The following is a 60,170-nucleotide window of genomic DNA, read 5'->3' on the forward strand; positions in this document are numbered from 1 at the left end:
TCAGCGTTCAATTGTCCTTTGGATGAATTTGTAGGAGAGAAAGTGGTCTCCCCGTCCTATTCCTCCGCCATCTTGGCTCCTCCCCCCTATAAATTATTAAGATCACTAATTTGGCAAAGTTAGAAAAGGTACATTATTATGCATTAGTATAAAACTTCTATTGAGTTTAAAATCCATTCATTAAATAATTATCCCCAATACTTGATCATCTCTTGAGATAGAAGCAATCATCAGAGAGTACTAAATACCTAACTGAGTAGGTAATTTGTGGAGCTGTGCTTGCAATGAACAGAAGAATTTAAATAAGTTGGACTATATTCTAACTGTTGAATACTCCAAATTCGTTGAATGGCAATAATTGCTAATCCACCTCAAAATTGTAGGTGAAAATACTCCTGTATTGGTTTAAATGTTAGCTCAATAATATTAACAGTACAGTACAGTTGACCCACGAACAGCAATGGGTTTCAACTGCGTGGGTCCACTTATCTGTGGATTTTTTTCAATAGTGTTAATAATACAATATTACATGACCGAAGATTAGTTGATGCCAGGGTTGCTGGACCGTGGATACAGAGGAACACAGAATAGTGAGGGCTTATGTTATAATTTATATGTGGCTTTTCTACTGCTCGGAGTGTACAATGTTGAAGCGTCTACACATATTAATGCATACACAGTCTCTTGAGAATTTCATTAGTTCTCATTCTGAGTGGTCAGTGATACCTGTAATGGATTTCAAAATGGTTAAGTATTCTAATGCATCCTTGTGAGTTTCAGAGTAGCCAATCTAGTTGTTATGGTTGATATTTTATTTTCTATGAAAATCTCACAGGTGCACAAGGATATATATATTCTCCCCCAGAACATTTTTTAAAATTTAATTTTTATTTTATATTAGAGTGTAGTTGATTTACAATGTTGTGTTAGTTTCAGGTGTGCAATGAAGTGATTCAGTTATACATAAATTTACTCTTTTTCAGATTCTTTTCCCCTTTAGCTTATTGCAGAATATTGAGTAGAGTTCCCTGTGCTATACAGTAAGTCCTTATTGGTTATTTTGTACGTAGCAGTGTATATCTGTTAATCCCAAGCTCCTAATTTATCCCTCCCCCACCCTTTCCCCTTTGGTAACCACAAGTTTGTTTTCTATGTCCTTGAATCTCTTTCTGTTTTGTAAATAAGTTCATTTGTATCATTTTTTTTTTTAGATTCCACATATAAGTGATATCATATAGTATTTGCATGTCTTTACACTAACAATGAAAGATCAGAAAGAAATTCCATTTACCATTGCATAAAAAAGAGTAAAATACCTGACTTCCTTGGTAGTCCTGTGGTTAAGAATCCACCTGCCACTGCAGGGGCATGGGTTTGATCCCTGGTCTGGAAAGATTCTACATACCAAGTGTCAACGAACCCCATGTGCTACAACTACTGAAGCTCACACACTCTAAAGCCCATGCACTGCAACGGAAGAAGCCACTGCAATGAGAAACCTGTGCACCATAGCTGGCGAGCAGCCCCTGCTCAACGAAAGTAGAGAAAGCCTGCACACAGCAATAAAGACCTAGCGCAGCCAAAAAAAAGAAAAAAAAATAGAATACCTAGGAATAAACCTACCTAAGGAGGCCAAAAACCTGTACTTTGAAAACTATAAGATGCTGATAAAAGAAATTGAAGATGACACAAACAGATGGAAAGACATACCATGTTCTTGGATTGAAAGAATCAATATTGTAAAAATGACTGTACTACTTAAGGCAATCTATAGATTCAATGCAGTTCCTATTAAATTCCCTGGAAAGCTTTAAAGGGAAAAAAATTGAAGACAAGCTAGAAGCTCATTATAGTGGGATGGCTGTATTATGGTACAGTGATAAAATGGAATACAATGATAAAATGAAAGACCTAGATTTATAGGATAAATGTAAAAGGATTTCTGCTCCTGCGACATTACCTTCTTCCAGCTTGTGTCTATGGCCTCATCAGGAGTTGCCTACAATCATTTGAAGGGGAAGAGAAATCTTAGGCCTGTGCAACATGCAGGCACTGCTTGAAAATGGACAGCTATAGTACTACAACCCCTTTCTGGGACATCCCTGAAGGATGGTGGTAAAAGGAAATCCTCCCAGTGGGCAGAATGTCAAGCAGCATACCTGCTTGCTCATTTTTTTTTTAATTGAAGGATAATTGCTTTACAGAATTTTGTTGTTTTCTGTCAAACCTCAGCATGAATCAGCCATAGGTTTACATATATCCTCTCTCTTTTGAACTTCCCTCCCATCTGCCTCCCCATCCCACCCCTCTAGGTTGATACGAGCCCATTTGAGTTTCCTGAGTCATACAGAAAATTTCCATTGGCTATTTTACATGTGGTAATGTAAGTTTCCATGTTACTCTTTCCATACATCTCACCCTCTTCTCCCCTATCCCCATGTCCATATGTCTATTCTTGATGTCTGTTTCTCCACTGTTGTCCTGTAAATAAATTCTTCAGTACCATTTTTCTGGATTCCATATATATACATTAGAATATGGTATTTATCTTTCTCTTTCTGACTCAACTTCACTCTGTATAATAGATTCTAGGTTCATCCACCTCATTAGAACTGACTCAAATGCATTCCTTTTTATGGCTGAGTAATATTCCATTGTGTATATGTACCACAAGTTCTTTATCCATTCATCTGTCAATGGACATCTAGGTTGCTTTCATGTTCTAGCTATTGTATATAGTGTTGCAATGAGCAATGATCCCATTGTTCATGGGATCAAAGAGATCACATTGTTCAAAGAGACATGTGTCTCTTTCAATTTTGGTTTCCTCAGGGTATATGCCTAGGAGTGGGATTGCTGGGTCATATGGTGGTTTTATTCCTAGTTTTTTAAGGAATCTCCATACTGTCTTCCATACTGGCTGTATCAATTTACATTCCCACCAACAGTGCGAGAGCATTTGCTCATTTTTCTTGGAAGGAAAAATGACCAGATGTGTGATTATAAACTGATTCATGTTCTGTGGCCAGTGGTTTGGCTGGATGGTCAGTGGTTTGGAAGGAGTATGACTGGAAAACTGGTAACAAAGAAATTTGGGGAAGAAATATATGGATAGATCTCTCTGAATGAGTGAAAAATGTGAACTTATTTGTATCTTAGTTTTAAATGGAAGAATGCTTTTACCAGGAGACACAAAATGGACTGTAAGTTAAGACTGTTACCTGGACAAAGAAGAGAGTTTCTATGTTGACTGGGGTGATTGATCTTAATAACCAAGGAGAAATTGGTTTACTGCTTCACAGTGCATTAAGGAAAGGTATGTCTGGAATGCAGGAGATCTCTTAAGCTGTCTCTTATTGTTACCACATCCTGTGTTAAAGTCAATGGGAAGTTACAACAACCCAATTCAGACAGGACTAGTAATGACCCAGACCTTTTATGAAAGAGTTTGAGTTATCTACATGGTAAAGAACCACAACCAGTTGAGGTGCTTACAGAGGAAAAGGGGAAATACAGAATAGGGAGTGGAAGAATGTATTCTAAATACCAGCTGTGACTACATGACCAGTAGTAATATCAACTGTAATTGTCATGTGTATTTCTTCCATATTTTGTTATGAATACCTCTTTGTGTGTATTCTTAGCAAGTATCTTTGTTTTCTTCTCTCTTTTATCCTCTTATATAACATAAGATGTATTGTTTTTTACATTATAATATTTAAGTTGCATGATATCAAGAAAAGTGAACACCACCCAAGAACTTTGCATCTTCTTTTGGAGAAAGGTTAAGTACTTTTTCAGTTGAACAAAGGATACTTGTACCATATTGTGTGAAAGTATAACCTTACTGTTATGGACAGAATGTTTGTGTCCCTCCAAAATTAATAAATTGAAACCTCACCCATCAGTGTGATGATATTAAGAGGTAGGATTCTTGGGATTAGGATTAGATGGTGTCGGGAAGATAAAGTTCTCAGCAATGGGATTACTGTCCTTATAAGATTTGCAAGAGCACTGTTTATAATAGCCAGGACATGGAAGCAACCTAGATACCCATCAGCAGATGAATGGATAAGGAAGCTATGGTACATATACACAATGAAATATTACTCAGCCATTAAAAAGAATTCATTTGAATCAGTTCTAATGAGATGGATGAAACTGGAGCCCATTATACAGAGCGAAGTAAGCCAGAAAGATAAAGACCATTACAGTATACTAACACATATATATGGAATTTAGGAAGATGGTAATGATAACCCTATATGCAAAACAGAAAAAGAGACACAGATGTACAGAACAGACTTTGGGACTCTGTGGGAGAAGGCAAGGGTGGGATGTTCTGAGAGAGTAGCACTGAAACAAGTATACTGTCAAGAATGAAACAGATCACCAGCCCAGGCTGGATGCATGAGACAAGTGCTCAGGGCTGGTGCACTGGGAAGACCCAGAGGGATGGGATGGGTAGGGAGATGGGAGGGGGGATCGGGATGGAGAACACATGTAAATCCATGGCTGCTTCATGTCAATGTATGGCAAAAACCACTACAATACTGTAAAGTAATTAGCCTCCAACTAATAAAAATAAATGGCGGGGGGGAGACAAAAGAAAAAAAAAAGATTTGCAAGAGAACTTCTATCCCTTCCTGCTTTCTGTCATGTGAGGATGCAAGGAATCAGTGGTCAGTAACTAGAAGAGTAGCTAAAAGAGCAGTTTCACCAGAACTTGACCATGCTGACACCCTGACCTCAGACTTCCAAACTTTAGAACTCTGGGAAATACATTTCTGTTGTCTATGAGCCACCCAGTCTATGGTACTTTGCTATAACAGCCTGAACTAAGACACTTGTTATTATCTTTATTTAGGTATTAATTATGGCTTAAAGAGTGCCAAATTGGCAAGGGGTATACTTGTGATGATAAATTTTATGTATCAACTTAGCTAGTCTGTGGTGCCCAGATGTTTGGTTTAAATGTCAGTTTAGATGTTGTTGTGAAGGTATTTTTTAGATATGATTAGCATTTAAATCAGTATTTTGAATAGAGCAGATTATCTTCTATACTGTTGCTGAGCAGCATGTAAATTCCATTTTTATAAAAAATTCATATTCAAACATTTATAAATTAGTAGTCATGGAAAAAAGTTCTGGAAATAACGCACATCAAACCAACAGCAGTTACCTCTGGGGAATGGGACAGGCGTTGAGGTGAGGAAAGAGGTGGGTCATTCCTCTTCAATCTTATAAAATTTCTGTAATTAAAATTTACCCAATTGGAATATATTTCTTACATTTTTATTTTATTCCAGAAGAAGATTATATTTTTCTTTATTTAGAGTTTATTTTGGTTAAGAGGATCAGTGATCAGACCAACAGATTTTGTTCCCCAACGTTCACCTTCAACTGTATGCTAGGACTAGTGCTAAGTGTGTCAAACACAGCTACACCGTGACCATCCTCCCTCCAACCTGCTGGCTGTACAAATGTGTGGAATAAGACTAAGAATAATGTAACTTGTTTGAGATTACTTTCTGTAACTTGTTTGAGATTACTTTCCCCCCCAATAACTACATGTAGTAAGATAGATTGTTAAAGATGTGAGATACTTTGTGTGAGTAAAAATGGTATTTTTTGGTAGTGTACTTGCAGTGTTGCAAGTTGCCCAGGCAGCAGACTCTGAGACACAGCTTAGCATGCAGGATGTTTATTAAGCAGTGCCCTTGGGATTAAAACTTGTCAAAACATGGGGAAGGAAGCAGAGAGATAAATCCAGCTGTGTACACCAACCACAGTCTCAGCTGACCTCACAAAGAGCTCAGAAGCTAGTAATGGCCATTCGGGGTTGTCCTAAGTTGGCCCTTGATGGCTAAATCTTTATACTCCTATATCAGCCAGCCATTGTATAGGGGCCACGCTGGAAGGGGCATGGTTTTAGGCAAAGCTCTTTGCTTCTGAGGCAATCCTGGAATGGGTTGGCTGACAGCAGAAGCTTGATTGAGGTAATTCCTGAAAGGTGTTAACATAGGGCAAGACTGTCTGCCAACAGTACTCCTAGCCGAGGCAAGTTCATCAAGAAGAAGAATCTGGGTGGCACAGCACAATGTCTATCTCATGCCCTCTTCTTATTCTTGGGATCAACTTCTCAAAACCGTTTATGTGTCTTTTTTGTATGTAATTGTATTACATAATCATATCAGTATGATAATTCAATGAGATAAGTCATGTGAAATACTTATGATGCTTCTTAACTGCTTCCATTATTATAATTATTAATACCATTGTTATTCTCATCTAGGTGGCAGACATCTTGGGAAAAAAGTGTAATTTCCCAGGCTGTGTTTTTTTTAAGCATGGAGAGGAGCTGGTACAAATGGAAAGGAAAATTATAATGTTTCTGTTGAGCATACCTTATATTAAGTTTATCCTGAAAAAGTTTCAAATTTTGTCTTCCTGTGGTACGAATGCTAATCCCTTTCACATGACAAAGGAAATGCTATTCTTCCCTTTTGATTTTATAAGATATAATTCAGTGTCATGTGATGATTCCTAATAAATTTTCTTTCCTGGTTTATTAAGAAGGAAGTTAGGCCCAGATTGTAAAGTCATTTCAAATGTAATCCCATCATAAACCACAGCAATAAATGAAAAGTTGGCTTCTGCTCTAGGAAAAAATAGTCATGCGAGACTATTGTGTTAATGCCATTGACATTTGGTTTTGTACATTTGACTGCTATGCTGATGAAAAGTATCTGTTAATCAGGGGGGAAAAAGAAGCTAACACTTACTGAGTGTACTTCTAGATATTTTACCTGTATTATTTCATATATCAGTCTTCTGTGGTAGACACTGTTATTATCTCTTTTACAGATGATGAAACTGAGGTTTGATTAAGGTCAAACATCTAGTCAGGGGGCAGCAAAGGAATTAGGACCCAGGATATTTGGACATCTTTTTTTGGTGTTAGTTCTAGAAGGTTTTGTAGGTCTTTGGAGAACCGCTCAATTTTAGCTTCTTTGGCATTAGTGGTTGGGACATAGACTTGGATTACTGTGATATTGAATGGTTTGCCTTGGAAACAAACTGAGATCATTCTGTCAGTTTTGAGATTGCACCCAAGTACTGTATTTTGGACTCTTTTGTTGACTATGATGGCTACTCCATTTCTTCTAAGGGATTCTTGCCCACAGTAGTAACTATAATGGTTATCTGAATTAAATTAATCCATTCCCCTCCATTTCAGTTCAGTGATTCCTAAAATGTCAATGTTTACTCTTGCCATATCCTGTTTGACCACTTCCAATTTACCTTGATTCATCGGCCTGACATTCCAGGTTCTTATGTAATACTGTTTTTACAGTGTCAGACTACTTTCACCACCAGACACATCCACAACTGGGTGTTGTTTCTGCTTTGGCTCAGTCTTTTCATTCCTTCTGGGGCTATTTCTCTGCTCTTCTTCAGTAGCATATTGGGGACCTACTGACTTGGGGAGTTCATCTTTCAGTGTCCTATCTTTTTGCCTTTTCATACTGTTCATGGTATTCTCAAGGCAAGTTTGCTAAAGGGGTTTGCTATTCCCTTCTCCAGTGGACCACATTTTGTCAGAACTCTCCACCATGGCCTGTCTGTCTTTGGTGGCCCTGCACAGCATAGCTCATGCTTTCATTGAGTTAGACAAGGCTGTGATCCATATGATCAGTTTGGAGAAACTCTGTCAGCAAAAACCAGACCGGGAACTGACTGTGGCTCAGATCATGAACTCCTTATTGCCAAATTCAGACTTAAATTGAAAAAAGTGGGGAAAACCACAAGACCGTTCAGGTATGACCTAAATCAAATCCCCTATGATTACACAGTGGAAATGAGAAATAGATTCAAGGGATTAGATCTGGTAGAGTGCCTGGACAACTATGGATGGAGGTTTGTAATATTGAACAAGAGGCAGTGATCAAAACCATCCCCAAGAAATGCAAAAAGTCAGAATGGTTGTCTAAGGAGACCTTACAAGTAGCTGAGAAAAGAAGAGAAGTGAAAGGAAAAGGAGAAAAAGATATACCCATCAGAATGCAGAGTTCCAAAGAATTGCAAGGATAGATAAGAAAGCATTCCTAAGTGGAAAAATGCAAAGAAATAGAGGAAAATAGTAGAATGAAAAAGATTAGAGATCTATTCAAGAAAATTAGAGATACCAAGGGAACATATCATGCAAAGATGAGCATGATAGAGAACAGAAATTGTATGGACCTAACAGAAGCAGAAGATATTAAGAAGAGGTGGCAAGAATACATAGAAGAACTATACAAAAAAGAGCTTATTGACCCAGATACCCACGATGATGTGATTACTCACCTAGAGTCAGACATCCTGGAGTGGGAAGTCAAGTGGACCTTAGGAAGCATCACTATGAACAAAGCTAGTGGAAGTGATGGAATTCCACCTGAGCTACTTCAAATCCTAAAATATGATGCTGTTAAAGTGTTGTACTCAATATGCCAACAAATTTGGAACACTCAACAGTGGGCACGGGACTGGAAAAAGTCAGTTTTCATTCCAATTGCAAAGAAGGGCAATGCCAAAGAAATACTCAAACTACAGCACAACTGCACCTGTTTTATATACTGGCAAGGTCATGCTCAAAATTCTCCAAGCTAGGCTTCAACAATATGTGAACTGAGAACTTCCAGATGTTCAAGCTTGAATTAGAAAAGGCAGAGGAACCAGAGATCAAATTGCCAACATCCATTAGATCATAGGAAAAGCAAGAGAATTGAAAACATCTACTTCTGTTTCATTGACTACGCTAAAGCCTTTGACTGAGTGGATCACAAAAAATTGTGAAAAATTCTTAAAAAGATGGGAATACCAGACCACCTTACATGCCTTCTGAGAAACCTGTATGCAGATCAAGAAACAACAGTTGGAACTGGACATGGAACAGTGGACTGGTTCAAAATTGGGAAAGAAGTGTGACAAGGCTGTATAGAAGCAGCACTCTTGCAACCCTTCTTGGGAATCTGAGGTAATGAGTCTAGACTCCTTCTATCTTCATAATGAGTGTCTTCTAAATGGTCTCCTTGCCCTTTCCTGTAATCTGATCTCAATCAGGTTTTGGGTCATCACAAATAACCTTGTAGTTGTGTAGCATACAATTCCAGGCTTATCACTCAGAAAACTATTAAATGTTTGCAAGAAACCATAAACCTATGCTTTTTCATTCCCCAGTATAACCCTGGAGCCCACACCAGCAAGAAACAGGCTGAGAAAATTTCAAATCTCCAAGAAGGACATAGTTTTTAATACCAACTTCAGATGTGGCCACAGAGGATATTGATGAAGGAACCCCCATATTGCAGAGTCAGGGTGTTCAGAAGGGCCAACCAATCAGATTCTCTCCTTGTTGGGGCAGAGAATCTTTGTGGTCCTTGCTCATTAGGAATTTGACAGTTGTTGTGGACCAGTGACTACTATGAATTTCCCATTTTCCACTTTTCTGATTTGGAGTTTTTATTGTGGTTATCTTGTCTTTGTCATACCATTACATAGTGACTACCTTATGAAAAGGAACCACATCCAGATATGATGGAAAAGTTGCTTAGCACTCACAAATCTTGGGCTCCAGTATGGAGGTGGTAACTGGGTGGGACGTTTGACTGGTTCCCATGGGAAGAAGGTGAATGTGCTCTTGTGTATCAGAAGCTCAGTTCTGTTCAGTTCAGTCACTCAGTAGTGTTTGACTCTTTGTGACCCCATAAACCACAGCACGCCAGGCCTCCCTGTCCATCACCAACTGCCGGAGTTTACCCAAACCCATGTCCTTTGAGTCAGTAATGCCATCCAACCATCTCATCCTCTGTCATTCCCTTCTCCTGCCCTCAATCTTTCCCAGCATCAGGGTCTTTTCAAATCAGTCAGCTCTTCACATCAGGTGGTCAACGTGTTGGAGTTTCAGCTTTAACATCAGTCTTTTAGGGTGGATCTCCTTAAGAATGGACTGGTTGGATCTCCTTGCAGTCCAAGGGACTCTCAAGAGTCTTCTCCAACACCACAGTTCAAATGCATCAATTCTTTGGTGCTCAGCTTTCTTTATAGTCCAGCTCTCACATCCATACATGACTACTGGAAAAACCATAGCCTTGACTTAGACGAACCTTTGTTGGCAAAGTAATGTCTCTGCTTTTTAATATGCTGTCTAGGTTGGTCATAACTTTCCTTCCAAGGAGTAAGCATCTTTGAGTTTCATGGCTTCAATCACCATCTGCAGTGATTTTGGAGCCTAAAAAAAATAAAATCAGCCACTGTTTCCATTGTTTCCCCATCTATTTGCCATGAAGTGGTGGAACTGGATGCCATGATCTTAGTTTTCTGAATGCTAAGCTTTAAGCCAACTTTTTCACTCTCGTCTTTCACTTTCATCAAGAGGCTCTTTAGTGTATCAGAAGGGTATGTATCAATACTTGGGTGACAAGAGAAGTGGTCTATAGAAAAGCCTCTGACATTTATTCTGTTGGTCTTTCTTTTATTAATAGAAACTCCAGTTTTTAGTTGGGAAAATGACTCAAGCTAGAAACAGCATTTTCCAGCTTCCTCTGAATGTAGGTCAAATAACTAAGTTCTGGCCAATGGGATATGAAAGGGGATGATTGTCACCCTTAAGGAAATATCTTTACTTTTTATCCTTTCACACAAGCTGCAATTTGATGGTGAACCAGCTTTGACTTTGCAATAGAGAACTTCCTTTAGTTTATTTTTTTGCAAAGGTTGGCAAATATTCTTCAAGGGCCTGATAGGAAATATTTTGACTTAATAGGCCATAGAGTCTCTGTCACAACTCATTTCTGCTGTCATAGCTCAAAATCAGCCATAGACAGTACTTACACACTTGGGCATAGCTGTGTTCTAATAAGTTTTTTTTTTGTTTGTTTGTTTGTTTTTTAATGAAAACAAGCCATCACCCTACTGACTATAGTTTCTCTACCCCTTGCTCTAGTGGAAAAATAACATAGGTGAAATCTGGGTCTTTGGGTGACCTCATGGAACAAAGCCACCCTACTCTGCACATCATCCACCCGCTCAGACTTTTATGTGAAGGAGAAACAACTCTTTATTTTTATGTAAGTCATTGTTATGTTGGATTCTGTTAAGGCATTCAAACCAATGTCTTAATGCAGCCATATCTTATTGTGAGAAATCCCTAAATATATGTAATCATGATCCACTTTCTGATTTAGTCACATCTGCAGGGCTCCTTTCAGAGACTTTGGAAGCTTACTCAGGCCTGTGTCTCATCAAAGGGGATTAATCAAAGAAGAGCAGCCTGATGGAAGAACTGTCCCGTGTGAATCAGGCTGTGCATTCTTCTAGCTATGGCCTCGCTCCTGCACATGTGAAAAAGGAGAAAGACAACAGAAAATGAAAGCGATGTTTGTAAATTAATGCATCCCTTGAATCCATATGTTCATTCTACAAGTATTAATTGAGCGCTAGATATTAGGGAAGCAGTAATGAACAAAGCACACAGAAATCCCATGCCACACATCCTGTTGTTGAAATTTATAGGTTAATAAATAAATTGGAAGAAAGAAAGGAAGGGAGGGAGGGAGGGAGGGAGGGAGGAAGGAGAGAAAAATGGAAAAGAATACTTTGTGTGTAAGATGATAAAGCCTAATAAATAATAACACAGGTAGGAATGAAAGAAAGAATTATAGGAGATGGAAAGTAACATTATGTTTACGGTAAGTAACCCAAAAATGGGCTTCCCTGGTGGCTCAGACAATAAAGAATCTGCCTGCAATGCAGGAGACCCAGGTTTGATCCCCGAGTCAGGAAGATCCCCTGGATAAGGAAATGGCAACCCATTCCAGTATTCTTACCTGGAGAATCCCATGGACCTGAAGGGCTGCAGTCCACGGGGTCACAAAGACTCAGCCATGACTTAGTGACTGTTCAACCACAACAAAAGCCCAAAAATGCTAATTAAATTCATATTTTCAAGTTAAATCCAATGATGTTTAGAATGAAAAGATTCATTATTGTCTCAAATCTCCATAGTCACAGAAATCTGGATATATAGGGCTACAAAAATAGAATACACTTATAAGTGAAGATAGATGTTCCATACTCCAGTAAACCATAGTCCTCCCTCAGCTGTACTTGAAAAACCTTATAATAATTCCTATACTGAAAATTCATGAAAGTTCTTTTCAGATCTTCCATGTGTCCTCATTCATTATGTTACTGTCAAGAAAGATGTCTCCTGAGTACAAATTCCTTCCACCATTGGCTTTTTCTAATTAAGAAAAAGAACTTCTAATCCTTTCTCTAACTCTCATCCTTTCCCCAATCCAGGCTGATCCCACTCACTGCTTTATATCAATTCCCTATAAGTGCCACTCTTGTTTCCATGAATTTTGAATGACTGCTCCACACTGGAAAACCCATAACAAACCACAAAATATTCTTCAGTGAAGCTGAACAGTCAGAGGAGTGTTTTTCCAAGTGTTATCACTTCACTTTTTTCTCTCTCTCTCTCTGGGAATACGCCACTGTTTTTACTTCCTTTTTATTTTTGCATTCTTTGTCTTTTTTGGAGTACCCTTTTCTAAATCTCTTCCTATTTCTTTCTGTAAGTCTCTCTGTCTCTCTGGATGTTTACTTTGCACACTGTCAAATATTTATTTAAAAACCTGATCAAGGAACAGAGACACAGATTTAGAGAATGGACTTGAGGACACAGTGGGAGAGGGAGAGGGTGGGATGAAGGGAGAAAGTAGCATCAACATATGTACACTATCGGGTGTAAGATGGACAGCTGGTGGGAAGTTGCTGTGTAGCACAGGGAGCCCAGTCTGGTGCTCTGTGATGACCTAGACAGATGGGATAGAGCGAGAGAAGGGAGGCTGGGGAGGAGGGGATGTATGTATGTTGTTCAGTCGCTCAGTCGTATCGACTCCTTGCGACCCCATGGATTGCAGCACACCAGGCTTCCCTGTCCTTCACTATCTCCCAGAGTTTGCTCAAACTCATGTCCATTGAGTCAGTGATGCCATTCAACCATCTCATCCTCTGTCACCTTCCTCTCATCCTGCCCTCAATCTTCCCTAGCGTCAGGATCTTTTCCAGTGAGTTGGCTCTTTGCATCAGGTGAGCAAATTATTGGAGCTTTGGCTTCAGCATCAGACCTTCCAGTTAATATTCAGGATTTATTTCCTATTGGATTTACTGATTTGATCACCTTGCAGTCCACGGGACTCTCAAGAGTCTTCTCCAGCACCACAGTTCGAAAGCATCAATTCTCTGGTGCTCAGCCTTCTTTATGGTCCAACTCTCACATCCACACATAACTACTGGAAAAACCATAGATTTGCCTATATGGACCTTTTTTTTCAGAGTGATATCTCTGCTTTTTAATATGCTGTCTAGGTTTGTCATAGCTTTTCTTCCAAGGAGCAAGCATTTTTAATTATGTGACTGATTTGTGGTGGTGTATAGTGATAACCAGCACAACATTGTAAAAATTTTTAAATAAAAAAAATAGAAAAATCCTGATCAAGCTACTTTGACATTCTGGTGATTCTTATCTGGAACTACTGTTGAATTTAGCACTGCCATCAAAAGAGAGGGGTTGGTTATAGAAAGTGATAAGAGAAATGGATTCTGGGCTGAGAGTAATTCATAATGAAATTTCAAGGGCACTTTTTTCTGTTTAAAATTGTTTTTTGAGGAATACTTGATTTACAATATTACATTACTTTCAGATATACAACATAGAGATACAAAATTTTATAAATTAAACTCCAGTTACAGTTATAAAATATTGGCTATATTCCCCATGTGGTACAATATACCCTTGTAGCTTATTGGTTTTATACTGTGTAGTGTTTACCACTTAATCCCCTAATCCCAAATTGTTACTACCTTCCTTCCATCACCTAACTGGTAGCCAATAGTTTGTTCTTTATATCCATGAATCTATTTTTTTTTTAATGTAATCACTACTTATTTTACTTTATTAAATTCCACATACAAGTAATAACATACACTATTTGTCTTTGTCTGACTTATTTCATTAAACATAATGCCTTCCAGAACCATCCATGTTGCTGTAAATAGCAAAATTTCATTCTTTTATATGTCTGAGTCACGTTCCATTGTATATATAGACCACATCCTCTTTATACATCATTTCTTGATGCATACTTATGTTCCTTCTGTATCTTAGCTTTTCTAAATAATGCTTCTGTGAACTTTGGGGTGCTTGTATCTGTTTAAATTAGTATTTTTGTATTCTTTGGATATATGCCCAGGAGTAAAATTGCTGGATCATTGGGTATTTCAATTTTTTGAGGAAACCCCATAATGTTTTCCATATTGGCTGCACCAGTATACAGTTCCACCAACAGTGCAGGGTTTCTACTTCTTCATATCTTAGTCAACATTCATTATTTACTGTCATTTGACAATTGCCAGTTTTACAGAATTGAGATGATATCTCATTGTGTTTTTGATTTGTGTTTTTCTGATTATTGAGGATCTGATTATTTTCTGATTATTGAGAACTGAGGATCTTTGCATGTGCCTGTTGGCCATCTGTGTGTCTTCACTGGAAAAATGTTTTTTTTTATTTAAATGTCCATTTTTAATGGAGTTATTTGTTTGATATTGATTTGTATGAGCTCTTTATGTGCTTTGGAAATTACACCTTATCAGTCATTTCATTTATAAATATTTTTTTCTCATTCATTAAGTTGTCTTTTCGACCTGTCAGTGATTTAAATTTGCTGTGTATAAGTTTTAAGTCCAATTTTTAATTTTGTTTTTGTTTCCTTTGCTTTAAAAGACAGATTCAAAGAAGTGTTATAATTTGACATTTTAGCAATATTAATTCTTCCAATCCATGAACATAGTGTATCTGTCAATCTGTTTTTGTTGTCTTCAGTTTGCTTTTCAGTGTCTTACAGTTTACAAGTTAAGGTCATTTACCTCCTTAGGTAGGTTTATTCCTAGGTATGTTTTTCTTTTTGATGTGATATAAATGGGATTGTTTCCTTAACTTCTCTTTATCATAGTACATGGTTAGTATATAGAAAAATGACAGATTTCTGTTATTAATTTATATCCTGCAACTTTATAGAATTCATTGAAGAGCTCTAGTAATTTTTTTCTGGCATTTTTAGGATTTCTTGTGTATAATACCATGTCATCTGCAAATAGTGATAATTTTACTTCTTCTTTTCCAGTTTGGATTTCATTTCTTTTTCTTGTCTGATTTGTGTGGTCAAGACTTACAGTACTATACTGAATAACAGTTTTGAGCGTGGGCATCCTTGTCCTGCTTCTTTTTTAGAGGAAATGTTGTCAGCTTTCCCCCTTTGAGTATGATGTTAGATGTAGGATTATCATATATGGCCCTTATTATTTTGAGATATGGTCTCTCTGTACCCACTTTCTGGAGAGTTTTTATCATAAATGTATATTAAATCTTGTGCAGAGTTTTTTCCTGCCTGTAGTGACATGATCATTTGCTTTTTATTCTTCAGTTTGGTAATATGTCACATTAATTGATTTATGAATATTGAACTATCCTTACACCCCTGGGATAAATCCCACTTGATCATGGTATATGATCCTTTTAATGTATTGTTGTGTTCAGTTTGTTAGTATTTAGCTGAGAATTTTTTTCATCTATGTTCATCAGTGATATTGCCCTGTAATTTTCTTTCCTTGTAGTGTCTTTGTCTGGTTTGGGTATCAGGGTGATGCTAGCCTCGTAGAATGGGTTAACAAGCATTCCTTCCCCTGCAATGTTTTTTAGTAGTTTGAGAAGGCTAGGTATTAACTCTTCTCTCCATGTTTGGTAGAATTTACCTGTGAAGCCATCTGGCCCTGGATTTTATTTATTAGGAATTTATTACTCATTGATTTCACTCCAGGTAATTGGTCTGTTCATATGTTCTATTTCTTCTTGTTTCAGCCTTGGGAGATTGTACATTTCTAGGATTTGATCCATTTTTTCTAGGTTGTCCAATTTATTGGTGTATAATTGTTCATAGTAGTCTTCTAAGATCTTCTATATTTCTGTGGTGTTGAAGCTAACTTCTTTTTTACTTCTACTTTTATTGATTAGGTCCGTTTGTTTTCTTAATGTGTCTGGCCAAAGGCTTGTTAAACTTTTTCAACTTTTTAAAGGATGAACTTTCCATTTCGTTGATCTTTTCTGTTCTGTTAGCCTCAATTTCATTTATATCTGCTCTAATTTTTATGATTTCTTTCCTTCTACTAAATTTTGGTTTTGTTTGTTCTTCTTTCTCTAGTTCCTTTGGTGTAAGATTAGGTTAGTTATTAGAGATTTTTCTCATTTTCTGAGGTAAGCTTGTATCACTATAAACTTCTCTCTTAGAACTGCTTTTGATGTGTCTCATAGATTTTGGATTGTTTTGTTTTCATTTTCATCTGTATGCATGTATTTATTACAGTTTCTTCTTTGGTTTCTTTAGTGGCTCTTTGGTTGCTCGTGGAATATTGCTTGCACTCTTAAGTGTTCGTGTTTTCAGTTGTTTTTTTTTCTCTTGTATTTGATTTCCAGTCTCACAGCATGGGGTGGGAAAAGATGCTTGGTATGATTTCAGTTTTCTAAAACTTACTGAGGCATTTTGTGATCTTGCATATGATCTCTCTTGGAGACTATTCCATTTGCACTTGATAAGAATGTGTATTCTGCTGCATTTTGATGGCATGTTCACATTTAACTATTATCTCCAACTTATAAACTGTGTCATTTTGTGTTTCCTTATTGATTTTCTGTCTGGATGATCTGTCCATTGATGTGAGTAGAATGTGAAGCTCCTCTATTATTGTGTTACTATCAGTTTCTCCCTTTATCTGTTAATATTTACTTTATCTGTTAAATGGCCTTATTTTGCTTGCATATATATATATATTTTCACAATTTTTGATTTGATCTCTTGGTCATTATGTAATGTCCTCTTTGTCTCTTATAACATTATTTGTTTTACCTTCTCTTTGTGTGATGAAAGTATTGCCATTCCAGCTTTAATTTCCATTTGTGTGGAATACCTTGACTCAGTGGAAAAGAATCCACCTGCCAATGCTGGAGTCACAGAAGCTGCAGCTTTGATCCCTGAGTCAGGAAGATCCCCTGGAGGAGGAAATGGCAACCCACTTCAGTATTCTTGCCAAGATAATTTCATGGACAGAGGACCCTGGCAGGCTACAGTCTGTAGGGTTGCAAAGAGTCAGATACAACTGAGCACACACTACTTACAACCTTTTCCCACATGCTTTCAATTTGTATATGCCTTTAGACCTGAAGTGAGTCTCTCCTAGGCAGTATACATGTATATATATATATATGTATGGGTCTTGCATTTATATCAATTCAGTCATGCTATGTTTTTTAATAGGAGCATTTAGTCTATTTACATTTAAAGTCATAATTTACATCTGTACTTACTGCCATTTTGTTCATTGTTTGGGAACTATTTTGTAGTTATTTTTCCTTCTTTTTTTTTCTCTTTTGTGATTTAATGACAGTGTTATGTCTTTAGTGTTATGTTTGGATTTGTTTCTCTTTTCTGTATATGTATCTCATAGATTTTTGATTTGTGATTACCATGAGTTTGATACACAGTAGACTATATGTGTGTAATTAATTTATGTTGCTGATCTCCTGATTTCAAATGCATCTTAACAATCCTGCATTTTTATGGTCTCCCCATAGTAATTATAGTTTTTGACATCCTATTTTACATCTATTAGTTTTATGTATGCCATATCTGCTTCTTATGGATGTGGATTATTTTACTTTTTTGTCTTTTAACCTGTGCTAGCTCTATATGTGGTTGATTTACTACCTGTATGATTTATTTACCTGATGGCTCAGATGGTAAAGAATCTGCCTGAAATACAGGAAACCTGGGTTCGATCCCTGAGTCAGGAAGATCCTCTGGAGAAGGGAATGACAACCCACTCCAGTATTCTTGCTTGGTGAATTCCATGGACAGAGTAGCCTGATGCGGTTGCATCAGTAGTCCATGGGGTTGCAAAGACTAGGACATGATTGAGTGACTAATACTTTTTCCTTTTGCGATGTTCATGTTTCTAGTTTTAACGTTTTAATTTTGCTTAAAGAAGTCCCTTTAATACTTTTTAAACAGATTGCTTGGGCTTATGAAATCTTTTAATTTTTTGCTTATCTGTAAACTTTTGATCTCTCCATCACATGTGAATGAGAGCCTTGCTGGGTAGAGTATTCTTGGTTGTAGTTTTTACTTTTTCATCATTTTAAACTAGGGTTAAATTAAGATTTCTTCATTATGACAAAAAGTATCTACAAAACAATCATATAAATCTATATAGTGGAGAACTGAAATCTTTCTGCTAAAACCAGAAATTAATATTTATTAAGTATTTCTGTTCTTATCACTTCTATTTAATATCTTTATGGAGGTCCTAAGCATTTCTATATGCAGGGAAAAAGGAAATATAACAAGCTCAGATATAATGAGGGAAACTAACTTTACATGAAGATGACAAGGTTGTGCACATGTATAACTATACATACACATTTGTTAGAAACAATAAGTAAATTAAAGTCATAGTATAGACAGCCAGTATATTAAATTCAAATATATTTCCACATATTACCAGTGATCAGTTGAATTTTTAAAATTCCAAAAACATTATTTAAAAAGCATAAAAATATATATTTATTGATGGATTGATTGATCACAAAGTGAGACTTCTATAGTGAATCTTAAAAATCTTCAATGATAGAAATCAAATAAGCCTAAATAAATATAGATATATTCTTTTTATGTCATTGAATAAATAATGTTAAGTATCCATTTGTCTGTATCTTCAATTCGATCCAAGTCAATATGTCAGAAGACTTGCTGTTAAAATTGACCGTTAGATTCCAAAATATATATGACAAATTAAAAAGTGCCAGTGAACAAAAATAATCTTGAAAAAAAAAGTTGTAGGAATCACATGCCTGATATACAAGCTTATACATCTACATTAATAAAGTCATTGAGATACTGACATAGATAGAAAAATAAGTCAGAAGGGTAGAAAAAGAAGTATAAAATAGTTCCATACATTTATGGTTAATTGGTTTTTGACGACTCTAAGAATACTTAATAGAAAAAGGGAAAGTCTTTCAACAAACTATGCTGAAAAAACACAGAACTACCTATATGATAACAAAAACATGATTCATACCTCATGTGATACACAAAACTCAGACTTAATCATGAACACTACAATTATGAAACATCTAGAATTAAACCAAAAAGTGCACAAAAAGTGCGCTTAGGGAGCTAACATTTCTTAGACAAAGAAAAAGGTAAAAAACTGAATTTTGATAAAAATAAATCATGTTTCCCTAATCACTTCTGTATATTAATTAGTAGTTTGTAGTAATAGTACAGTTCATAACTTGAGAGGAAATGGACCAAGCGAATGGTGAATTGATTGTTCCACACTTTAATTGTAACTCTAAGGTTACACCTTTACAGGATAAGCAAATCTTGGTGGAGTCTGAGTGCCCAGTACATAACACAGTACATAACCCAGTACATAAACACACTTACAGAACCGTGGGGCTAACAATAGCTGTCCAATGTGATCCACTTGTCAGTGTCAGATCATTTCACTTACAGTCATTATCGATCCAATATTTTCCTGTTAATAGTGGATGCATTTTCTTCATTGCATCATTTCTTTTTATTGTATGTCATATTTAAATGCCTCGCAGAGGCCAGAAACCTAAAACTTTGTCCATTCCTATCTACAGAACTTAGAGCAATACACAATGAAAAGATTTATTCTTGCTTTCTTTCATCAGTGTTTGGTATCTGCAGAGCCTCTTGAGACTTCCAAGCAGCAACACTATCCTTAGCTCAAGAACTTCCACTGGTAATCCAGTCATTTTATGTGCCATACCACTTGGAGTGATGTCAGGAAAGTTCTTTGAGAGCCTCATTTTCCGCCCAACAAGTAGCAATAGAACATGTTTCTGCATGTGTGGGTCACTCCCTGAAATTTCATTCTTAGAAAACCCTTACAAATAAACTTCCACACTAAGAGGGAACATTTCTTAGTGGCCCTCATGTATTTGACTGTTTGTCTCTCTAATCATCCAGGGCATGACCGGAATCCATAGATATTTAATGACCTCAGAATACTCTTGATGCTTTTCAATAGTGAGGCTACATATATCAAATACCATTGAAAAGATAGCATCTATTTTTCAAATGGTCTAAAAGAATAATCTGCATCAGGTAGTTTTCAAATCCAAAACCCAAGAGAATTTTGCAAAGAAATCCTATTTGATTTTTGCCAAAGGGTTAGCCCACACATATATTACAGAAATGTCTACTATTGATATATGAACAGTCAGATCTTGTAGGCTAATAGAGAAGTCCTGGGGCTGATTCTCAGTAAATTTATTAAGGATTTCTGCTTAGGGTCCTACTAAAATTCCAGTTTCTACCTGGTGACTTTGTGACAAGAGGCAGGTTCCTAGGTTTAGGAGCATGCTTTTGGCAAAACCAGAAAAGTCCTATGGTCTCTGTCTTCTTGCTTATTAGCATGATCTGAAAAACATGACAGCATGTTACGTATTTCAGGCAGTGTCTCTGGTTGCTCCAACACATAATTCCTAGATTTTCCACAGATGGAACTAGGCCTTGAATATTACTTGAAAACCACTACCCTTTAGTTATCATATGAATATTAGAAGTCTTAATTCTTTTGAGTTTATTCCTCTAAGGAAGCAATTAACATGATAACTACTAATTTGCCCTTAATGGTTATTAATTCCAAATCTTGTCTGAGTTAGATTATGGCAATAAGCTAAAAGACTCAAATATCCCTGGGGCAATATAGTGAATGTATACAAACTCCAATCTGTGAAAACTCACATTGTGTCTGTGTGGACTGAGGGACTATTATGAAAGTTGTTACAAAAGTGGATAAGCGTTCACCAGTCCCACTTGGCCTGTTGCTCTTCCTAAATTGTCTTTATAATATTGTTGCCAGCACAGGCCCTTGGATCTTTAATCAACGGAAATACATAAGTGGCCAGAACAGAGTTCCATGCTGCACTTTATTGGGTCTCATTCTGTAGCACAAGGGAGCAAAAGCAAGTAACAGATACCCTTGCCCACTCCTCCAGAGGAACGGCTTGGGTCACTAAAGGAGTAATGAAAAAAAAAAAAAAAAAGATTAATGAGGCAGGTCCACGTGTTGGTCAGGAGACAGAGTTGAGATGGTCTCGCCACCCCTTGGTGGTGCTGTGTACAGGGATCATGCACAGTACCCTGCTTTTGCTCCAGGTACCTCAGAAGTGGTGTTTGGTTTGTGGTTGCATTATAGTTATTGTTCAGAATTTCCCCAACTACACGTGTATCCCTTATAGTTTCTTTGGATCCTATTGACCCAGGAGACATTTGTCCAGGTGCAAGTACTCCAGCAAGAGTCCCAGGTCCCAGCCTATTTCAATGTCAGGTAGCTGAAATAATCAGCAGACTCACCTTGTCTGACATTTAATAATCTCCACTACCTGTTATTATAGGGCTTCCCAGGTGACTCAGATGGTGAAGAATCTGCCTGCAATGCAGGAGACCCTGTTCAATCCCTGAGCTGGGAGGATTCCCTGGAGAAGGAAATGACAACCCACTCTGGTATTCTTGCCTGAAGAATTCCATGGACCAGAGGAGCCTGGTGAGCTACAGTCTATGGATCGCAAAGAGTCGGACATGAGTCAGTGTCTGACACTTTCATTTTCATCTGTTATTAAGTGGAATCAGATAATTATTTTTTAGAAAATTTAGTCAGCATCGAATTTCATCCTCAGTCATTTCCTTAATGAGACCATTAATGTTGTTCTCCTTGAATTTGCATTGCTTAGTTTACTGATGGCGATGGTTCAGGCAGTTGTAAAGGCTCCAATTAACCAAACCTCCCAGAATTGGGCAAATTTTAACCCAGCAAATATCCAAAGGGAGAAAGACAAAGATACCACGTCTTGTTCTCATACCACGTCCATCCCAATTATACATTCAGGTATCAAAGTCTTTCAGCCCCAAACTACCAGGAATACAGCTATAGTTAAATTGGGTTGGGTTTAGTACTCATAGCAGTGAGGAGAACATAAACCATGGGGAATTACAGACAGGTGCCTTAATCCAAGGATGTAAGAAAGGACTTGTTACAGGATTTGAGTATATGTGAGGTGACTTGGGGGAGGGTTTAAGGAAGCAGGCTCTGCTCTGATTAGTGACTCTAAGGGAGGACAAATAATGCTATTACTGAGTGTCTTAACAAACCTTATAGAGAGGAGAAGAGACTAGAGTGGGGCTAAAGTTGTAATGTGTAATGAACTCATTACCTGGGAGAGGGTGATATTTACTGATAGTATTTTATGGTTTGTACACTGATCTTGTTTTTGTTTGTACTGAAACAAAATTATGAGTTGGTCAAAATTATGGAAGTCACTGTGTGCCTTTCTCTGATGTTGGTGTTTTGTGATAATGTTTGTGTGCAATAAGAAAGCACCATTTCTAAGCTCTGAGATCAGGTCAGACCCTAACAATTCCAAAGCGCAAGTGTGTCAGGCTAGTTCCCAGACCTTAGGAGTGCTTCCCTCTTTCTCACCTGCTAAGCCACTGAGGATATGAGAATAATTAGGGGTCAGTTAATAGAGTTTGAAGGAATCAGAGTGAACATTTGTACCCAGGAAATGTTGATTAGTGTACTCACATACAGAAAACTCTAGTCTTTAATGATATACCAAAGGATCGTGTCCTGTTTTTTAAAAATTGGATAAACATGTAGAAAGTCTATTTATTAACATTAATCCAAGAAAGCACTAGGTAGGATTCAAACTCTGTCACTTGGATAGACTAAACTTTTGGACAATCACCACACCAGGACCTACAGAAAATCCTTTTTTTCATGTTGCTCATTATTTCTTTATTTTAAAGAAGATACACTGATTAGAGATAGGATAGATAGAGTAGGGATGGAATCGTTGCATTAAAAGAAATCAAGGGCTATATTGGCCCAGCCTAGCAGGATCAAATGCAGAAGGCCGAGGCTAATTCCATCTCACTGATAACTCAGCAAAATATGTTAATCCGTGGAAATAAACCTGAAACAGAAAAAAGATAAGAGGTTTTCAAAAAAGGTTGAAAATGTGGCTTTATACCTTGGAATCTGCAAGAAGACTAACAAATGTCAATTGGCACTGAATTCATGGTCAAAGACAGATTTACATTCCTGGAAGATAAACACCTAATGCCTGTCCAGAGGCAATTGGACGTGGAGCCTGGGATGGAAGCCTAGATCAGTGGGAAGTTTAGAAAAAAACAGAGAGATGACCAGTATGAATTAGTTTTCTATGTGCTACAGCACACAGCAGTCCAGGCTTCTCTTGTTAAAAGACAAATATTCATTTTCTCACCCATTGACTACCCAGTACAGAACTTTGAGCCAGGAGCCATGCACTGAAAGAGTATAAATATTTCTAAGATTCCTCAGGACGTTCATTGTTTATGTACCAATCCGTCTCATCTCTTACTGCACAATATTCAGGGGGAAGTTTCTGTTGCAAATTTTTATTTCTTCATCTTTAAAATATTTATTTCATAGAGTTACTATGAGATTTAAACTATTTGGTTGACCATATCTTATGGAAAAACCTGAACGAACTTTTAGGCCAACCCTACGTAATATATGTGAATTTGATACCACGTTGCCTGTCATATATTCAGAATCAATCATAGTAGTCACTGATTTTACCAGACTGTTAAGATCAGGGAGAAATGAACCAGGAGCAAGAGGACTGTACCATGAACCACAGTGGAATTCCAAATTCCCAGAAATACCCAGAATAACACTTAAAACATTCTGCCTCAAGGAAGCATCTTTGTAAAGATATTTTCTATTTTTAGAAATATCTTTAAAGGAAATAAGAATTTTCTAGCAAAACAAAACAGACTTAGCCAGGTACTTGGCCACATGGAGGGACATACTTTGGTCTCTCCATTGTCAATTTTACTAATGATGAATTTTACCTATTAAATTCCAGAATTTCAAGAGCCATGCAGATATAATTGGTAAATGAGAGACTCAAAATTTTTGATTTTTCTGATGTTGTCTCTTGGCTTGATTTGTAAAACCACAAGGATTTAGAAAATATGGAAAAGAGAACAGGACTTTTCTCATGACTTTTTCTGCCCCCCAGATATAGTCTATGCTGAGAATAGTGGACACAGGGAATCCAGGAGATCCATGAAGAAAGTATTTATGGGGTGACCTTACACAATCGATGGGTGGTGTGTCTAGTCCTAGCTGTGGTGGTGGCCTTTGTGGTAGATGAAGCACCAGTTGAGCTGGCAGCAGTGGAAGTGGGATCAGCAGAGGTTGTGGCGGGGGCATCTGTACTTTCGCTGGGAGCATCTGTGCTTTCGCTGGGAGCATCTGTGCTTTCGCTGGGGGCATCCGTGCTTTCGCTGGGGGCATCCGTGCTTTCGCTGGGGGCATCCGTGCTTTCGCTGGGGGCATCTGTGCTTTCGCTGGGGGCATCCGTACTTTCGCTGGGGGCATCCGTGCTTTCGCTGGGGGCATCTGTGCTTTCGCTGGGGGCATCTGTGCTTTCGCTGGGGGCATCTGTGCTTTCGCTGGGAGCATCTGTACTTTCGCCAGGGTCAGAGTTCGTGGCTGTAGCTTCAGAAGCTGAAATTAAGAGGAAAAATTCAAATCAAGACATGTGACTCTTCAGGCAACATGCTTGAATGTGCATTTCTCATTCTGAATTTATCTCAGCAAATGTCATCAATTCTGTCATACCTTTACCCTAGCTACCAACTCTCCTCTTACTCATTCTTCCTAGCTAGAGAAAGAATTTAGCATTTCCTTGCTAGGGCAGTGAGGCTGAGGGAAGACACAGGCAAATACTTTCTGCTTGCGTGAACACGAAAGACCAAATCCACATATGTGCTTATTCACAGGAACCACTGCTGAGAGACAGAAAGGAACTTCCTGTGGACTGACATTCTGGGGACTTCCCACAGAATGACTTGGAACTGAGTAGGTCCTAAGTATGAGGAGCATTGCAGTATGAGGAGAAGAGAAGAATCAGTTGACGTAGCTCAGATTAGGGGGAGTGTCTCCTTTCTTTTAATGCAGCAAAATCTCTTTTTGCAGGTTCTGGCCTAAGGAGAGAGATATTTGTCATGCCTTTTGTGGGAACTTGTACTACAGCAATAATTATGAGAGTCCCTTCTACATAATGGGAAATATTGGTACTATTCTGGAAATAATAAGAATAAGCAAATGCTTTTTCACCCACCCCATGTTCAAAAGAACCTTGCCAAGATTTATGAGATTTATCTCTCCCCACAGAGAGATAAATAGCAAGAGTCAGACCCCCAAACTGTGAGCGAAAACCATCTCATCACCATCTCCATACCTGTACTCTAGCTGTGCTGACTCAGGCCTCATGCTGGAAAGAGAATATTTTTTAACTGGACTCCACATGGCACATGTGGCACGGTATGCGAGGTCAGACTAGAGTCAGTGCCCTATGATCAGAGAACCCAAGTCCACAAGCTGTTGAGGCTGAAAAGAGGAATCTTCAGAATGCCTGTATGAGCACGACACACACAGCATAGAATGGGCAGGGTGCTATGGGGACAGTCCAAGAATGACCAGGAGCTTTGGTCCACAACCTTGGGATTTAGGTTAAAGAATGAAAACAAACCTCAGCCTGGGAATCAGGCATTGATGCCATTACAAAGAGCAGAGCTTAGAGCCCTACTTGCATTTGACCCCTACATTCTACATCCTGTTATCCCACTCTCCCATGTGGTCCTTATGCCCTCATTTCTGCATTAGTCTCAGGAGCTACATTCTCCTTATTATGGTGAAACCACATTCCTCAATGGGACTTGAACCCAGCTGCACTTCAGACTGGGACTGGAGGCCACAAGTCCTGATTTAAGAGGTGACATTAACTCACAAGCTTTTAACTCAAATTGCACACTTGGTGCCTGGTGTGTAGGTTCTTTTGTCTTGGTGCAAAACAATTCAGGCACAGAAAGAATTCAACCAGAGGCAAGGCCACAGGCAAAGAGAGAATTAATTAGAGTAGGATACTTGTGAGAGATACAGGCAGGCAAGGGACTGCAGCCCTGAGAACAAAGAGAGCTGCCTACTTTTTTTTCTGGCCGTATCCCGAAGCTTGTAGGAGTTTAGCTCCTGGACCAGGGCTCGAAAATGGGCCCAAACAGTGAATGCGTCACATCCTAACCCATGGACCACCAGGGAATTCCTAAAGGCTGCATTTTTATAATCTAAGAAAAAATGGGAAAGGTAGAAGATCACAGGTTTTCTCTTTTGGGGTCAGACATCAAGGCTTACATCATTAGTTCCTCCTTAATATTATATGGTCTAACCAGAACTGTCATGGTGCGATAATCATATGTATATTAACAAAGAAGTGGTGACATATCCTAAAATACTGTAATTCATCTCAGGTTGTGGTATAATGTCCTTTTTCACCTAGTTTCTTTTCTCTTCCACCTATACTCCTACCTTGGCTATGTGTAGGAATGCAGTTTTTCAGAATCTGTTATTATAAGCCTCCCAAGGCCAAATTCAGGCCTCATCCCATTTTTCGGTGGCAGTGGCCACTGAGTAAACAGTAAGTCTGTTTACTTTCAAAATGTTCTGATTGTTGCTTAGTTGCCATATGTTCTGATCATCATCTGGTTGGTGTCTAGTTCATGGTGATCTTCTGAAGTCCCTCTCTGTCTTCCCCAAGTGAGATTTCCAGGTGTAGAACTATCTTATTCTATCCCTATCACTGGGACTAAATGGCCTCTCACTTACACACTGGCCATATATTCAGCCCTTTGGTTTAGGGTAATCAGAAAGACTTTACATGCACCTCCCCCAAATTCTCAGGTCACAACATCAGACCACGGCCTCCTCTCTGCTGAAGAAAATTCAATGATTGACCCACAATTTATATAAATCCATGCCAGAGTGTTCATGTTCTCTAATAATGTGTAAGAAATAAGCAGACTTTCTATGTTCACCATAAACATTTGAATCAAACAGAAGGCTTTGCCAGGCTTGGACTTGAAAGAAAGGTGAAAGTGAAGTCGCTCAGTAGTATCCGACTCTTTGTGACCCCATGGACTGTAGCCTACCAGGCTCCTCAGTCCATGGAATTTTCCAGACAAGAGTACTGGAGTGGGTTGCCATTTCCTCTCCAGGGGATCTTCCCAACCCAGGGATTGAACCTGGGTCTCCCACACTACAAGCAGATGCTTTACCATCTGAGCCACCAGGGAAGCCCAAGGCTTGGGCTTGAAGTGAAGTGAAGTGAAGTGAAGTCTCTCAGTCGTGTCCGACTCTTTGCAACCCCGTGGATTGTAGCCTACCAGGCTCCTCCATCCATGGGATTCTCCAGGCAAGAATACTTAGGAATCCTTATATCCTATCTCCTGTGGAAACTTTGACATGAGGCTGGGATGGAAAATGGTCATTGCTGGAAGGAGATGAGGTGCAAGGGCAAACTCACCTGGTGTGTCCTGTGAAGCAGTTGCTTCATCCTCTGAAACAGAAAAATAAAAACAGGACATGAGTTGAACACCAGATTTGGGTGTGGAGAGAAGAATATGGACAGTGTGCAGGCTTTCAGAGTCAAATAACTTAAGTCTTTGGTGCACACGTTGAGGGGTAAGAGATATACACAGATAATATAAAATGCGACAATATGTGGTCACTTTTGATTTCCTGAAATTAACCTCTGATTTGTATTCTTAAACAGATTTTACTGACTCTGACCATGAAACTGGGTTCCAGGGTCAGAAATGAGCTATGATCTGATTGATTTAGGAAGAGCCTAAGGGTAGAGTCACATCTATCGTGAATGGTCAGTGAAAATGGTGATGAAACAGGGGACTGGAGTAGAGGACAGGAGAGGCCAGCATTCTAGGCTCCCCCAAACCCACATCCACACAGAGTTCTTATCCTCCAAACTATTCCTCCAAACCTTATTTTCAGGTAAGAATCTTTACTTACGGCTAGAAACCAGGATGGTGGAAACTGCCACCAGTGTCAGGAAGGCCAAGAGCTTCATGATGGTCAGTTGCAAAGCAGGGATCACAGGAAATTTTCGGAGCCTGGAGGAATCTTGACTCCAGGATTCCACATCAACATTATATAGGAAGAAAGAGAACACCAATCAGAAGATGCCAGACCAGAATCCGGGTTAGTTAATGCCAGGAGTGTTCGTTCTCAGAGAAACCACCGAAGAAAAAACAGCACAGCCTGAGGCGCTTGGAAAGATCATAATATCAATCATTTCATTCTGACACATTCATACCTTGTAGATAGAGTGGTATCATGATTATAGTCTTTTCTGACAAGGTGAAAAAACCCCGCATCCAGTCCTCCTGATTTAGTCATATCTGCAGTGCTCCCTTCAGAGACTTGGGAAACTTACTCAGCCTTGTCTCTCATCAAAGGAGATTAATTAGGGTAGAGCAGCCTGATGGAAGAACCACCCTCTGAGAGTCAGGCTGTACATTCTTCCAGTTATGGCCTCTCTCCTGCACATGTGAATAAAAAGAAAAACAATAGAAAATGAAACTGATGTCTGTTAATTAATGCATGCCTTGACTCCACACATTTCATTCAATAGTCATTAAGCGCTAGACATTACTGTTCACGCAGTAGTGAACAAAGCACACAAAAATTATACACCATCCACCCTGTTGTTGAAACCCATATGTTAATAAGTGAATAGGAAGGAAGGGAGGGAGGGAGGGAGGCAGGGAAGAAGGAGAGAAAAATGGAAAATAATATTTTGTATATATAGGGTGTAAATAATAACACAGGTAAGAAGGAAGGAAAGAATTATAGGAGATGGAAAGTGAGGTTATGTTTACAATGTGTAGCACAAAAATGGGCTTCCCCGTGGCTCAGATGGTAAAGAATCTGCCTGAAATACAGGAGACCCAGGTTCAATCCCTGAGTCAGGAAGATCTGGAGAAGGAAATGGCAACTCCAGTATTTTGACCTGGAGAATCCCATGGACAGAGGAGCCTGGCAGCGGGCTACAATCCGTAGGGTCACAAAGAGTCACATACAGCTTAGAGACTAAACAACAACAAAAGCCCCAAAATGCTAAATTCATATTCTCAAATTAAAATTAAATCCAATTAACAACTGAAATTAAATCCAGAATGTTCTCTAAAATGTTTTACTACTATGCTTTCCTATCACTTAGTTTTTTTATAATTATCATTATGAAAGTTAAAATAGAAGTATATATAAGAAAGTAAAATTTACCAGACCATCTAACACAATGAGAAACTGTAATTATTACTTTGTTAATATACATTTCCTAAACACTTTTATGCACATACGGATACATGCTCCTCCATTCTTAGCATTCCAAACTATTGTTTACCACTACCAAAAACCTGGAGAAGGAAATGGCAACCCAGTCCAGTATTCTTGCCTGGAGAATCCCATAGACAGAGGAGCCTAGCAGACTACAGTCCATGGGATCACGAGAGTCGGATACAACTTAGCAACTAAACCAAACCACCACCAAAAACAAATTTAAATGAATTTTAAATGAAATTTAAATTAATTCAAATTAAATGAAATTTAAATTAATTCCTAGTTAATATATATATTAATTATATAATTAATATATATTTTATATTTAATATCATAATTTTGTATATAATATAATCAATATATTTTATATATTTATATAAATAATTGATATATTTATATATATATAATTCATTTAAATTAATTAAATGAAAATTTAGTTTAAAACAAATTTAAATGAAATTTAAGTGAATTTCTCCATGTTCCTCTTATCATATATAAATCTGTACATATACAAATCTATATATATGTTGATATATTTCTTACAATATGGTATACAAAACAGCATTATATTCTGGATCATTCTTTCTTCTGTGTGCACTCAACATGACGTCTAACAAATGTAGGTCAGCCATTATAGATCTATATCATTCCTTTAAATGGTTTTGTTATATCATAATTGACTCTAACCTTCCATGTTGATAGAAATTGAGGTCACTGCTAGTTTTTTGCTGCTACCAATCATAAAGCCATTGATATGCCTTTTTAATGTACTCTTACCAAATATTTCATGTCAATGCTCTAGATTGCCAGACTTATTAATAAACTCATTAATATTTTTAATAGATAGTATCAAATTACTTTCCCCAAGAACTCAAAAAATTATTATTAAAAGAAAGAAAATATGAGAGTGCTTCTTTCCAACCATCTTGCCAGAACATCTCAATATTATTTTGCTAACCTGATTGGTCAAAGCAGTATTTGTTATGCTCATTTGCATTTCCTGGATTATAGTAAATTTGAGCATACTGCATGCATTTATTGATGCATGATGCATGCATTCATGATTTTCTATTCAAATAATTTATTCTGTCTTCTGATCTTACCATTTTAAAGACTTTGCATATAAAAGAGATTTTAATATTTTTAAACTGTTACAAAAATCACAAGGCTTTACAGTCTAACAATTTTAATTTTATTCACAGTACATTTTTAAAGTTTCAAATTAAGTAACCTATCATTTTTATTATGCTTCTTATATTAAACAGTTTGCAAAACACATAACATGACATCTTAAATTTGTGACACTTCAGTATTCCTCCATACAAACTTCACATCTCTTTCTACCCTCTGAACTTACCCAGTGATCACAAACCTGGCCCCACCAGCAGTGCACACTCTCATTTGAATCATTTAGTAAAGGACCTAGGCCCTGAAAGGAAACCAAAAATAAGCCTCAGCCTGAAGGGAGGTCTTGAGAGGAACATAAAAGACTTGGACCAAAATCAGGCCCCTTGCCCCTTGTCAAATACCTCACAAAATTTGGAAGATTCTGCAGTAGTCCTGGACTGGGATGGGCAAGGATACATGAACGAGTTTCATAAAGATAAGAATTAACTAGACACAGATAAACAAGAGGATATGGTACTAAGTTTATATATAAGAGAGAAAAGATGTAATTAGAAGTCTCAGGGTGATGTGAGGCCCTGGAAGATTTGGTGTTGAGATCAAAGATCAGCTCTCATCCTGTTCTTCCATCAGAGGAGCTGAGAAACAAACAGGGCTACACAATGACTGTTCAGCAATATAAATCTGACTGTGTGCACAAACACAGTGTGCAGACCTAGCATGTTTCTTCTAGTTATCAATAGCTTCCATTATCGCTGTTCAGTCTCAAATAGCACCTCTTCATGGAAATCAAGTTAGATTCTATTTTCACATAAGGCTTATCACTCCCTGATATTTTCTTGTCTCACTGTTTCTTTGTCCTTGGCTTCTCTAGTGTTGTCTTCCTTCAAATAAATGAGCTCTAAGAAAACAAACTTAAGTTGTTCATCTCTGTTTCACAAGACCTAGAAGAATACCAAGCACTGAGTAGGCTCTTGAGAAATGAGCCTAACTAAATGAATGAATGAAGGAATATAATACAAATTCAAATAGTAAGCGAAAGACAAAGGAGAAGGACTTTGAGGATCAGGGAGGGAGTGTACTGTGAAAGGTCAGGATTAACCAGGACATGGATGAGGTCTTGTAAGGTTGAACCTCAGCCTATGACTATGAGTTATGATATAAAATAGGTACAGAAGGGCTAGGAAGGGAGGAATCTCATGAACAGAATTAACTATGGAAGAATGCCAGTGGTGTTTAGAGACAAAGATTCTTTATTCTCTCAAATCTCCTAGTCACAGAAATCTGGATCTAAAGGATCACACACACACACAAAAAGAAAAACAGCATACACTTACACATGAAGATAGGAACTCCCTGCACCAGTGAACCAGGGCTTCCCAGGTGGCCCAGTCGTAAAGTATCTGCCTGCCAATGCAGGAGACACAAGTGATGTGGGTTTGATCCCTGGGTGAGGGAAGGTCCCTTGGAGTAGGAAATGGCAACCCACCCCAATATTCTTTCCTGGAGAATCCCATGGACAGATGAGCCTGGTGGGCTACAGTCCCTGGAGTCACAAAGACTTGGACAGGACACAGTGACTGAGCATGGGCACACACCAGTGAACCACAGTAAAGATTCAACTGTACCTGATAAGCCTCACAATACTTCCTTTTTTAAAAAATATAAATTTATTTATTTTAATTGGAGGCTAATTACTTTACACTATTGTATTGGTTTTGCCATACATTGACATGAATCTGCCACGGGTGTACATGTGTTCCCCATCCAATTCAGGGAAGTTTTCCTAAAACTTGCCTGTGTCCTGGTTCATTATTTTACTATCAGAAAATAACTCTCCTAAGTACAAATTTCTTCCACCATTGGCTTTTCCTAGTTAAGGAAAACAACATCTAATCCTTACCCTAATTCTCATTCTTTTTCCTATCGAGGCTCATCCTACTCAATGTGTGTGTTCAGTTGCTAAGTTGTGTCTGACCCTTTGCAGCCCCATGGACTGCAGCCCACCAGGCTTCTCTGTCCATGGGATTCTGCAAGCAAGAATACTAGAGTGGGTTGCCATTTCCTACTCCAAGGGGATCTTACTGCATCTCCTGTGTCTCCTGCATTGGCAGGCAGATGCTTTACCACTGAACCATCTGGGAAGCCCCTAGCCCACTCATTGCTTTATATCAATTCTCTATAAATGCAACTCTTTTTTTAAAATTTATTTATTTTCATTGAAGGATAATGGCTTTACAGAATTTTTCTGTTTTCTGTCAAACCTCAACATGAATCAGCCATAGGTATACATATATCCCCTCCCTTTTGAACCTCCCTCCCATCTCCCTCCCCATCCCACCCCTCTAGGTTTACACAGAGCCTCTATTTGAGTTTCCTGAGCCATACAGCAAATTCCCATTGGCTATCTATTTTACATATGGTAATGTAAGTTTCCATGTCACTCTTTCCATACATCTCACCCTCTCCTCCCCTTTCACCATTTCCGTATGTCTGTTTCTTCATTGTTGCCCTGTAAATAAATTCTTCAGTACCATTTTTCTAGATTCCATATATATGCATTAGAATATGGTATTTATCTTTCTCTTTCTGACTCCCTTCACTCTATATAATAGGTTCATCCACCTCATTAGAATGACTCAAATGCGTTCCTTTTTATGGCTGAGTAATATTCCATTGAGTATTTGTACCAAAACTTCTTTATCCATTCATCTGTCAATGGGCATCGAGGTTGCTTTCTTGTTCTAGCTATTGTAAATAGTGCTGCAGTGAACAATGGGATACATGTGTCTCTTTCAATTTTGGTTTCCTCAGGGTATATGCCTAGGAGTGGGATTGCTGGGTCATACAGTGGTTTTATTCCTAGTTTTTTAAGGAATCTCCATACCATCTTCCATAGTGGCTGTATCAATTTACATTCCCACCAACAGTGCAAGAGCATTCCTTTTTTCCACACCCTTTCCAGCATTTATTGTTTGTAGACTTTTTGATGATGGCCATTCTGACAAGTGTGAGGCAATATCTCATTGTAGTTTTTATTTGCATTTCTGTAATAATGAGCGATGTTGAGCATATTTTTGTGTGTTTGTTAGCCATCTGTATGTCTTCTTTGGAGAAATGTCTGTTTAGATCTTTTTCCCACATTTTGATTGGGTTGTTTGTTTTTCTGGTATTGAGTTGTATGAGCTGCTTGTAAATTTTGGAAATTAATCCTTTGTCAGTTTTATCATTTGCTCTTATTTTCTCCCATGCTGAGGGTTGTCTTTTCATCTTGCTTATAGTTTCCTTTGCTGTGCTAAAGCCTTTACATTTAATCAGGTCCCACTTGTTTACTTTTCTTTTTATTTCCATTACTCTAAGAAGTGTGTCATAGAGGATCTTGCTTTGATTTATGTCATCAAGTTGTCTGCCTATGTTTTCCTCTAAGAGTTTTATAGTTTCTGGTGTTATATTTAGGTCTTTAATCCATTTTGAGTTTATCTTTGTGTATGGTATTAGGAAGTGTTCTAATTTTATTCTTTTACATGTAGCTGTCCAGTTTTTCCAGCACCATTTATTGAAGAGGCTATCTTTGCCCCATTGTATATACTTGCCTCCTTTGTCAAAAATAAGGTACCCATAGGTGCATGGGTTTATTTCTGGGCTTTCTATCTTGTTCCATTGGTCTATATTTCTGTTTTTGTGCCAGTTCCTTACTGTCTTGATGCATGTAACTTTTTTGGTATAATCTGAAGTCAGGAAGTTTCATTCCTCCAGCTCCATTCTTCTTTCTCAAGACTGCTTTGCCTTTTCGGGGTCTTCTCTGTTTCCATATGAATTGTGAAATTTTTTGTTCTAGTTCTGTGAAAAATGCCACTGGTAATTTGATAGGGATCACACTGAATCTGTAGATTGCGTTTGGTAGTATAGTCATTTTCACAATATTGATTCTTCCTACCCAGGAACATGGAATATCTCTCCATCTGTTTATGTCATCTTTGATTTCTTTCATCAGTGTCATAATTTTCTGTGTACCGTTCTTTTGTCTCCTTAGGTAAGTTTATTCCTAGATATTTAATTTTTTTGTTGCAATGGTGAATGGGATTGATACCTTAATTTCTCTTTCTGATTTTTCATTGTTATTGTATAGAAATGCAAGTGATTTCTGTGTATTGATTTTGTATCCTGCAACTTTGCTAAATTCACTGATTAGCTCTAGTAATTTTCTGTTACTATCTTTAGGGTTTTCTATGTACAGTATCATGTCATCTGCAAACAGTGAGTGCTTTACTTCTTCTTTTCTGATCTGAATTCCTTTTATTTCTTTTTCTTCTCTGATTGCTGTAGCTAGGACTTCCAGAACTATATTGAATAATAGTGGTGAAAGTGGACACCCTTGTCTTGTTCCTGATATTAGGGGGAAAGCTTTCAGTTTTTCACCATTGAGAATAACATTTGCCATACGCTTATCATATATGGCCTTTACTATGTTGAGGTAGTTTCCTTCTGTGCCCATTTTTTGAAGAGTTTTAAACATTAATGGGTGCTGAATTTTGTCAAAGGCTTTTTCTGCATCTATTGAGATTATCATATGGTTTTTATCTTTCAATTTGTTAATATGGTGTATCACATTGATTTGCGTGTGTTGAAGAATCCTTAAATCCCTGGAATACACCCAACTTGATCATGGTGTATGAGTTTTTTGATGTATTGCTGAATTCTGTTTGCTAAAATTTTGCTGAGGATTTTTGCATGTATGTTCATCAGTAATATTGGCCTGTAGTTTTCTTTTTTTGTGTTGTCTTTTGTCTGGTTTTGGTATCAGGGTGATGGTGGCCTCATAGAATGAGTTTGGAAATGTACCTTCCTCTGCAATTTTTTGAAAGAGTTTTAGAAGGATAGGCATTAGCTCTTCTCTAATGTTTGATAGAATTCTCCTAAATTCTCCTGTGAAGCCATCTGGTCCTGGGCTTTTGTTTTTGGGGAGATTTTTGATCATAGATTCAATTTCAGTGCTTGTAATTGGATTGTTCATAATTCCTATTTCTTCCTGGTTCAGTCTTGGAAGATTGAACTTTTCTAAGAATCTGTCAGTTTCTTCCAGGTTATCTTTTTTATTGCCATATAGTTGTTCATAATAGTCTCTTAAAATACAGGTGTCTGTTGTAAGCTCTCCTTTTTCATTTCTAATTTTGTTGATTGGATTCTTCTCTCTTTTTTTCATGATGAGTCTGGCTAAAGGTTTATCAGTTTTATCTTCCCAAAGAACCATCTTTTAGTTTTGTTAATCTTTACTATTGTTTCTTTCATTTCTTTCTCATTTGTTTCCTCTCAGATCTTTATGATTTATTTCCTCCTACTAATTTTGGGGTTTTTTTGTTCTTCTTTTTCCAGTTGTTTTAGGTGTAATGTTAGGTTGTCTGTTTCATGTTTTTCTTGTTTCTTGAGATGGGATTGTATTGCTATAAGCTTCCCACTTAGAACTGCTTTTGCTGCATCCCATAAGTTTTGATTTGTGTTTTCATTGTCATTTGTTTCTAGAAATTTTTTTATTTCCTTTTTGATTTCTTCAGTAACCTGTTGGTTATTTAGAAATGTGTTGTTTAATCTCCATGTGTTTGTGTTTCTTACAGTGTTTTTCTTGTAAGTGATATCTAGTCTCATAGCCTGGTGGTTGGAGAAGCTGCTTAATATGATTTCAATTTTCTTAAATTTACTGAGATTTAATTTGTGACCCAAGATTTGGTCTATCTTGGGGAATGTTCCATGTGCACTTGAGAAGACGGTGTATTCTTCTGCATTTGAATGGAATGTCCTAAAGATATCAATGAGATCCATCTCATCTAATGTATCTTATAAGACTTCTGTTTTGTTATTAATTTTCTGTTTTGATGATCTGTCCATTGGTGTAAGTGGGGTGTTAAAGTATCTTACTACTATTGTGTTACAGTCAATTTCTCCTTTTATGTCTCTTAGTGTTTGTCTTATGTATTGAGGTGCTGCCATGTTGGGTGCATGAATATTTACAATTGTTATGTCTTCCTCTTGGATTGATCCCTTGATCTTTATGTAGTGTCCTTCCTTATCTCTTGTAATCTTCTTTATTTTAAGGTCTATTTTGTCTGGTATGAAGATTGCTACTCCAGCTTTCTTTTTCTTCTCATTTGCATGGAATATATTTTTCCATCCTCTCAATTTTAGTCTATATGTGTCTTTAGGTCTGAAGTGGGTTTCTTATAGACAGCATATATATAGGTCTTATTTTTTTATCCATTCAGCCAGTCTGTGTCTTTTGGTTGGAGCATTTAGTCCACTTACATTTAAAGTAGTTATTAATATATATGTTCCTATTGCCATATTCTTAATTGTTTGGGGTTGATTTTGTAGATCTTTTTTCTTTCCTTGTATTTCTTGACTATATAAGTCCTATTAACATTTGTTGTAAAGCTGTTTTGGTGGTACTGAGTTCTTTAAACTTTTGCTTGTCTGAAAAACTTTTTACTTCTCCATCAATTTTGAAAGAGATCCATGCCAGGTACAGTAATCTTGGTTGTAGATTTTTCCCTTTCAGTACTTCCTTTCTGGCCTGCAGAGTTTCTGCTGAAAGATCGGCTGTTAAGCGTATGGGGTTTCCCTTGTATTTTACTTGTTGCTTCTCCCTTGCTGCTTTTAATATTCTTTCATGTTTAGTCTTTGTTAGTTTGATTAGTATGTGTCTTGGCGTGTTTCTCTTTGGGTTTATCCTGTATGGGACTCTTTGTGCCTCTTGGACTTGATTGACTATTTCCTTTTCCTTGTTGGGGAAATTTCCAACTATAATCTCTTCAAAAATTTTCTCATATCCTTTCTTTTTCTCTTCTTCTTCTGGAAACCCCATAATTTGAATGTTGGTGCATTTGATATTGTCCCAGAGGTCTCTGAGACCATCCTCAGTTCTTTTCATTCTTTTTACTTTATTCTGCTCTTCAGAAGTTAATTCCACCATTTTATCTTCCAGCTCAGTGATTTGTTCTTTTGCTTCAGATATTCTGCTATTGATGCCTTCTAGAGTATTTTTAATTTCAGTAATTGTGTTGTTTGTTTCCGTATGTTTATTATTTAATTCTTCTAGGTCTTTGTTGACTGATTCTTGCATTTTCTCCATTTTGTTTTCAAGGTTTTTGATCATCTTTACTATCATTATTCTGAATTCTTTTTCAGGTAGTTTGCCTATTTCCTCTTCGTTTATTTGGACTTCTATGTTTCTAATTTGTTCTTTCATTTGTATAGTATTTCTCTGCCCCTTCATTTTTTTTTTTAACTTATTGTGTTTGAGGTCTCCTTTTCCCAGGCTTCAAGGAAAGTTGAATTCTTTCCTTGAAAAAGGTAAAATTCTTTCTTCCTTTTGATTTCTGCCCTCTTAAGGTTGGTCTAGTGGTTTGTGTAAGCTTTGTATAGGATGAGATTTGTGCTGGACTTTTGTTTGTTTGTTTTTCCTCTGATGGACAAGGCTGAGCGAGGTGGTAATCCTGTCTGCTGATGATTGGGTTTGTATTTTTGTTTTGTTTGCTGTTTAGATGAGGCGTCCTGCACAGGGTGCTCCTGGTGGTTGGGTGATGCCAGGTCTTGTATTCAAGGGGTTTCCTTTGTGTGAGTTCTCACTATTGGTGAGATACTCCCCGGGGTTAGTTCTGTGGTCGTCTAGGGTCTCCCCTAGACTAGAGTCAGTGCTCCCACTCCAAAGGCTCAGGGCTTGATCTCAAGTTTTGGTGACTCTATATATTCTTTTCCACTGGTCAGGTACTCCTGTCTGCTCTCAGCAGGTGTTCTGCATGCACTTCTGTGTCTGAAGGTGTATTCCTGATGTATCTGTGGAGAGAGATGTAATCCACTTCCACCTACTCCTCTGCCATCTTGTTCTCTCTAAGTGCAACTCTTATTCCCATGCATTTTGAATGGCTGTTCCACTCTGGAAACCCAGAACAAACCACAAAATACTCTTTCCTGAAGTAAAGCAATCAGACAAGTGTTATCCCCATTGTTCATACTTTACTTTTTTTTCTCTGCCTCTCTGGGAATATGTCACTGTTTCTTCTTCATTATGTTTTGTTTTCTTTTTCTTAGTATCTTCTTATTTCTTTTTACAAGTCTCATTATCTCACTCAGTTTATCTGTAGTTCCCATCATCCTTTACCCTCATCTTAATTATTTTTACACACTGCCTTTATTATAGTTGCATAAATTTTACAAACTGTACAACATTCTCAGGCTTCCCAAACTCCCTTCCTGAAAATCTGAAAATAATTACACACCAGGACTGACACCTCGGGAAAATATCCTTCACAATACTGTGTGGTTTACCCTAGAATACTTAGATAAGCATCCTTTTTCCTCATCAGCCCCCTCAACCCTTACATTTACTCTCTGTCTTTGAGAATCACATTAGCCTCCTGCATATCTGACAAAAATTCTTCTACAAGAGTGTCCTTCCTGATGCCTGAGGACAGTTTCATTATGCATACAGTTCTAAGCAGACCTTGAAATACCCTCAGCCCTTTTTGTTCCTGCTCAACTCTCTCTATCCTAACATTTACCTTAGTCTTCCATCATCACACTTGCTGGATATTTACTTTGCACACAGTCAAGTACTTATTCAAAAACCTGAGCCAGGTACTTGGATATTCTGTTAATTTTTATCTGGAATTATTATTGAATTATTCAGCACTATTATAAAAACAGTTGCAGATTTGATAAGAGGAGTAGATTCTGGGTTGAGAGTAATTCATAATAAAACTTCAAGGACACTTTTTTTTTACATTTTTTATTGAGGTATATTTGATCTATAATGTTACATTACTTTAAGATGTATAACAAAGTGACTCCAAATTTTTATATGTTCTACTCAAATTACAGTTATAAAATCTTGAACTTATTCCCAAGTTAAATAATATACCCTTGTAACTTATTTATTTTATATTTAGTAGTTTAAACCTTTGAATCCCCTTTCCCTCTGTTGCGCCTGCCACCTTCTGTCACCTAAATGGTAACCAATAGTGTGTTCTCTATAACTGTGAGTCTGTTTATCTTTTGTATAATCACTAGTTAGTTTTATTTTTTAGATTCCACAATTAAGTGGTAGCGTACAGTATTTGGCTTTCTCTGTCTGACTTATTTCACTAAGCATATTACCCTCCAGAACCATCCATTTTGCTACAAATGGCAAACTTTCATTCTTTTTTATGACTGAGTCATATTTCATTGTAGATATAGAGCACATTCTCTTTATCAGTCATTTCTTGATGGACCCTTATGTTCCTCCTATATATTAGCTATTGTGAATAATGCTGCTGTGGACATTGGGTTGCCTGTATCTGTTCAAGTTAGTGTTTTTATATTCTTTCAATATATACCCAGGAGTGGAATTGCTGGATCACTGAATAGTTCAGTTTTAGGTTTCTTGAGCACTTGATACTGTTTTCTGCATTGACCGAACCAATTTACATCCCAACCAACAGTGTACTAGGGTTGCCTCTTCTCCACATCTGCATCAACATTTACTATTTGCCATCTTTTGACAATAGCTATTCTGACAGAAGTGAAATGATATTTCATTGTGGTTTTGAATTGTTTTTTTCTGACTGTTTACAAAGTTAAGGATCTTTTCATTAGGCTGTTGGCCATCTGTATGTCTTCACTGGAAAAATGTCTAATTAGGTCTTCTACCCATTTTTTAATTTGGGTTTTTTTGTGGGTTTTTTTTTTTAGATTGACTTTTTTTGCTGTTTATATATTTTGGATATTAACACTATATCGGTCATTTCATTTATAAATATTTTCTTTCATTCATTAACTTGTCTTTTCACTGTGTAGTGGTTTCATTTGCTATGCAAAAACTTTTAGGTCCAACTTTAATTGGACCTAAATTAGGTCCAACTTATTTATTTTAATTAGATCCAACTTATTTATTTTGTTTTTGTTTCCTTTGGGAAACAGATCCACAAAAGTGTTGTTAAAATTTATGTCAGAATTTTGCTTTGCCAGTGTTTTATTCTAGAAGTTTTATGGTTCCCAATCTTACGCTTATGTCTTTAATCCATTTTCAGTTTGTATCTATATAGGGTGTGATAAAATGTTCAAATTTCATTCTTTTCCATACAGCTGTCCAGTTTTCCTAGCACCACTTATGGCAGAAAGTGAAGAAGAACTAAACAGCCTCTTGATGAAACTGTGAAAAGGGAGAGTGACAAAGTTGGCTTAAAGCTTAACATTCAGAAAACTAAGATCATGGCATCCGGTCCCATCACTTCATGGCAAATAGATGGGGAAACAGTGGCTGACTTTATTTTTCTGGGCTCCAAAATCACTGCAGGTGGTGATTGCAGCCATGAAATTAAAAGACGCTTACTCCTTGGAAGGAAAGTTATGACCAACCTAGACAGCATATTAAAAAGCAGAGACATTTCTTTGCCAGCAAAGGTCCACCTAGACAAGGCTATGGTTTTTCCAGTGGTCATGTATGGATATAAGAGTTGGGCTATAAAGAAAGCTGAGTGCAGAATTGATGCTTTTGAACTGTGGTGTTGGAGAAGACTCTTGAGAGTCCCTTGGACTGCAAGGAGATCCAACCAGTCCATCCTAAAGGAGATCAGTCCTGGGTGTTCATTGGAAGGACTGGTGTTGAAGCTGAATCTCCAATACTTTGGCCACCTGATGTGAAGAGCTGACTCATTTGAAAAGACCCTGATGCTGGGAAAGTTTGAGGACAGGAGGAGAAGGGGACAACAGAGGATGAGATGGTTGGATGGCATCACTGACTCAATGGACATGGGTTTGGGTGGACTGCGGGAGTTGGTGATGGACAGGGAGGCCTGGTGTGCTGCGATTCATGGGGTCACAAAGAATCAGACATGACTGAGTGACTGAACTGAACTTATTGAAGAGACTGTCTTTTCTCCATTGTCTATCCTTGTCTCCTTTGTTGAATGTTAATTGACCATAAGTGTGTGAGTTGATTTTAGGGCAATCTCCTCTGTTCCATTGGTTTATGTATCAATTTTGGTGTCAGTACTGTACTGATTTGATAACTATAGGTATGAAGTACCATGTGAAATTGGAGAGCATGGTTATTTTAACAGCATTAATTCTTTCAACCAAGTAGTATGATATATCTTTCAATCTGTTTTTGTCATCTTCAGTTCTTTTCGGGTCATTTACCTCTGTAGGTAGGTTTATTCATAGGTATTGTATTCCTTTTAATGTGATTGTAAATGGGATGGTTTTGTAGTTGATGGTTAGTGCATAGATACACAAGAGATTTCTGATATTAATTTTTATTCTGTACCTTTATGGAATTCATTGAAGAGCTCTAGTAGTTTGTTGTTTTGTTTTTGCTTGTTTGTTGTTTTGGGGTTTTTTGCTGGTGTCTTTAGGATTTTTCTGATATCAATTTCTGATATTAATTTTTATTCTGTACCTTTATGGAATTCATTGAAGAGCTCTAGTAGTTTGTTGTTTTGTTTTTGCTTGTTTGTTGTTTTTGGGTTTTTTGCTGGTGTCTTTAGGATTTTTCTATGTATAGTATCGTGTCACCTGCAAATAGTGATAGTTTTACTTCTTCCTTCCCAATTTGGATTTCTTTCATTTCCTTTTGTTCCCAGATTGATGTAGCCAGAACTTCCAATACTATGTTGAAAACAAGTGATGAGTGTGGACAATCTTGTCTTAGAAGAACTGTTTTCACCTTTTCATCACTGAGTATGCTATCAGACGTAGGCTGGCTTATCATACATGGCCTATTTATTTTGAGAGCTGTTCCCTCTCTACCTACTTGCATGAGGGTTTTTACCATATATGTATGTTTAATATTGTTCAAACTTTTTCTGCAATTTTTGACATGATCATACGGTTTTTCTTTTTTTTCTTCTCTAGTCCACCTTTATTTAAAATATAGTAAATTTACAGTGTTGTATTAGTTTCAAATGTTCTGCAAAGTGATATTCTTTTTCAGATTCTTTCCCATTATAGGTTGTTATAAGATATTGAGTATAGTTCCCTGTGCTATATATAGGTCTTTATTGTTTACCTATTTCATATATTTTGTTGTATTTATGTTAATCTCCATCTCCTCATTTACCTCCCTTTGCCCCCACTATCCCTTTTGGTAACTGTAAGTTTTTCTATGTCTTGAGTCTATTTCTGTTTTGAAAATAACTTTATTTGTATCATATCCACACATAAATGATAACATATGATGTTTTTCTTTCTTTGTCTGACTTACTTCACTTAATATGGTAATCTCTAAGTCCATCCCTGTTGCTGCAACTAGCATTATTTCATTCTTTTTAGGACTGAGTGATATTCATATATATATATGTATGTGTATATATATATATATATATATATATATATATATATACCACTTCTCCTTTATCCATTCATTTGTCAGTGAACACTTCAGTTGCTTTCGTGATGTGGCTATTGTAAGTAGTGCTACTATGAACATTGGTGTACAGGTATCTTTTCAAATTAGAGTTTTCTCAGATATATACCCAGGAGTGGGATTGCTGGATCATAGGGTAACTCTATTTTAGCTTTCTAAAGAAGTCCCATTTGTTTTTTCATGTGGCTGCACCAATTTACATTCCCACCAACAGTGTAGGAGGGTTCTTTTTTCTCCACACCCTCTCCAGCATTTACTTGCAGACTTTTTAATGATGACTGTTTTGACTGATGTGAGGTGATACCTCATTGTAGTTTTAATTTGCATTTCTCTATTAATTAGTGATATTGAGCATCACTTCGTGTGCCTACTGGCCATCTGTATATCTTCTTTGGAGAAATGTCTATTTAGTCATTGCCCCTTTTTTGATTGGGTTGGTGGTTTTTTTATATTAAGCTATATGAACTATTTGTATATTTTGGAAATTAATCCCTTATTGGCAGCATTGTTTGCAAATATTTGATCATGATGTATGATCCTTTTAAGGTACTTTTGCCTTTTTACCTACCTGCTAGCTTTAGAAGTGGTTAATTTATTGCATGTATATTTACCTTTACTAATGAACTTTTCCTTACAAAATTTTCTTGTTTCTAATTGTGGCCTTTTCTTTTTTGCTTAGAGAAATGCCTTTAATGCTTCTTTTACAAATGATTTGGGGTTTTTGAACTCTTTAGGCTTTTGCCTGTATGTAGAACTTTTGGTCCTCATCAAATCTGAATGAGAACTTTGCCAGGTATAGTATTCTTGGTTTTAGATTCTTCCCTTTTGTCACTTTAAGAATAAACAAAGATTTCTTCATTCTAATATATACTATCTACAAAATACTGCAACTAATAATATATATAGTTGAGAAGACCTGATATTTTCCCCTAAAATCAGAAATTATGGACAGGGAGGCCTGGCGTGCTGTGGTTCCTGGGGTCGCAAAGAGTCGAACATGACTGAGCAACTAAACTGAACCGAACTGAACTGAAGGATGTCTGTTCTTATTACTTCTATTGAATATCTTTCTGGAGGTCCTAGGCAATGCAAGAAGCAGGGGGGAAAAGAAATATAAAAAGCTCAGAAATAAGTAAACTGTCTTTACATGCAGATAACATGGCTGTGCACATGTATAACCACACACACACATGCACACACACACAAATATGTGCTAGAAATGATAGGCAAATGAAGTAAGATCATATGACAGAATATCAATGTATAAAATCAAAAGGTATTTCCACATATTCCTATGATCATTTGGATGTTGAAAATTTCAAAACCTTTTTAAAACAGCATCAATAATACATAATTATTGATGGAGAAATTTATCACAAAATAAGTGAGAATTCTACAGTGAATATGAGAAATATTCAATAATAGAAATCAAATAATCTGAAATACACATAGATATATTATCTTCATGTCATTGAAGAAATAATAGTTTTAAATACTCATTTATCTATATCTTCAATTTGATCCCAGTCAACATTTCAGAAGACTTTTTTTGTTAAAATTTGCAAGTAGATTCCAAAGTATATATGACATATTAAAATATTTCAGGGAACAAAAACTTTTTTTAAAAGAACAAAGTTACAGGAATAGCATACCTGATTTCCCAACTTACACTGCTATATTAATCAAGTCATTGAGATATTGACATTAAGATAAAAAGTAGGACAATAGAACAGAATAGGGAATTCTAAAATAGATCCACACATTTTCAGTTAATTGGTTTTTTCACAAAAATACTAAAAAGGCTATTCAGTAGAAGGAAGGAAAGTCTTTCAACAAATTATGCTGGAAAAACACAGAACTACGTAATATGATAACAAAAACATGATTCATGTCTCATACAGTACACAAAAATAAAACACTTAATCATAAATACTAAAATTATAGAACACCTAGAATTAAACCAAAAGATGTGTCTATCTAAACTTAAGGAATACAAACATTTCTTAGAAAAAAAAAGTTGAAAACCTAGATTTCATAAAAAAACATCATTCCCCTTATGTAATATACATCACTTCTGTACATTAAACAGTACTTCATAGTAACAGTATAATTCATAACTTGAGAACCAAACATAACCAAGTGAACCAAACAAATGATGAATTGTCTCTTCCACAAGTTGCATCTCCAGGGTGCTCCTTTACAGAATAAGCAAATTCTAGAGTAACATGAGTGCCCAGTACCTATACCCAGTTTTAGAACCACAGGGCTATCAATAGAGGTGCAATATGACCCACTTGCTAGTGTAAGATCTTCTCACCCACAGCCTTTATTAATCTAATACTTTCCTGTTAATATTGGATGCATTTTCTTAATTACATCATTCCTTTTTGTTGTTGTCTATCATATCTAAACGCTTCCCAAAGGGCAGGAGCCTAAAAATCTTTTTCACTGATAAACAAGGAACATTCAACTCTACACAATGGAAACATTTACCCTTGCTTTCTTTCATCAGTGTTTTACTATCTGCAAGGATCTGTTTGAAACTGAATTCTGAATAGGAACATTGTCCTCAATTCAAGAATTTCCATTGGTAATCCAGTAGTTTTATGCCCTAGACCACTTGGAATGAGGTCAGGGAATTTCTTTGAGATCCCTATTTTTCAAGCAACAAGTAACAAAACAACTTGTCTGTATGTGGGGGTTCCCTGAAATTTCATTCTTAGCACACACTTAAAAATAAATTTCCACTCTCTGATGAAGCTTTTCTATGTCAGCCTCACATATTTGGCTGTTCGTCACCCATCCTTTTGGGATTCCCTGGCTGCTCAGATGGTTAAGAATCTGCCTGTACTACAAGAGACTGGGATCCTTGGATTTTGAAGGTTTGATCCTTGGATCAGGAAGATCCCCTGGAGAAGGAAATGGCTACCCACTTCAGTATTCTTGCTTGGAGAATTCCTTGGACAGAGGAGCCTATCAGGCTACCGTCCATGGGTCTCAAAGAGTCAGACATGACCGAGCGACTAAGCACAGTACTCCCATCATTTAGAATATGACAGGAAACCATAGGTATTAAGGGCCTCAGAATAGTCTGATGCTCTTCAGTGGTGAAGTTACTTTTATCAAATGCCACTGAGAAGTTAGCAACTATTTGTCAAATGGTCTGTGAGAAGAATGTGCCTCGTGTAGTTTTTGTTGCCTAAATTTAACCTCTGTTCACCAGTGCCAAATAGGTCTTAATTCTTTAGAGTATATTCCTCTGAGAAAGCCAACCATTAACTAAATTAACTAAACCATTAACTAAAGCCAACCATCATGATATATACTAATTTGACTTTAAAGATTATTACTCCAAATCTTATCTAACTAGATTATGGTAATATACTATTAGATTCAACTATCCCTGTGGCAATACAGGAAAAGTACACAAATTTCAATCTTTGAAAATGCAAATTGTACCTGGGTGGACTGAGAAACTATTATGAAAGAGAAGGTGTTATTGAACTACATAACGGTTCATCAACCCCTTGTGGATTGTTACTTTTCCTAAATAGGTCTTTTTCTGTTTTTACCAACCCCTGCCCTTGGTTCAATAGAAATTAATAAGAGGCCAGAGCAGAGTTGCAGGCAAGACTTTACTGGGGCTCATGCTACAGCAGGCAGGATTGAAAACAAACAATAGGTACCCTTGTTTACTCCCAAAGAGAACTTGCTTGGTTCCTCAAGGGGGTAACAACAGAGGCAGGTCTGTGGGTTGGGCAAGAGGCATAGCTTAGGTGATCTGCCTACCCCTTTGGTGGTGCTGTGAGCAATGATTCTCAGCAGGGACAAGTAGAAGAGAATTACTTTTAAAAAAGAAAAGAGATTTAGTAAACATCAAATTTCAGTCTCAATCATTTCCTTAATCAGAGCATTAATGCTGCACTTCTTGAATTTTGTACTGCTTAATTTACTGATAGTGAGAGTACAGACAGTTTTAAAGGTTCTCATTGAACAAAATTCCCCAAATTGGGCATAATTAAATCCAACAAATTTCCAAAGTGAAAGGGACAAAGGTACCACACATTGTTCTTATATAATGTCCTTCCCAGTTATGCATTCAGATTTCTAGGCCCTCCAGCCAAAAACTACCAGAAATACAGCTACAGTGGAAGAGTATGAGTTTAGTACTCATTGCAGTGAGGAGAACATAAACCATAGGGGATCACAGAGAGGTGCTTTAGTTGAAGGGTGTTAGAAAGGATTTACTTCAGGATTGGGGCCTGTGTGAGGTGATTTGGGGGAGGGTCTAGGGAACCAGGCCTCTTGGCTTGGTGACTCTAAGGGAATAATGCTGTGACTGAGTGTCTTAATAAACCTTATCTAGGGGAGAAGAGTGGAGAAGGCAATGGCAACCCACTCCAGTACTCTTGCCTGGAGAATCCCATGGACGGAGGAGCCTGGTAGGTTACAGTCCATGGGGTCGCTAAGAGTCAGACATGACTGAGCGACTTCACTTTCCCTTTTCACTTTCACGCATTGGAGAAGGAAATGGCAACCCACTCCAGTATTCTTGCCTGGAGAATCCCAGGGACAGAGGAGCCTGTTGGGCTGCCGTCTGTGGGGTCACACAAAGTTGGACACGACTGACGTCACTTAGCAGCAGCAGCAGGGGAGAAGAGATTAGAGTGAGGCCTAATCTCTAATAGCTAATAAAACTGCAGTCACTCATTACATAGTCGAAGGTGATAGTTACTCTTTTATGGTTGGCACACTGACCTTGTTTTTGTCTGTACTGAAATTTAGAACTTGGTCAAAATTATGAAGGTCACTGTGTACCCTTTTCTACTGTTGATATTTTGTGAGACTGTTTTTGTCCAACTATAGAGCACCATTTCTAAGCTGTGAGACCAGGTCAGCCACTAAAAATTCCAAAGTCATGTGCATTGGACCAGTTTCTAGACCTCAGGAACCACTTCCCTCTTCCTCACCTGCAAAGTCACTACAGACACAAGAGTAATTATGGGTCAGTTAATAGTAGAGTTTGATGGAATCAAAATGAACACTTGTACCTAGGAAATATTCATGAGTGCATTCTCTTAAGACAAAGCACAAGTCACTAGTGATATATGCAAGGACTGTGTCTTGTTTCAACAAATTAGATAAACAGTTATTAACAGTAACATAAGAAAGAACTATGGAAGAATCAAAATATCTGTCATTTGGATTGACTAAACTATGGGACAACCACCACCCAACACCTAGAAATATAGTACTTTTGATGTTGCTCATTATTATTTTTTACTTGACTAAAGATAAACTGATTAGCAATAGGAGAGACATGATAGGGCTGGAAAGCAGTTGCATCAAAACAAACCAAGGGACATTCTGGCCCAACCCAATAGATCAAATGCAGAAAGCTGAGCTTGATTCCATCTCACTAATAACTCTCAGCAGACAATTATCTGAAGCCATGGGTACCAATCTGAAACAGAAAAACAACATTATCAAGAGAATTCCAAAAAAAGAAAGCGTGTGGCTTCCTTTCCTAGAATATGCAGGGAGACTAACAAATGTCAAATGACACTGAATTCAGTGGAGTCAAAAACATGAGATTTATATCCTCAGAAGATAAACACCTCAACCTTCCAGAGACAATTGGACATGCAGTCTTGAATGGAAGCCTGGTTTGGCTGGAAGTTTAGAGAAAACAGAAAGACCAATATTTGTTAGTTTTCTGTGTTCCGTGACAGAAAGCAAGCCAGCCTTCTTCTGATCAAAGAAATTATTCATTTTCTCATCTCTGGTTCTCTGAGTACAGAATTTTGTGCGCCAAGTGTTGGCTCAGGCACCAAAAGAATATAAAGCAATATTTCAAAGGTTTCTCAGGACATCCATTGCTTATATACAAACCCATCCCTTTTCTTACTGTACAGTGTTCGGGGAAAGTTTCTATTACAATTTTTATTTCGTCATCTTTAAAATATTTATTTCACAGACTTACTGTGAGATTTAACTTACATAATGACTGTGAATTTGATACCATATTTCCTGTCAGGTATTCGAAATCAACCATATTTGCCATTGATCTTACCAGGATGTTAAAGGACAGGCAGAAATGAACAGGAGTAGAAGGACTATATTGTGATCCTTAATAGATTTCCACATTCCCAGAAATAGCCTGAATAACACTCAAAACTTTCTGCCATAAGGAAGCCTCATTGTAAAGATGTTTCCTCTTTCTGGAAAATTCTTTAAAAGAAGCAAAGAATTTTCTGCTACAGAGCAAACAAAGCGGTACCTAGCCACATGGAGGCACATATTTTGGTCTTTACACTAACAGTTCTACTGAAGATGATTTTTTTCCTATTAAATGTCAATATTTCAAGAGCCATGTAGGTAAAATTGGTAAACAAAAGACTGGAAATTCCTGGCTCCTCTAACATGGCTTTTCTCATGACTTCCTGGGCCCCCAAAATGTAGTCTATTGTGAGAACAGGTAACACAGGGAATCCAGGAGACTGATAGATAAAATACTTCTGGGTGAGGTGGAGCAGGGGGGTCTTAAAAAAACAAAAGGGACAATGTCACGTGTTTGTGATGCTAGCAGCTGTAGTCATGGTGGGAGCAGTTGTGGTGGGAGCAGCAGTGGTCAAGGCAGCAGCATCAGAAGCTGAAATTAGGAGAAACATTCTAGTCAAGACATCTGACTCTTCCTCAAGCAACAAAATTTGTATCACCAAAGCTTGGACATGCAATTCTTATTTTGAATTCATCTCTGCAAATGTCACCAATTCTGTCATACCTTTACCCTGGCTACCCTCTCTCCTCTTGCCTCATTCATCCTAGCCCTGTTCTTGGTGGGGCACAAAGAGTTTAAAGTTTCCATCCAAGGGGAATGAGGCTGAGAAAAGAGACAGTCAAATACTGGCTCCAGGGACTGAGCACAAAAGACCAAATCCACATGTGTCTCTGTTCACAGGAACCACTGCTCAGAAGCAACAAGGAAAATAACTTCTAGACTGACAGTGTGGTGACTTCCTATGGAATAACTTAGAAGTGAATAGAAGTGAAGAAAGAATGAGACAATTCATCTCAGATTAGAGTAATAGTAGCTCTTTTCTTTGAATGCAGTAAAATCTCTTCCCATAGACTCCAACATGAAAGGAGGGCATATTTTTCTCACTTTCTGGAGGGACTCCATGTGCTATAGCAGTAATTGTGAGAGCCACTTAGATATAGCAGGAAATATTGGTATATTCTGGTAATAATAAAAATAAGCAAAGACTCTCTCATCCAACCCCATGGTCAAAGGGAACTTGCCTTTATTTCTCTCTCCCTACAGGGCTTCCCTGATAGCTCAGTTGGTAAAGAATCTGCCTGCAATGCAGAAGACACCGGTTCAATTCCTGGGTTGGGAAGATCTGCTGGAGAAGGGAAAAAGCTACCCTCTCTAGTATTCTGACCTGGAGAACTCCATGATAGTCCATGGAGTTGCAAAGACTCGGACAGGACTGAGCAGCTTTCACTTTCACTAGGGATTCTCAGCACAGTGGTAAAGAATCTGCCTCCAATGCAGGAGACCCAGGAGATGTGGCTTTGATCCCTGAGTTGGGAAGATCCCCTGGAGAAGGAAATGGCAACCCACTCTAGTGTTCTTGCCTGGGAAATCCCTTGGACAGAGGAGACTGGTGGCTACAGTCCATGGGGTCACAAAAGAGTCGGACACAGCTAAGCACACAGATATACAGAGCTGCTAACACACAGCGCGAGTCAGACCCCATAACTGTGAGCTAAAGCCACCTCAACACCATCTTCACACCCAGACTCTAGCCATACTGATGCAGGTCTCGTGCAGGAGAGAGAGATCTTCCAAATTGAACCCCACATGGCACATGTGGCACAGTGAGTGAGGGCAGACTAGAATCAATGCCCTTATGCCCAGAGGACACAAGTCCCCAAGCTGTGGAGGCTGAAAAGAGAGATCATCAGAATGCTTGCATGAACACAACACATAGAATGGGCAGGGTGCTATGGGAAAACCCCAAGAATGATCAGGAGTTTGCTCTACAACCTTGGGTTTCACATTAAAGAAAGAAACCTCAGCCTGGAAAGTAGGCTTTGATCCCATTACAAAGAGCAGAGCTTAGAGCCTTTCTGCTACTTGACCCCTATATTCTGCATCCTGTATCCTGCCCTCCATGTGGTCCTAATGCCATCATTTCTGTTCCACTTTCGTGAAGTACATTCTCCTGTTTCATTCTGGGACAAACTGGCCTCTCTGACTCACTGGTCAAATAATCAGCTCTTCAATTTAGTGTCATCAGAAAGACTTTACATAAACTTGCCCAAAATTCTCAGGCCACAAGCTCAGATCACATTCTCCTGGCCTTTCTGATAGAAAAAATAAATGACTGATCCAAAATTAATATAAACTCATGCCAGTGACTTCATATTATTGAATAACATGTAAGAAATATGCAGATTTTCTATGTTCGTCATGAATTTTTGAATCAGGAAGAAGGTTTTCCCAGGCTTGTGCTTAGGATTCTTTATAACCTGTCCCCCATGGAAGCTCTGACAGGAGGTTGAGATGGAAAATGGTCATTGCAGGAAGGAGATGAAGTGCAAGTACAGACTCATCAGGAGAAGTATCAGTAGGAACTTCTGTTGTATCCTCTGAAAGAGAAAAATGAAAAATAGGATGTTAGTTGAACACCAGTTTTGGGTGTGGAAAGAAGAACATAGGCAGTGGTGCAGGCTTCCACAGATGAATAACAACTAGTCCTTGGTGCACATGCTGAAGGCAGAAACATCCACGGATAACATAAAATCCTACAAAAACATAGCATGTGGTCACTTTTGCTTTCCTGAAACAAACCTCTGATTTATGTTCTTAAACAGATTTTATAGCCTCTGACCATGAAACTGGGCTCAAAGGTCAGAAGTGACTAAACATCTGACTGAATTTGAAAAACCCAAAATGTAAAGTCAACTCTATTGTGATGGAACAGGCGGTTGGAGTAGAGGATGGGGGGGGGGGGGGGGGGGGGGGCAGCATTCTAGGCCCTCCCAAAACCATGGCTACACAGAATTCAAATATCTTGATGTACTGTTCCTCCAGACCTCACTTCCAGATAATAATCTTTATTTATGGCCAGAAACCAGGATGGTGGAAACTGCCATCAGTGGAAATAGTGCAAACATCTTCATGATGGTCAATTGCAGAACAAGGTGTACATAAAGGAAATTTTCAGAGCCCGGAGGAAGGCAAGACTCTGACTCCACAACTCCACATCCTGACATTATACAGGCAGAGGACACCAATCTTGAGCTGCCAGACCAGAATCCGGGTTAGTAATTGCCAACTAACCTGGCACTAATGGCGGCATTAATGCCAGCAATGTTAGTTCTCAGAGAAACCACTGGAGAATCAACAGCACAGCCAGAGACTTCTGTAAACCATAATGTCAATCCTTTCATCTGACTCAGGCTTTAATTTAAGAGTTTGCCATATTAAAGATTTTACAGCCATCAATTTCTCCTCTAGGCTTCCTTTTACCTTGTACATCCACAGACACCATGATTACCAGCCCCACAGCCAGCCTTCCTGATTTATTCACATCAGCAGTGCTCCTCTGAGACTCTGAAAGCTTACTCAGCCCTAAGTCACCTCAAAGGGAAGTAAGCAGAGTAGAGCAGCCTGATTGAAGAAGCATCCTCTGTTGTTGTGCATTCTTCAAGCTATGGCCTCCATCCTGCACATATAGATAAGATCAGGTGACAGTCACACAGAAAGCGCCAAACACTGGTATGGTCTCTCTAGATTTAAATGTGTCTTGTAAAAAAATTAATGTGTCTTGTGAAAATTTTTCCAAGTCAAAGAGAATGAAAATAGATAGTTAAACTAACATTTGTTAATGAATCCATTTATCAGTTCATTCATTCTAAACGTACGTTGAGATTTATACATTAGAGAAACAGCAATGACGAAAGCACACAAAAATTCCATGCCATACAACCTATTGTGGAAATTCATACATAAAAAGTAAACAGCAAAGAAGGAAGGAAAGAAGGAAAGCAGAGAGAGGAAACAAATATGTTGTATGTAAGGTATAATGAATAATGTAATGAGTAATGAATAATAATACAGAAAAGAAGAAAGAAAAGAGTTGGAAATGGAAAGTAAGTGTACAGTTTTAGATAAAGTAGTCCAAAAAGGACAATTAAATCCATAATCTCAAATTAAAACTAAATCCAATGAACAATTCAAGTCTATAATTATCCCCATAACTTTTTACTACTGCTTTTTTTGCATTACTCGATTATTTAAAACTTTTTTATTATGAAAAACTGAAAGTGTATGTGAGAAAGTAAGATTCACCAGACCATCTAACATAATAACTGAAATTACTATTAAATACTCTCTTTGCTAAACACTTTTCCACACATATGAACTCTTTCTCCTCCATGCCACATTATCACTATTAGCACTACCAAGAAGCAACTGTTAAGTGAATTGCTCCATGTTCCCTTTATCATAGACAAATGTGTATATATGCAAATGTAGTTGATATATAGGTTTCTTACAAAATGGTATACCAAACAGCATTACATTTTGGACTATCTGTCCTCATTGTGCACATAACAATACTTCTTTAAAATCAAAGTCAACCACTGTAGATCTGAATCATTCCTTTTAGTGGCTTCTTTAAGTCCTAATTGGGAGGAGCCAAGATGGCGGAGGAATAGGACGGGGAGACCACTTTCTCCCCTACAAATTCATCGAAAGAACATTTGAACGCTGAGCAAATTTCACAAAACAACTTCTGATCGCTAGCGGAGGACATCAGGCGCCCAGAAAAGCAGCCCATTGTCTTCGAAGGGAGGTAGGACAAAATATAAAAGATAAAAAGGGGGTCAAAAGAGCTACAGACGGAGACCCGTCCCGGGAAGGGAGTCTTAGTAGAGGAAGTTTCCAATCACCAGGAAACCCTCGCACTGGCGGGACAGGGGGAAGTTTTCGGCAATCTAACTGGGAGGAAAAATTAAACAAGGCCCACAGATTACGTGCCTAAAAGCAACTCCCAGCAGAAAAGTACCCCAGACGCCCGCACCCGCCAACATCAAGCAGGGGCGGAACGGAGAGGAGTGGGAGGCATTGCTTAGGGTGAGGACCGGCCCAAAGACCCTGAGAGCAATCGGAGGGAACTTTTTTAAACTGTGGAATAGCAAGGGACAAAATTAACCGGCTGGAACACACTGTCAGCAGTTTGCAAAACAAAGGGACTGAGAAACTCCTGAGAAGAGCAGGCCCACCCCCGCTGGAGGTAGAAGGCAGGGGGGAGGGGAGAAGGGCAAATTCAGCCCCTGAGAAGCCACCCCGTCCCACACTGCAAACAGGCCCCCGGTTCCTTTCTAAAGACTTCCTGAGACCCGACTGGCGGCGTGCGCTGGGGCCACGGAGGGAAAAGGCGCGCCGCACCCGGGGAGAGTGCGCCCAAGCCTCTGGCTGCCGGGCCATTCGACGCGGAGGGAAAAGGCACGCTGCACCCGGGGAGAGTGTGCCCAAGCCCCTGGCTGCCTGAACCGCTCAGGCCGGGGAAGGCACAAAATGCAGGCGAATACGCGCTTTTGTGGAGTACCCGAAAACTGGAACCGCACTCAACGCAGGGCCCGCTCCATATAGAGCAGCCGGGAGCCTGAGCAGTGTAGACGGGGAAAGCACTGACACCCGTGAGTGGGGCAAACCCAGTGTGGCCGGAACACGGTGAGTGCTATCCACACAGAGCGATATCTGTCTGCAGCGCCCCACCCTCCCCGTAGCAGGACTGAACTGAACTAGAGAACCTAAATAAGAGATCACCTCCACCCGCCTGTGTCAGGGCGGAAATTAGACACCGAAGAGACGGCAAACAGAAGCCAAATAAACAAAGGGAACTGCTTCAGAAAGGACCGGTGCAACAGATTAAAATCCCTGAAGGTAACACCGACTACACCAGAAGGGGCTTATAGATATCGAGAAGTGTAAGCTGGAAAGAGGAGCTATCTGAAATTGAACTGAACCTACACTGACCGCAACAACTCCAGAGAAATTCCTAGATAGATATGTATATTTTTTTTTTATTTAAAAAATTTTTTTCCTTTTTTTTAATTTTTTCTCTTTTATTTTCTTTTAAAATTCCCTATTACTCCCCCATTACTCCTCAACTTTCATTTTCATATATTTTTACGATTTTTTTAATTAGGGGAAAAAAATTTTTTTTTCTTTTTTTTTCTTTTTCTTGGTTTTCTCTCCTATTTCCTTTTAAAGTCCTCTAATACTCCTCTATTATTCCTTAATTTTCATTTTCATTTCACCATAACCTTGCCAAAAAAAAAAGAGAGAGAGAGAAACCCTATTTTTAAACCGAACTTCATATACATTTCTAAATTTTTTTTGTGTTTTTGTTTTTAAATATTGTATTTCAAAGAGTCTAACCTCTACACTAGATTTTTAATCTTTGTTTTTCAGTATGTGATATAAATTTTGGACATTTAAGAATCCAATATTCAGTTCCCATTTCTATTCAGGAGTGTGGTGATTACTCTACCACTTTTGACTCTCTGTTTTCTACCTCAGAACACCTCTATTTCCTCCTTTCCCCTTCTCTTCCCAATCCAATTCTGTGAATCTGTGTGGGTGTCTGGGCTACAGAGAACACTTTGGGAACAGATAACTGCGTAGATCTGTCTCTCTCCTCTTGAGTCCCCTTTTTGTCCTGCTCACCTCTATCTCCTTCCTCCCTCTCCTATTCTTCATGTAACTCTGTGAACCTCTCTGGTTGTCTCTCACGGTGGAGAATCTTTTCACCATTAACCTAGAAGTTTTATTATCAGTGCTGTATAGTTGGAGAAGTCTTGAGACTATTGGAAGAATAAAACTGAAATCCAGAGGCAGGAGACTTAAGCCCAAAACCTGAGAAAACCAGAAAACTCCTGACTACACAGAACATTAAGGAATAAGAGACCATCCAAAAGCCTCCATACCTACACCAAAACCAACCACCACCCAAGAGCCAATAAGCTCCAGTACAAGACATACCACGCAAATTCTTTAGCAACGCAGGAACTTAGACCTGAGTGTCAACATACAGGCTGTTCAAAGTCACACCTAACACATAGACCCATCGCAAAACTCATTACTGGACACTCCATTGCACTCCAGAGAGAAGAAATCCATTTCCACGCACCAGAACGCTGACACAAGCTTCCCTAACCAGGAAACCTTGACAAACCAATCGTCCAACCCCACCCACTGGGTGAAACCTCCACAATAAAAAGGAACCACAGACCACAAGAATACAGAAAGCCCACTCCAGACACAGCAATCCAGACAAGATGAAAAGGCAGAGAAATACCCAACAGGTAAAGGAACATGAAAAAAGCCCACCAAATCAAACAAAAGAGGAGGAAATAGGGAATCTACCTGAAAAAGAATTTAGAATAATGATAATAAAAATGATCCAAAATCTTGAAAACAGAATGGAGTTACAAATAAATAGCCTGGAGACAAAGATTGAGAAGATGCAAGAAATGTTTAACAAGGACCTAGAAGAAATAAAAAAAAAAGTCAATTAAAAATTAATAATAGATGAGATAAAAAACACTCTGGAGGGAACCATGAGTAGAATAACAGAGACAGAAGATAGGATAAGTGAGTTAGAAGATAAAATGGTGTAAATAAATGAAGCAGAGAGGAAAAAAGACAAAAGAATCAAAAGAAATGAGGACAACCTCAGGGACCTCTGGGACAATGTGAAATGCCCGAACATTCAACCCAAGGCGAAACACCCCAAGACACATATTAATCAAATTAACAAAGATCAAACACAAAGAACAAATATTAAAAGCAGCAAGGGAGAAACAACAAATAACACACAAAGGGATTCCCATAAGGATAACAGCTGATCTATCAATAGAAACCCTTCAGGCCAGAAGGGAATGGCAGGACATACTTAAAGTAATGAAAGAGAATAACCTACAACCTAGATTACTCTACCCAGCAAGGATCTCATTCAGATATGAAGGAGAACTCAAAAGCTTTACAGACAAGGAAAAGCTGAGAGAATTCAGCACCACTAAACCAGCTCTTCAACAAATACTAAAGGATCTTCTCTAGACAGGAAACACGGAAAGGTGGTATAAACGTGAACCCCAAACAACAAAATAAATGGCAACAGGACCATACCTATCAATAATTACCTTAAATGTAAATGGGTTGAATGCCCCAACCAAAAGACAAAGACTGGCTGAATGGATACAAAAGCAAGACCCCTATATATGCTGTCTACAAAAGACCCACCTCAAAACAAGGGACACATACAGACTAAAAGTGAAGGGCTGGAAAAAAATATTCCACGCAAACGGAGACCAAAAGAAAGCAGGAGTCACAATACTCGTATCAGATAAAATAGACTTTCAAATAAAGGCTATGGAAAGAGACAAAGATGGACACTACATAATGATCAAAGGATCAATCCAAGAAGAAGATATAACAATTATAAATATATATGCACCCAACATAGGAGCACCACAATATGTAAGGCAAACACTAATGAGTATGAAAGAGGAAATTAATAGTAACACAATAATAGTAGGAGACTTTAATACCCCACTCACAACTATGGATAGATCAACTAAACAGAAAATGAACAAGGAAACACAAGCTTTAAAGGACACAATGGACCAGCTAGACCTAATTGACATCTATAGGACATTTCACCCCAAAACAATCAACTTTACCTTTTTCTCAAGTGCACACAGAACCTTCTCCAGAATCGATCACATCCTGGGCCATAAATCTAGTCTTGGTAAATTCAAAAAAATTGAAATCATTCCAGTCATCTTTTCTGACCACAGTGCCGTAAGATTAGATCTCAATTACAGGAAAAAAATTATTAAAAATTCAAACATATGGAGGCTAAACAACACGCTTCTGAATAACCAACAAATCATAGAAGAAATCAAAAAAGAAATCAAAATATGCATAGAAATGAATGAAAATGAAAACACAACAACCCAAAACCTATGGGACACTGTAAAAGCAGTGCTAAGGGGAAGATTCATAGCATTACAGGCCTACCTCAAGAAACAAGAAAAAAGTCAAATAAATAACCTAACCCTACACCTAAAGCAACTAGAGAAGGAAGAAATGAAGAACCCCAGGGTTAGTAGAAGGAAAGAAATCTTAAAAATTAGGGCAGAAATAAATGCAAAAGAAACTAAAGAGACCATAGCAAAAATCAACAAAGCTAAAAGCTGGTTTTTTGAAAAAATAAACAAAATTGACAAACCATTAGCAAGACTCATTAAGAAACAAAGGGAGAAGAACCAAATTAACAAAATTAGAAACAAAAATGGAGAGATCACAACAGACAACACTGAAATACAAAGGATCATAAGAGACTACTACCAGCAGCCCTATGCCAATAAAATGGACAACTTGGAAGAAATGGACAAGTTCTTAGAGAAGTATAACTTTCCAAAACTGAACCAGGAAGAAATAGAAGATCTTAACAAACCCATCACAAGCAAGGAAATCGAAACTGTAATCAGAAATCTTCCAGCAAACAAAAGCCCAGGACCAGATGGCTTCACAGCTGAATTCTAGCAAAAATTTAGAGAAGAGCTAACACCTATCTTACTCAAACTCTTCCAGAAAATTGCAGAAGAAGGTAAACTTCCAAACTCATTCTTTGAGGCCACCATCACCCTAATTCCAAAACCAGACAAAGATGCCACAAAAAAAGAAAACTACAGGCCAATATCACTGATGAGCATAGATGCAAAAATCCTTAACAGAATTCTAGCAAACAGAATCCAACAACATATTAAAAAGATCATACATCATGACCAAGTGGGCTTTATCCCAGGAATGCAAGGATTCTTTAATATCCACAAATCAATCAATGTAATACACCACATTAACAAATTGAAAGATGAAAACCATATGATTAAAAAAAAAAAAAAAGAAAAGAAAACCATATGATTATCTCAATAGACGCAGAAAAAGCCTTTGACAAAATTCAACATCCATTTATGATTAAAACTCTCCAGAAAGCAGGAATAGAAGGAACATACCTCAACATAATAAAAGCTATATATGACAAACCCACAGCAAGCATCACCCTCAATGGTGAAAAATTGAAAGCATTTCCCCTGAAATCAGGAACAATACAAGGGTGCCCACTCTCACCACTGCTATTCAACATAGTTTTGGAAGTGTTGGCCACAGCAATCAGGGCAGAAAAAGAAGTGAAACTCTCGCTGTTTGCAGATGACATGATCCTCTACATAGAAAACCCTAAAGACTCTACCAGAAAATTACTAGAGCTAATCAACGAATACAGTAAAGTTGCAGGATATAAAATTAACACACAGAAATCTCTTGCATTCTTATACACTAACAATGAGAAAACAGAGAAATTAAGGAAACAATACCATTCACCATTGCAACAAAAAGAATAAAATACTTAGGAGTATATCTACCTAAAGAAACAAAAGACCTATACATAGAAAACTAAAACACTGATGAAAGAAATCAAAGAGGACACAAACAGATGGAGAAATATACCGTGTTCATGGATTGGAAGAATCAATATTGTCAAAATGGCTATACTACCCAAAGCAATCTATAGATTCAATGCAATCCCCATCAAACTACCAACGGTATTTTTCACAGAACTAGAACAAATAATTTCACAATTTGTATGGAAATACAAAAAACCTCAAATAGCCAAAGTAACCTTGAGAAAGAAGAATGGAACTGGAGGAATCAACCTGCCTGACTTCAGACTATACTACAAAGCCACAGTCATCAAGACAGTATGGTACTGGCACAAAGACAGAAATATAGATCAATGGAACAGAATAGAAAGCCCAGAGATAAATCCACGAACCTATGGTCACCTTATCTTCGACAAAGGAGGCAAGGATATACAATGGAAAAAAGACAACCTCTTTAACAAGTGGTGCTGGGAAAACTGGTCAACCACTTGTAAAAGAATGAAACTAGAACACTTTCTAACACCATACACAAAAATAAACTCAAAATGGATTGAAGATCTAAATGTAAGACCAGAAACTATAAAACTCCTAGAGGAGAACATAGGCAAAACACTCTCTGACATAAATCACAGCAGGATCCTCTATGACCCACATCCCAGAATTTTAGAAACAA

The 60,170-nt window shown here is 37.9% G+C and overlaps 1 protein-coding gene across 1 annotated transcript; it reads right to left on the bottom strand.

The window, feature by feature from the left end:
* Window positions 1-22,969: 22,969 nt before the first annotated feature.
* On the bottom strand, window positions 22,970-28,236 carry LOC110152503 (integumentary mucin B.1-like). The gene is made up of 4 exons (XM_070454347.1): window positions 28,120-28,236; window positions 27,617-27,649; window positions 24,349-24,762; window positions 22,970-23,176 (listed from the first exon to the last, which is right to left on the bottom strand). Exons 1-4 carry the CDS (start codon window positions 28,175-28,177, stop codon window positions 23,145-23,147), a joined length of 537 nt encoding a protein of 178 aa, XP_070310448.1. The 5' UTR covers window positions 28,178-28,236; the 3' UTR covers window positions 22,970-23,144.
* Between the last annotated feature and the right edge of the window lie 31,934 nt (window positions 28,237-60,170).

This window comes from Odocoileus virginianus, chromosome 24 (assembly GCF_023699985.2).
Source record: "Odocoileus virginianus isolate 20LAN1187 ecotype Illinois chromosome 24, Ovbor_1.2, whole genome shotgun sequence".
NCBI classification, from domain to species: Eukaryota; Metazoa; Chordata; class Mammalia; order Artiodactyla; family Cervidae; genus Odocoileus; species Odocoileus virginianus.

Excerpts from the sequence above, each read along its gene's own strand:
- LOC110152503 (XM_070454347.1), bottom strand. The coding sequence starts at position 28,177 with ATGAAGCTCTTGGCCTTCCTGACACTGGTGGCAGTTTCCACCATCCTG. Across the intron at positions 27,650-28,119 it reads CACCATCCTGGTTTCTAGCC|AGGATGAAGCAACTGCTTCA; the intron begins GTAAGTAAAGAT and ends TTTCTGTTTCAG. Across the intron at positions 24,763-27,616 it reads TGCTTCACAGGACACACCAG|CTTCTGAAGCTACAGCCACG; the intron begins GTGAGTTTGCCC and ends TCTTAATTTCAG.